The 67,124-nt window shown below is 49.9% G+C and overlaps 3 protein-coding genes and 1 long non-coding RNA gene across 10 annotated transcripts; 1 reads left to right on the plus strand and 3 right to left on the minus strand.

Annotated features, from left to right (window-relative positions):
• Positions 1-1,608: 1,608 nt before the first annotated feature.
• On the minus strand, positions 1,609-14,769 carry KLK13 (kallikrein related peptidase 13). Of its 5 annotated transcripts, XM_054465514.1 has the most exons (7): positions 14,745-14,769; positions 14,151-14,212; positions 10,334-10,424; positions 5,486-5,672; positions 4,878-5,146; positions 3,587-3,723; positions 1,609-1,812 (listed from the first exon to the last, which is right to left on the minus strand). In XM_054465514.1, exons 2-7 carry the CDS (start codon positions 14,181-14,183, stop codon positions 1,624-1,626), a joined length of 906 nt encoding a protein of 301 aa, XP_054321489.1. In that variant the 5' UTR covers positions 14,184-14,212; positions 14,745-14,769; the 3' UTR covers positions 1,609-1,623. The 5 variants fall into 5 exon arrangements, with proteins under 5 accessions (XP_054321489.1, XP_063513395.1, XP_054321491.1 ...); XM_063657325.1 differs by lacking the exon at positions 14,745-14,769 and having other exon boundaries at positions 14,151-14,254; XM_054465516.1 differs by lacking the exons at positions 10,334-10,424; positions 14,151-14,212; positions 14,745-14,769 and adding exons at positions 8,885-9,154; positions 9,916-10,227.
• LOC129020745 (uncharacterized) lies at positions 10,342-20,751 on the plus strand. The gene is made up of 4 exons (XR_008495894.2): positions 10,342-11,247; positions 11,553-11,739; positions 16,493-16,704; positions 18,379-20,751. It is a non-coding gene; the product is annotated as an uncharacterized LOC129020745 (long non-coding RNA).
• Positions 20,752-22,696: 1,945 nt separating this feature from the next.
• On the minus strand, positions 22,697-35,231 carry KLK14 (kallikrein related peptidase 14). Of its 2 annotated transcripts, none has more exons than XM_054464517.2 (6): positions 33,677-35,231; positions 30,010-30,071; positions 28,841-29,012; positions 26,044-26,297; positions 24,729-24,865; positions 22,697-24,070 (listed from the first exon to the last, which is right to left on the minus strand). In XM_054464517.2, exons 1-6 carry the CDS (start codon positions 33,793-33,795, stop codon positions 23,918-23,920), a joined length of 897 nt encoding a protein of 298 aa, XP_054320492.2. In that variant the 5' UTR covers positions 33,796-35,231; the 3' UTR covers positions 22,697-23,917. The 2 variants fall into 2 exon arrangements, with proteins under 2 accessions (XP_054320492.2, XP_063514754.1); XM_063658684.1 differs by lacking the exon at positions 33,677-35,231 and adding an exon at positions 30,157-30,397.
• Positions 35,232-39,288: 4,057 nt separating this feature from the next.
• CTU1 (cytosolic thiouridylase subunit 1) lies at positions 39,289-55,422 on the minus strand. 2 transcript variants are annotated; one of them, XM_054464519.2, is made up of 4 exons: positions 55,304-55,422; positions 51,029-51,557; positions 45,554-46,129; positions 39,289-45,095 (listed from the first exon to the last, which is right to left on the minus strand). In XM_054464519.2, the coding sequence occupies exons 2-3, from the start codon at positions 51,534-51,536 to the stop codon at positions 45,591-45,593; spliced, it is 1,047 nt and encodes a 348-aa protein (XP_054320494.2). In that variant the 5' UTR covers positions 51,537-51,557; positions 55,304-55,422; the 3' UTR covers positions 39,289-45,095; positions 45,554-45,590. The 2 variants fall into 2 exon arrangements, with proteins under 2 accessions (XP_054320494.2, XP_054320493.2); XM_054464518.2 differs by lacking the exon at positions 39,289-45,095 and having other exon boundaries at positions 45,508-46,129.
• Positions 55,423-67,124: the final 11,702 nt, after the last annotated feature.

Consider the following 67,124-nt stretch of genomic DNA (forward strand, 5'->3'; position numbering starts at 1 on the left):
CCTTCTCCTTCTCCTTCTTCTTCACAGGGTCTTGCTCTGTCACCCAGGCTTGAGTATACTGGCACAATCACAGCTCACTGCAGCCTCAAACTCCTGGGCTCATGCAATTTTCCCGCCTCAGCCTTCTGATTAGCTGGGACTACAGACTCGTGCCACCATGTCCAGCTAATTTTTTAAACTTTTTTGTAGAGATGGGATCTTGCTATGTGGTCCAGGCTGGTCTTGAACTCCTGGTGTCAAGCGATCCTCCCACCTTGGCCTCCCAGTGTTGGCATTACAGGCATGAGCCACCACACATGGCCCTTGTTTCATTTCTTGCCATGGCTTGTAGCACCACCTGACAGCCTATTTCTTTATTCATTGTTATGGAGACTTCCTGAAAAGAATGTAAGTTCTACAAGGGCAGCAGTTTTTATCTGTTTAACTCATTGGTTATCACTTGTCTCTGCAACAGTGCCTGGCTCATGATAGGTACAAATATTTGTTGAATAAAGAAACTATATTTAACAACACCCAGGAGAGTGCCGGCACATAGTCAACACTGAATAAATGTCTCCTGAGGAAAATAAATGAGTGCAACACTTTTTTTGGACACTCTGCAAATTCGAAGGGCTGTTATTAACATTCTAAGGTAGTATTTTATGGGAACCACGCAAATAATAATAGTGATAAATGCTTGACATTTATTCTTGTAATAATGCTACAATTAAAAAAATTATGAACCCATTTTACAGATGAAAAAGCACAGAGACTGTGAGTTTTATAACTTATCCAAAGCAATGATTTGCACTACATTTTAGGGTCATGGACAAAGATGTAACAGCAAGGGACGCTGAACAAGGATGTTCATGGAGGGGATACAGGACGGAATATTTGGTAGACAATATAGTTCAGGCAAGGAGACCCTTTGGTATACTGAACCCCATAACTCTAGAGACTAGGGTGCCATTGATTCAGAGAGGGAATGTTGGCAGAGGTGAGGTATCGGAAGAATGTGGGATGTAGGTTGGGTTGGGACATCTGAGACACCCATAACAGTGTGAGAATGAACCATTCTGAAGATCCAATGTTAGCTGTGGTGAGTCACAGAGGTACATAGAATGTTGTCAGGGCAGAAGATGGTTGGCATAAGAGGATATTTTCAGGATGAACTATCATGGGAGTCTAGAGCCTTCTTGAGTGCAAAAAATAGAAGGTCTAGGATACTGGCATTAAATAAATACTTGAAGAGTTAGAGGATGTTGTCAAGGATGGTCCATTTATAGGACATATATTGTTGAGATGGGCTGATGGAAATATTTAAGAATGTGCCACAGACAGAACTTTCAGGTGGTGATCTGGGCTCATAGAAGCGGCACTGATGCAGTTGAGAGACCTGGGCCATTGTCTGGGTTGGGACATTCAGGTTGTTGAGATGTTTCAGGGACGCAACATCTGGGAGACTGCAAGCCTGGCAGTGCCTGAATGCTTCTGAAACAGGGAATGTCAGCTGGGATTGAGCATTTTTCAGGACATGGATCACTGGTTCAAATGGAACACTGGGAATAAGGAGCAGAGAAGGGCTAAGCAGACAATGTGAGGAAGTCATGGTGACAGGATGGAAGCCGGTACATTTCTCAACTTTTATTGTGGGCCCTTCAACCATTTTTGCTGCTGGGTTTCGTATTTTCGGATTGTTTCACGGATCCACAGGACGTATCTTGAGACACGGGTGTAGACACCAGGCCGGTCAGGTTGCCCACATGGGAAGTCTCCCCAGGAGACGATGCCACAAAGTGTTCTGTTACAGACCAAGGGGCCCCCAGAGTCACCCTGAGTTGGGGAAAGAAAGAGAGAGAGAGAGGTGGGTCCTTGCTGGGGCTAAACAACGCAGGGACAGGGAGGTGTGGGGAGAAAGTGAAAGATGGAGAGAGATACACACAGAGAAGGAGACTCAGAGAGGCAGAGTCAGACACACACAGTGTGAGAGAAAGCAATGAAGACAGTGAGAAACAGACAAGAAGACAAACACAGAGGGACAGACAGCAAGAGACAGAAATAGGGACAGAAAGACAGAGATAGGCCCAGAGAAAGAGAGACATAGAGAAATTTCTGTGTTTTTCTCTGTTCCTCAGTTTCATTAAAATGGTAACAACTTACTTCATACCCATTTTTGTTTCCCTGGTACTAAATCCCACCTTGCACCCCTGCCCCATACCAGCTGACCCTGCTCCTACTTTAAGGCTCCTTTGTGTCCCTCACTATTGAGTGAACCCATCCATATCTGGGCAGGGTATGCAATACACGTGTAAGTCTATTTCTCTTCCTGGGCCCAAGGCAGACATCACTAATTGATCAAGGCACATATCATTAATATAGTATCATACTCTTTCTCACTGAATCAAATCTCAACTTCTTTATTGATAAAGGCTGTTTTTTGCTCATGTAGTATCCATTTCCTCTTATTTTTAAAAAATTAAACATTCATTTTTAAATTTTTATTTATTTATTTATTAGAGACAGTGTCTTGCTCTATTTATTTCTTTTTGTTTTTGAGACAGGGGCTTGCTCTGTCACCCAGGCTGGAGTGCAGTGGCATGATCATACCTCACTGCAGCCTTGAACTCCTGGGTTCAAGTAGTCCTTCTGCCTCAGCCTCCCAAGTAACTAGGACTGCAGGTGTACTCCACCACACCTGGCTAATTTAAAAACTTTTTTTTTCTTTTTGTAGAGACAGAGTCTCACTATGTTGCCCAGGCTGGTCTCAAACTCCTGGGCTCAAGTAATCCTCCCACCTCAGCCTCCCAAAGTGCTGGGATTACAGGCATGAACTACTGTACTTGGCCATTTCCCCTTATTTTGGTAACAGCCTCTCCTGATTTTTTCATTTGGGGAACTGCCCTTCTCCACTCCCAATCCATGCAGTTTGTCCCTGCCCCTCTCCCGCACCCACAGTTAACTATGTGACTCAGGTTTGGCCCATCAGAGAATCCCACAGCTCTGGTGGAGTGATGGCTCAAGACACATGACTTAGGTCAGCCTAGTGAGAATCATGCTCAAGACTTTTGTGTGAACTATTGGAAAAGAGAGGTTCTCTTTCTAATAGGGTTGCCTAGAGGGTAGGATGTAAGCTCAAAGCTGCTGGGGCCATCTTGTCATGGGAAGAATCTAACCGAGAATGAAGCCAAAACAGAATAAAGAAGAGCTGAGAGTTAAAAGAAAGACAGAATTCCAAACACACAATTTGCATACCTGGATCCATCTGTGCCTAAAGCCAGACAACCTGGATTTTCAGTTACAAAAGCCAGCATTTTATTTAAGCCAGTTTGAGTTGGTTGTCTATCACTCACAAGTGAAAGAATACCAACCTTTATGCATCTCAACACAGGGATCTGGGCAGCCACTCAGTCAAAGCTGGGGCTTATGATGAATTATTCCTGCCATCCCTAGGTACCCCTTTTTGTCTTGACCTCCTATGTGAGGGGACATTGTACCTTATAAAGATTGGTTCCCCTAAGGCTGGAAACAAAGCTTTTTCCCCAGCATCTGTCACTTCCATTCTGGCTTTCTATCCTGTCCAAGGCACCCACCAGCCTCCCGGCCTCACCTCACAGGAGTCTTTGCCACCCTCTTTTGTGCCGGCACACAACATGTTGTCAGTGATCTTTCCTGGGTAAACTTGACGACACTCCTCATCTGAGCGAAGTTGGATGTTGGCACATTGTAGAGTTTTGGGGTAATTCACTGGGGAGAAGAAAGAGAAGGTCTAAGGTATCCGACCTGGATAGGATATGGGATGAAGGTTAAATAGGCGAGTTGAATGGGTAAAGAGTAGATAGAAAATTGAGATGGGAAGAGAAAGATGGGAGAAGAGATGAGCACCTATCTGGGTAAAGCAACGGAAGTGACAGAAATATGGAGCGACATGGGAGAGAGGAGAAGGGAGAGATGAGGAGAAAAGTGGAGGGAAGGATAAGGAGGGAAGGGACAAGAGAATGGGAGGTTGATAAGGAGAGTGGTGGAGCCAGTGGTGGGGAAAGAAAGTTGGAGAGAGGGAGTTGGAATAGGGAGATGGTCAGAAATAGAGAATTAAAGATGGGAAAAGCAGGAACAGGGATGGGAAGAGTTATGGGAGAGTTGGATAGAATGGTAGGAAGAGAGACAAGGCATGTTGAGGAGAAAGATACAAACATGAGGCTGGGAGAGAGTCAGGGATTGCTAGGGAGATGCAAAGGGCTCTTGTTGGTATATACATCAAATTTATACTCACATATATAATGTATTATACTTACTAAGTAATGATATATAATTATTAAATTGAATTATTAGAACTTTCATTAATAAGCATATTTAATATATTAAACATTTTATAAATTATAGAAATATAAAAATTTTATATGTATGATTTATATATTATAAATGATAAAATTCATTTACAGTACATAAATATATAAATGTATACATTTATAAAATACATTTACAATATATAATTTAAGTATAGATTATATATTTATAATATATACATTATGCAGAAATACATATTTAAAATACATAATCGATAAATTTTATAATTTATAAAATACATTTAATTTGTATACTTTTTGTATAATATATAAATATATTACTATATAATACATAATATACATCATATAATATATTCATATATTAGATCTATTTATATTTCTATATATTCATGAATTTATATACTCATATATATTTTTATATATTCATGAATTTATGCTTATATAAAAGATACAGCTAACTTTAAATATATATATTTATTTACTTATTTATATTTTTATATATAAAGGAACCTACCTCAGACCTTCCCTCCCATCTCTGCCCCTGTTTCCCCAGCCACTCCTATGGGGCCTCAGGCCACCTGTGTGGGTGCATACCCTGGGGGCTGGTGGTGGTGCCCCAGCCAGACACCCGACAGGTGGTGCCAGGGGTTAGGCGGTTGTTGTGGGAAAGGGGCAGGGTTTGGATGTAGCCTGAGAGCTGGACCGGGGACTGCAGCTCCAGAAGCATGATGTCATGGTCGTGGTTCAGGTGGGTGGGGCTTCTCCGGTATTCAGGGTGGGGGATAGAGTGGACAACTTCCCTCACCTGCTCACCAGCTTCCACACGCCCTAGGGCGTGCTTGCCTAGGTAAACTTTGAGCCCGCTGTGGGTGCAGAAAGAGGGTGGTTAGGAAAGAAGATGAGCCCATTTCCATCCCCATCCCAGCCCCAACCTCTTCCCATCCCCAACCTAACCTCTTCTCCATCCTACCTTCCTCATCTCCAGATACATCTTCCCCATCCTCAACTTCAATCCCATCCAAACCCCCTACTTTGATTCTATTTCCATACCCAATCCCCATATCTCAACCCCAAACCTCATTCTCACCCCCATGTCCATCCCCAACCCTAACTCCAACTCCATCCTCAAATCCAACTCTACCCCATCCATAATCCCAGTCCCATTCTCATCCCTATCCCATGCTCCCCTGGCCCCCACATACTCCTTTAGACAGTGTGCGGCAGTAAGGACCCATTTGGGGTGGACCAGGACTCCCCCACAGAGTAGCCGCCCTTGCACTAGTAGGGCAGCCTGCCAGGGCTGAGAGTGGGGAAAGCAGGTGTAGCCACCTGGGAGAAACCCACTGGTCCCATTGGTGTTGAGAACCTTGGAAGACTCCTGGGAGACACCTGGTAAAGAAGAGAGATTGTTAGAAAACTGGAATCCAGCGGGCAGAGGAGCCCTGGAGCTGTGGTTCCTGGGTTTGGGGAAAGGGTCAGATTATTGCCCTGGGTGACCGGGAACTGAAGATGAATTTGCCGACCTCTGGCAGTTGCTATTCTTGACCAAGTGGAGATGAATTAGGGCAAAGAGGTGACATTCTTTTCCCAAGAAGTACCAAATCCTCCACTGGGGGTTAACAGAAGAGTTCACAAAATGAGCATGTTGCTGATAGGTAAGCAGGAGCCTGACTTTCTCTCCACGTGCATTTTTTATATCATTCTACCAGAAGATGGATTTCAGGAGGTAGAAGTGAGACTGACCTACACATCCACCTAGGCAATATCTATCCATCAGTCTATCCAATTATCCATCCCCCATTCATCCTACTGATTTGTCCATCCATCTACTCATCCATCTATCCATTCATCCATTTAGGTAGTCATCTAACCATCCATCCATCCATTCATCCATCCATCCATCCACCCATCCATCCACTCATCCATTTATCCACCAATTCATCTGTGCATCCATCCATCCATCCATCCACTAATCCATCCATCCACTCGTCCATCTATCCATCCACTCATCCATTTATCCATTCATCCATCCATCCACTCATTCATTATCCATCCACTCATCCATCTATCCATTCATCCATCCATCCACTCATCCATCCATCCATGCATCCATCCACCCACTCATCCATTTATCCATCCATCCATCCACTCATCCATTTATCCATGCATCCATCCATCCATCCAACCATCCATCCACTCATCTGTCCCTCCATCCACTGGTCCATTTATTCATCCATCCATCCATCCATCCATCCATTCGTCTATCCATATATCCATCCATGCATCCATCCAATCATCTTTCCACCCATCTCTCTATCCTTTCACTGCATATATACTGGTTGCCTCCATGGCTTTAAATACCAGCTATAGGCTAATCATCTCCAGCCCTGAACTCTTCTTTAAGCTCAAAACTCAAACACTGTTGATTTGGATGCCTTACAGGCATCTTAAGCTTTGTATTCCCAACTTGATTCTTCTCAATCAAAACTGTTCACTCCAGTATTTCCCACCTCAGTTCTCAGCCCCAAACCTGGGAGTCATCTTTGCTTCTCCTCTTTCCTTCATCACTCACAACCAGTTCCTATTGGTTTTATCTCCCAAATATCCAGTTATCGCCACACTTCTGCCATCATCTTGGTCCATGCCCCATCTTCTCTAGCCCAAATGACTACAACATTAACCTAAATCCTTCCATTTTTACATCCCTCCGATCCAGTCTTTTCAAAGTAGGCTGAGGACTCTTCAAACAAAGAAAGTCAGATGTTGTTCCCAGGCTCAACTTCCTTTAAAATAAAATCCAAAAAGCCTTCCCAAGGTGTGCAGGACTCTGTGCTGTCTGGCCCTTGCCAGCCTCTTTGACCCCATCTCCAACCACTTTCTTCTGACTTCCTCTAGTCCAGCCTCATCGACCTGTTCTTCAAACACACCAGGCATTTAAAGAAAAAAAGAATTTAAATCATCTTGGATGCCCCCATACTAGACATTTTATACTTGCTATTTCCTCTCTCTGCACAGTCCTTTCTCCAAACCTGTGTTGTTTAATATGGTAGCCACTAGCTACATGTGGCTATTTAAATTTAAACTAATTAAAATGAAGTAAAACTAAATTAAAAATTCAGTTCTTAAGTCACACCAGCCATATTTCAAATGTTCAATAGCCTGAAGTGGCTAGTGGATAATTGGACAGCACAGATATAGGATATTTCATATATACATCTATGGAATATTCTACTGGATGACCTTCAGAATTTAGAGGTTGTATGTCTGGGTCCTTCTTAATTCTGAGAGGTCAGCTCAAATGTCTCCTCTTCAGAGAGGCCTTCCCTGACCACCTGGTCTAATGTTGACTCTCCTAGTCCCGACCCATCCCCCATTACATTCTTCCGGTTGGTTTTCATCAGAACAATGATTGCTATTCATTTCTCTTCACATTTGTATACATTCATTTGTAAAAATCTCTCCACTTGGACTGTAAGCTCCATTGACAACAGGCACCTTAACTGCTTTATTCAGTACCATATTCCCAGGACCTAACACAGGGCCTGGCACACAATGGGGGCTCAATAAATAGATGCTGTGTGTGTCAGGCACTGTGTCTGGCATTGAAAGCACAGCAGGGGTCCGTGGGACAGGGAGAATCCACCCCTGAACATGCATGCCATTTTGTGACTGTGTGACCTTATGCAAATCACCAGCCTCAGTTTCCCCAGCTGTCAAGTAGAAAAAGTAATAGTTCATCTCTCATTGCGTAGTTGAAGGATTCAAGATGATCCTGCATTTCAAACCATACAGCACAGCAGGTGGCACAGAGAGCACTCAGTCAGTGGGAAATGTTATTATTAATTATTAGCTACAACAGGAGGTCCCTCTGCCTCCCTAGCTAGTTTCCCCAACTACAGGGCAAGCAGTGGGATTAGCCCAGTGGTTTGCAGTTAGGAACAGAAGTTATCGGTGAGCACAGGATCATTTTAGGTGGTAGAGAGATGAGATATAAGTAACATTAAATCGCACACTCAGACGCTGAGCCAGCATCCAGTTCTCTTTTAATCCTGATTTTGTCAAGGTTAAAGTCTCAGGATGGTGCTAATATGGTTTTAACACCTCCCTAATCCTCACTGAGCTCACTTTTTAAAGCCAGGAGGACACAGAAGCCTCATCAGGCCAGCTAACATTTATTATGTTGAACCACCTGCAAAAGTTGTTTTAGGAAGGTCGAAAAGGGTCGAGTATCAGCAATTTCAGGTGGTCCAACCCAATAAACATATTATTTTCTTTTCATTGTGCAGGATTTATTTCCTTCCTTACCTTCTATTTACGACAAAGAATTCTGTTCTCTATTCAGGACAGTAGTATAAACTTGAACATGCTTTTGTTTGAGTGAAAAAAAAAAAAAAGAAAAAAAAGCTAACTTTAAGCAAATGATTAGGTCAAAAGTTATAAAAATGGTTTTCAGAGCCTCAAGTCCAGGATATGGAGGACAGGGCAGACAACCTTGATTAGGATTCTGACTCAGGCATCGCCGGTGTCATTGGAGCAGGAGGCTTCTGTCTTTGAGTCCTAGGTTTCTCTGCCAGAAATTGGAGTAATTACAATGCACCTACCTTGCCAGGTTGTTGAGGACTCCACAAGGCGTAGCATGTGGGTCTCCTAGCCTAGGGTGTGGCACTCAGGAGTGGCACGGGCATGAATCCAGGGAGTGTCGCCAGAGGAGAAAAGCCACCCCACCTTCAGGCCAAGGATGGTGCCAGGTGCCAGGCACCCACAGACCCCTCCTTTTTCAGGTCTTAGCTCAAGGGTCAAGCCCTTTGGGAAGGCCTCTGGTCGGGAAGCCGCCATTACATCTCTAGGCCCCTGGCTTGGATCCTTGAAGTCTTCACCTCATGTCAAGATAATTATTAACTAATTATTTGGATAATTGTTTGAATAACATCTGCATCTGTCCCTGCTAGACTCCAGGTGCTGAGAGCAGGGACTGTCTCTCTGCTTGTACAGCACCCAGCACAGTGGCCGGTGTTTAATAGCTGTTTGTTGAATGAATAAATGATTCATGAATGGGGTTTCCAGAGAACCTGCCTACAACGGCAGGGAAAGATGGGAAAGATCCATAGGGATCTTAAGGACTACCAATCTGCGGTGAGGTCACATAGGTCTGGGGTCAACCCAAGGATTAGAATAACAATCTAGAAGGTTGTGGAAGGGACTGAGTATGAAGACAGAATAATAGAGGCTGGGCTCGGTGGCTCATGCCTGTAATCCTGGCACTTCGGGAGGCTGACTCGGGCCACTTGAGGTTAGAAGTTCGAGACCAGCCTAACCAACGTGGCGAAACCCCGCCTCTGCTGAAAATACGAAAATTAGTTGGGTGTGGTGGTGGGCGCCTGTAATCCCAGCTACTCAGGAGGCTGAGGCAGGAGAATCGCTTCAACCCGGGAGGCGGAGGTTTCAGTAAGCCAAGATCGTGCCACTGCATTCCAGTCTGGGCGACAGAGCAAGTTTCCATCTCAAAAAAAAAAAAAAAAAAAAAAAAAAAAAAAAAAAAAAAAAGGGAATACTACTAATAAAGTAATAACGGCTAAGTGGCTAACTTTCAAGTCCTTTCTACTTGCGACATATTGAAGGCTCGACGCATTACCTCGTTTCAATATTCACAGTGACCTTCTGTGGTAAGCACTTATAAATTGAGCCCATTTTCCAGATGAAAACAATTTAGGCACAAAGCAGCTGCTAGGCTACTGGCTCAAAGCGGCAGCGTCAGGACGCGAACCCATGTCTTTCAGCTTTCCAGAGAGGACAGGAAGCCTTGAACGCGAGAGGGGCTGCTGCGAGGGTATTTTGGGAGGTGAGCGGTCTGGGGTCAGAGGGCCAACCTCAGCCGGGAAACCAGGTCACCCAGGGACAAGGAGGAAGAGCTCTGGGCTGTCCCCACTGGGACCGGCCCCGAGTGGGCGGGGGGCGGAGCTCGCGGCTCCCACGCCCCCTCCCCCTCCGGCCTGACCCCTCCTACCATTGTCCCGAGTGGCCGCCACGCCTCCACCCCCGCGCATTCTTACCTCCTGACAAGGCCAAGGTCAGGCAGGCGATCACTAGGGCCAGGGGCCACATGGCTCCGGGATCGGGAGGAGAGGGCAGGGCGGGCGGGGCCTGAGGAGAAGGTGAAGGGGGTGTTGAGGGCGTGCCCGGAACCTCCGCGTCTGAAACCTCTCTGCTCCTGAATCTCTCCTCCCCTCATTCACTCTTGACAGCCCTGACCCTGGAATCTGCCCCCCACCTCCAATTCCATCCTTGGTGGGGGTGCAGTGGCAAGGTGGGAGGAACAGTGTGCAACCCCCTGGGGCTCCGGCGTGCAGCCCCTCACCCCAGGAAGCCGTCCCTCCTCCCCTGCCCTCTGGCGAGCTGGGTGGTCGGTGCACTCTCTCCCTTTTCCTCCAGAGTCTGCCTTCCATTCTATCCCTCTGGGTCTGTCCACACGCTTGGTATTAGCCCAAGTTCTTATCTGTCCGCGCCCTTCACCTCTCTCCGTCTCTGCAGGTTTCTCTCTAGATCTGAGGCTCTAGCTTCACTCTCCCTCTCCCTGACTCAGCTGCCCTTCTGCTTTCCCCATCCTTCCTATCCCCTCTTCTCTCCCCTTCCTGCCCTCCTCCGCTCCCCGCCCCCGCCCCAGGCAGACCCTACCTGAGTGAGGGGCCCGCGAGGAGCGTCAGCCGCCAGCTGCCTAGAACTTCAGCCCCGAACCATGGCTTTTAACCCCTGAACTCCCTCCCCCAGCTCACTCAGCATTTCCTGGTCCCTGGCCCCCCCCCTCCACCCCCAGTGGCTCAGCGGGATGTCTCCAGGCACCCCCCCACCTGGGCTTGGCCCTCTGCTTGGGGCGGAGCTTCCAGGACGTGCTGGGACCTAGATCTGACCCCGCCCAAGCCGGAGTTGAACCCACTGTGAACTTTCAGGCATCAGGACCCAAAAAAGGGTAAGGGGAAGGCCCATTTCCTTCCCCCTGCCCCTCTAAGTTCCATGCCCATCCCTAACTTCAACCCATTCTGCACCCGGTTTTCTAACCTCTTCTCCAACCCCATGCATAATTCTTAATAGACAGTCAGCCCCCAGATGGCCATATTCTATCCGATTCCCACCTCCCTATCCATCCCTAACCATACCAAGTACTCCAGCCTGTTCCTCAACCCCAGTCCCATCTCCAACCTCATCTCAGGTTTAGCTCTCAACACATCCAGGTTCCAATTCCCAGTCTCATCTCAACCCTTTTTCTTTTGAAAGACACAAGGACACCCACAATTATCCCATCATCCTGCCTCCCTGCTCCCGCCAACCACCAGACACAAGAAGGAAATCATCAGCTGGGTGGATAGAAAATCAGCTCCCTTGGATTTGGATGGGGGCAGAGATGGGACCTGAGAAAGCAACATTTTCCAGAAATGGCCTTTCAGGAGCAGGGCCAGAGAGGGTGAGGGAGTCCACGGGGACCTAGGTGGAGAGGAAAAAGCAGGAGTCGAAAAGCTTCGAAGATGTGGATTGGGGGTGGGGGAGAGGAAGGAGGAAGGGGTGGTGTTTTGGGAATGAGTAGGTGTCTCCAGGAACTATGACTGGGTGGAGCCCTGAGTTAATCCTAGGGGGTGGAGGGGACAAGATTAGGGATTAAGAAGGACTGACGTGGGGTCAGAATTTGGAAGAAAGCCAGGGATGTGGACCAGATGAAGTTTGGAAAGAGTGAGAGAGTGGGGGTGTCACAATGAGGATAAAGAATAGAGATGGATGGGGCGAGGGCTCACATGGAAACTTGTACGGTCCTTATTGATGGAGTTCAGGTTTGGATGTGGAGATCAAACCTAGTGTCAAAGGGTAACTTTTAAAACATGGTCTTACCATGACTCTCTGACATATATGAAATGAACATATGTCAAAGATTGTATCTTGACTCATTAATAAATGGCAGAGCCAGTAAGATGTTACAAAGAGCCATATGTACAGAGACAACAAGGAATGCTGAAATGAATTTACAAATAGATGCAAAACTGGCTATTCCACACTGGGAGGAGGAGGGAAATCCATTGTACTTCCACCTGGCAAAATTCATTTAAACATTTATGGACAAGAATTATTTGCATAGCTCTCAGATATCTACAATTTAGAGTCATAAAGTAGCTCAAAGACAGGAAAGGGTACAGAGACCTCATAAAATCAGATAACCCATCTAACTTTGCATTGGGAACACCTCAATGCCCAATGTTGGGTCCATTTCAAAGTATTTTGCTAAGAAGAAAAATATGGATTAATATAGGAAATCAGTAGAGTCTGTGGTTAGGGATGGGCCTGATGACGGCATTACGAATGCAATGAGTTTGGGGAGGTGAATGAAAATTCGATGAGGATGGGTATTGAGTTGGAGGTGGTAGTTGAGCTGGTTTTGGGATAGGATTAGATTGTAAGATGGGAGGTATCTAGGGGTAAGTTGGTGATGGGGTACTGTTGGGTTGGGGCTGAAGATGGAACCAAGATTGAGGTTTTGGATGGGGAAATGTTAAGATGTGGTTGAGCTGGGGTTGTGGGTTGACATGGGTGATGAGGACTGGCCATGAGGTTGAGTGTCTATGATGCAGTAGGTTTTGGTGGGAGTGAGCTGGGTCATAACCCCACCTCTCAAGGTGAAAGAAAGGTCACTGTCTTTCTCCACCCTGGACTTCTCCCACCTCACAGGGCGGGGTCTGAGTTCACTTTTTGAGTGGAATTGTGTTCAGGTGGTGTGGCTGGAGGTGGGATGCCAGGTTAAGTGAGGCAACTAGCTTATGTGGGAAATCAGAGTACTTGTGCCCTCTTGTGACCTGGGTCCATGCTTCCAGAGAAGCCTTTCTCACTTGGGAAAGGCTGGAGCCTGGAGTGAGGGTGGTTGGCCTTGTTATTTGCTGAGGGGTGAGTGCCAGGTCAAATTGATGTTAGGGGTTATGATTGGCCGAACGCGAGTTGGGTAGCTCTGGTTGAAGTGAGGTCATGGACCCACTGAGGGCTGGGCACCTTCCACCTCCTCACTTGATGAACAAGCCCACAGCTGAAAGTCACACACAAACTGGACCAAATCCAAGTATACTTCTGTCACAGGTGCAGGTCTTTCCTCCACCACAGAGAACCGGCCTGGAGAAAGGAGAAGAAAGGACCCGAAAAAGAGATGCTGTTCCTAGTGGTTCTGACCTCAGACTCTGGAGCTAGACTGCCTGAGTTCAGCTGATGTGACCGCTTTGTGCCTCAGCATCCCCATTTGTAAAATGGCACAATCAATAGCACTTGCCTTATGGAGAAGTGTTAAATGGATTAATATCCAAAAATGCTTCGAAGAGAGTGTGGCATGGACCAAGGGCCACAATGCTCCTGTTAAATAAGTAAAGCTTAAGATGGAGGCATCCGACGGTTCCGGGAGGCCCCTCCCTAGCTTGGCTTCAAAATGGGATTCTTTGTCAAGCAGGAACTGGAACTTCTGGTTGGAAGTGCTAGCTGGGATGAGAAAGTAGGCCCCACACCCAGGCCCAGAGGAGGGGCCCCAACGCAAACATGAAGGGAGGGGAAGACTGAGAGACACAAAGGGCTAAATACACAGAGACCGAAAGATGGGGCAGGTGGGAGAGGACAGAAAGAAAATTCAGAGAAGGACAGAGGCACAGAGGTAGAAAGAAAGAGATGCCCAGTGAGAAGCAGACTCTTGGTGAGAAAGAGGCACAGAGAGTTGAGAAACATGGATTCTTCTTTAGAGCTGGATCCGTGTTATTCAGGATGTGGCTCCAGTCATCATGCATCCCAGGCAGCAATAACACATCGCTTTCATCCATCAGAATAGCAAAAATTAGAAAGGTCGGTCTTGCCACCTACCTGCGTGCCCGCATCCTCTGTCTCCTCTCCCATTTCTCTAGATGAACGGTCTGCACCTGCAGCTAAGATAGACGCCTCCACTGGTGCTGGTATCCTGTCCCCTCTTGCCTTCTGGAGGGCATTGCTCCAGCCAGCAGTTCTCTGTTCTCTTTCCTGCAACATGTTTTCCTTCTTCTCCGAGGAGCAGCCCCATTAGCATGCAAATATACTACAGTTTCTCCCATCTCTCATTAAAATTTGAAAACCAACCAACAAAAACTTTCTCCCCACTCTCATGTTCTCCTCCAGCTCCTGGCCCATTTTCTGCTCTGTACAACTGCAATCCTTCCCTAAAAAGTTGGCTAAGCTCACTGCCTGCAATTTCTGCCCTCCCGTCCTCCCTGGAGCCCACACTATGAAGGCTTTCTCTCCCATTGCTGCACCAACCATGCTCCTGTTTAGGGCAACAGTGACCTCCATGGTACTGAATTCAAGGGCCGTCTCTTCAGGTTCATCTTACTTGAGTTATCAGCAGCGTTTAACAAGTAGACTACTCCCTGTTTCTTTCCTTGGCTTCTGAGACACTATGCTCTCCTGGTTTTCCTCATCACTCACTGGTTGATTCTCATCCGTGTCTGGAGGTGGTTTCTTCCTGTCTTCCCAGTCTCTACATGGTGGAGCACCTCAGGCTTCGGTCCTTGGCCTTGTCTCCTCTGTCTATATTCACTCCCTCGGTGATCTCATCTGGTCTCGTGGCTTTAAATGCCATCTACATGCTGACGACTCCCAAATTTATGTCTTCAGCCAGGTCTGACTCTCAAACTCTCCACTTAACATCCAGCTGCCTACTCAACATCTCCATGTTCAAAACCAACTTCTGTTCTCTGCCCTTCCCATGTTCCAAACATACTTCTCTTGTGGGTCTTGGGCTTCTCAGTGGATGTTCACACCATCCTTTTCATTACCTGGTCAATACTTCAGTCTCACCCTTGAATCCCTTTTCTCACACCATACGTACATTTTGTTACCAAATTCCATCAGTTCTACCTTCAGGGTGGATCCAGAATCTGACTGTTTCTTACCACCTTCCATCTTTGCTACCCTGGTCCCACTCAGCCTGCATCATCTCTCACCTGGATTACTGCAAGTTTCCTATCTGGTCTCTTTGCTTCTGTCCTTGTCCTCCTACACTCTAATTTTAATGCAGCTACCAGAGTGACCTTTTAGAATGTAAGTCAGAGCAGGTCACTTTTCTCAAAACCCTGCAGTAGCATCCACTGCACTCCAAGTGAAAGTGGCATTTCCTTATGGTTGGCATACAAGGCCCAAGACCAACTGGTCTCTGATCCTCCTCTGATGTCATCTACCATCTTCTCTTCTCTTGTCCCTCTAATGCTGGGCATGCTTCCATCTCAGGGCTTTTGTACCTGAAACCCTCTTCCCCCAGATGTCTGCATGGTCCCCTGTATTCTTGTCATCTTCTTCATGAAGGCCCTCTTGACCACTGTACTTGGGAGTCTCCAGGACAGGTTCAGTGATTCACTAGAAGGACTCATAAAACTCAGAAAAGTTGTTTTAGTTTTGGTTTCTTACAGTGAAAGGACACAGATTAAAATGAGCAAAGAAAAAAGGTGCATCGGGCAGAGTCTGGGAGAGACCAGGCATGAGCCTCCACCTGTCTTCTCCCAGTGGAGTTTGTGGACAGTACATAATTCCCCCAGCAATAATGTATGACAACACGCTGGAGCATTGCCAGCCAGGGAAGCTCACCCAAGCCTTGGTGTCCAGGGTTTATATTGGGGGTTAGTCATATCGACATGACTGCCTGTTTGTGTGGCTGATCTTAGCTCCAGATCTTCTAGAGGTCAAATTGATACAACATGTCCCTAGGTCCCCACCATAAGTCGCATTGTTATAGATTATCTGGCATGGCTCATGCCCCAGAGAGACAAAGACACTGTTACTCAGCAAGATATTCCAAGAGCATAGAGGTTATCTCCCAGAAGCCAGGCAAGGGCCAAAAGTTTCACTGTAGTGTGCAGGGTTTGGACAGTCCAAGCCTGCTGGGTTGTACAACCACCCAACATAAAATTGCAGCTCTCCTCTGACATTCTCTATCCTGTTACTCTGCTTTATTTTCTTCTATGGCATTTACTCCCATCTGTCAGACGTAATGTTTTACTTATTCTTTTGTTTCTGTCTGCCTCCCCTCTAGAATATGAACTCCCTGAGGAAAGAATTGTTCAAATATTTTGCTCCTAGAACAATACCTGGTACACAATCAGATTTAATGAATATTTGCTGAATAAATAAATGAACTATGGGCATTAAATATTTACTGAATGAATAAATATGTGTTACAGGCCGAGAAAATTGGGGTCGTGACCAATTCAGTTTACCACTGGAGGCTATATGAGCACAGAAAACTGTTCTCATGAAAGAAAGATTTTGGAAAACTGACAACTGCATCTGCCACCAGAAAACGTGCTGAGGGCAGTCACGCCTCAAGCACAGTGTTCCTTGTGATTATCCGAAAGAACATCTGAAGTCTGTTGTACAAAGAAAGCAATTATAGGTACCTGTGATTAATCAAGCAGCTGATCAACCGTTACCTCTCCCTCCCTGCTCTTTCTACCTAATATAAATGAAGGGCTGTAGAAGCTCAAGGCTGCCTTTGCTCAGCAGAAGCAAGGAGTTCCCTGACACATTCTTTCAAAACAGATCTCTTGTCTTTATTTCTGCATTCGTCCCCCTTCATTCACTTCCGTAGGAACTGTCAGCGACAAATATGGATATTGTTGAAGGTGTGGAGAGGGAAGAAACCTATTTTTTTTTTTTTTTTTTTTTTTTTTTTGAGATGGAGTCTCTCTCTGTTGCCCAGGCTAGAGTGCAGTGGCGCGATCTTGGCTCACTGCAACCTCAGCCTCCTGGGTTCAAGCAATTCTCCTGCCTCAGCCTCCTGAGTAGCTGGGACTACAGGCACCCACCACCACACCCAGCTAATTTTTTGTATTTTTAGTAGAGACGGGGTTTCACCGTGTTAGCCAGGATGGTCTCAATCTCCTGACCTCATGATCTTCCCGCCTTGGCCTCCCAAAGTGCTGGGATTACAGGCGTGAGCCACCGCACCTGGTCGAACCCTTCTTTGTTAGACAAAAACTTGCCAGTATTCCGTGAAATTAAGAATAGGCCTTTAGGGCCCTTGGTCCCACTCCTGTGTGAATGGTCAAGAGGAGTCTTGTATAGATATATAAGTGGCACACTCAAAGTGAAGGGAACCTAGGTGTCCATCACTGAAGGACTGGGTTACTAAACATGGTGGATGTATACTATGCAGTGGCGCTTCTCAAATCCTAACATGTACTGAGTGCCCTGGCAATCTTGTTATATATAACACAGATTCTGATTCAGTTGGTCTGGGTGAGATCTAAGACTCCAGTTCTAATAAGTGATTCAGAAGCTGCTATTTTCTGCACCACGCTATGTGAAGCAAGGGTAAAAACCAGAGTAGTGCCGTTCAGTGGGACTTCCAGTGATGATGGAAATAATTCTATCTATAATATATCTGTGCTGTCAGTATGGCAGCCGCTAGCCACATACAGTTATTGAAATGTTGTGAGTATGACTAAGGAATGGAATTTTAAGGTGCATCTAATTTTAATTAATTTTAATCAAAAATTAAATGGCCACACCACTTGTGGCTAATGGCTACCATATTGGACAACATATGTCTAGAAGACTCTGGGGCAGTTAGAAGCAATGAACTAGATGAGCAAACAGTGATGCAGATAGATTGTTACAAGATTATTTGACGAAATCAGATGACGTATTTAATAATATAACCTGACTCCTCACCTAAACTTACCTTCCTTCACACACTATTTAATTGAATGTAAAATACTGTTGATTATATTTGCACTTTATTTTGTAGACCACTCAGAAAGAAAAAGAAGTTGTCAATTAAATTATGAGGTGTAAGACATCATGCTGAATTAAGATGTAAGATGCTTCCTCATTTCAGAGATGTGAAAAATATGAAAAGAATGTGTCTTTAAATCAATAAAATATAATGTTCAACCACCATAGCTGGAACCTTGAGTCGCAAATAAGATTAAAGTTGTCTTTAAACTATTTTTATTTAGCTTTATAGAAGGATGCAGGGTGAGAATTATAGCATGAGTTATATCATGTCACTGGGTGCCCAAATCTACCCAAGTACACAACTTCTTTTCTCTCCTTTTTCCTATAGGGCTTGTATGGCTGCTAAGTATTAAATCCACAGTGTGTGTTTATCACCTTGACACAGAAGTTGCAACCTCCACAAACTGAGACAAGGACACTATAAGAAAAGAAAATTATAGGCCAATAACTCTGATGAATATAGATGCAAAAATTCTCAACAAAACACTAGCAAACTAAATTCAGTAGCATATTAAAAACATCATACACCATGATCAAGTGGGATTTATCCCTGGGATATAAGGATGGTTCAACATGCACAAATCACTAAGCATGGTATACCTCAACAGAATGAAGGATAAAAATTATATGATCATCTTAATAGGGACAGAAAAATCATTTGGCAAAATACAACATCGTTTCATGACAAAGACAGTCAACAAATTAGATATGGAGAGAATGTACCTCACACAATAGAGGCCATATATGACAAGTCCACAGCTAACATCATACCCAATGGTGAAAACTTGAAAGCTTTTCCTCTAAGATCAGGAACAAGACAAGTATGCCCACTCTAGCCATTTCTATTCAACATTAGCACTAGAAGTCCTAGCCATAGTAATTAGGCATGAAAAAGAATAAAAGGCATTCAGATCAGAAAGAAAGAAGTAAAATTGTCTCTGTTTGCAGATGACATAATCTTATATGTAGAAAACCCTGAAGAGTCCACCAAAAAACTGTTAGAACTAATAAATGATTCAGTAAAGTTGTAAGATACAAAATTTGGTTGTGTTTCTACACCCTAGCAATGAATTATCAGGAGAAAATTGAGAAAGCAACTCAATTTACAATGGCATCAGAAACAATAAAATGCTTAAAAATAAACTTAAGCAAGGAAGAAAATAATCTGTACACTGAAAACTATAAAACGTTGATGAAAAAAATTGAAGACAACATAAAGAAATTGAAAGATATCCCATATTTGTGAATTGGAAGAATTAATATTTCTAAAATGTCAATGCTAACCAAAGCTATCTATATTTTCATTTTAATCCCTATCAAAATTCCAATGGCTTTTTTTTCACAGAAGTAGAAAAAAAATCATAAATATGGAACCATGAAAGACCCTGCAATCTTGGGCAGGAAGAACAAAGCTAGAGACATCATATTGTCTGATTTCAAAACATAATACAAAGCTATAGTAACCAAAACAGCATGGTACTGGCACAAAAACAGGCATATAACCAATGGGACAGAATAGAGAGCTCAGAAATAAATCCACACATTTACTGCCAACTGATCTTTAACCCAAAGGAAAAGGATATTCTCTTTAACAAAAGCTGTTGGAAAAATTGGATACCTGCAAGGAGAAGAATGAAATTGGACTCCTATCTCATGCCATGTACAAAAATCAACTCAAAATGGGTTAAGGATTTAAACATAAGACCTGAAACAGTAAAATGGCAAGAAGAAGACATGGGGGAAAAACTTCTTGACATTTGTCTGGGCAATGATATTTTAGACATAACCCCCAAAGCACAGACAACAAAAGTAAAAATAAACAAATGCGATTGCATCAAATGGAAAAGCTTCTGTGCACCAAAGGAAACAACCAACAGATAATGATCAACAGAGTGAAAAGACAGCCTACCAAATGGGAGAAAATATTTGCAAATGATGTATCTGATAGAGGGTCAATATCCAAGATATATAAGCAATGCAAAAACTCAACAGCAAGAAAACAAATAACCCAATTAAAAAATGGACAAAGGGCCAGGCACAGTGGCTCATGCCTGAAATCCCAGCACTTTGGGAGGCTGAGGTGGGTGGATCACCTGAGGTCAGGAGTTTGAGACCAGCCTGGCCAACATGATGATATCCTGTCTCTACTAAAAATACAAAAATTAGCTGGGCATGGTGGCAGATGCCTGTAATCCCAGCTGCTTGGGAGGCTGAGGCAGGAGAATCACTTGAACCCAAGAGGTGGAGGTTGCAGTGAGCTGAGATTGCACCACTGCACTCCAGCCTGGGCAACAGGGAGAGACTCTGTCTCTGAAAAATAAAAAAGGGCAAAGGACCTGAATAGACATTTCTCCAAAGAAGACATACAAAGGACCAACAAGTATATGAAAATGTGCTCACTATCACTAATCATCAGGGAAACACAAATTAAAATCACAGTAAGACATCACCTCACACATTTTGGAATGACTAGTATAGAAAAGGCAAACAATAACAAACGTTGTCAAGGATGTGGGGGAAAAAAAGTGAATCCTTGTACCCTGTTGGTGGGAGTGTAAGTTGGTGCAAGGAAATGAAATTGGTATCTCAAAGTGATATCTGCACACCCATGTTCATGGCAGCGTCATTCATGATGATCAGGATGTGAAAACAACCTGCGTGTCTGTTGATGGATGAATGGATAAAGGAAATGTAATATATTAGTATCAGTATAATTTAATATTATTCTGCCTTATAAAAGAAAGAAATCCTGTCATTTGTGATAACATGGATGGACCGGGAGGACACTGTGTTAAGTGAAATAGGTCAGACACAGAATGACAAATACTGCATGATCTCACTTATATGTGAAATCTAAAAAACTCAGACTCTCAGAAGCAGAGAGTAGAATGGTGGTTACCAGAAGCTGGAGGATGCGGTGGGAGGATGAGGAAAAGGAGGGAGCCTCTACTTCCCAGCAATCTTTCGTGCATGTCCCAGACCTGCCACCTTAGGGTTCCCCAATATTGTGCTGTCCCCATAGAACATAAGGTGAGTACAACATTTTATTTTATCTGTACTCTGTAGTATCCAAGCACAGAACTTTAAGAAGACAGACACTAAGATCATGAGGTCATTCCCAGGCAGACCCATCCAAGGGTGACTGGTAAAGGTTTAGCAATGACTGTCCGGCAAAACCCTATCTATAGTGTTTTTCAATTTCAGTGCAGTAAATGCTTCTACTTTGGCTATTGTCAAGCTACCGGTGCATATAGAGTTGGGGAGCTGGAAAGAAGTATGCAGAAACTCATCATTACAGATGTAGTACAAGAGACATACCTCACTCCCAAGCATAGGTATTAGTTGAAATAATTAGCAACAGTTGAGTTTTGAGTATTTACTGACAATTTTTAAAATCAATTATGTACTTATAAGTTTATGTAATTTAATTTTTAATAATGGCTGCCTTTAGCCAACCGGCTCTCAAAATTCCTGAAAATTTGCTGGTAGACCCTTGCAAGCATGTGTGAGCTGGCCCTGGCACACATTGGGCCTGCCACCCAGCCCAAGTTTATTGACCTCGTTACTCATAGGGACTCTGCTTTATTTTAAAATTATGTTTATGGCTTCTTGTCTGTCATCTCCTGCTACAATATAAGTTCTGTGAGGGCAGGGATTCTGACTGGCTTGCTCACAGTGCTTCCTCCAGCACCCAGAACAATGCCTGGTGCATAGCAGGTGCCTAATAAATTGACCAATGCCTGGCGCGTAGTAGGTGCTCAATAGCTGTTGATGAGTGAAAGTAAGAAAGAGAATGAGATTCCTAACACAATGGTTTTATGTAAATTAGAAACGATACACTGTGACACTGCCTCGTTTTCCAAGGATGCAGGGCATTCAAAGCCATTTATGTCGGTGCCTGTGGGGAGGGAGGGGAGCAGAGCCAGAGATGAAGAGTGGAAATAAATTAATAAAATGAGAGAAGGGCTTTGCCTGGACAGGAACTGAAGCCTGTGATTAACTCAACTCTCCTCACCTGAGATCTGATTAGGAAAACGAGGACATCTTCATTTGCATAGAATTTTCCAGGAAACAAGGCACTTAGTTCCCTGCCCTGGACCACAGGGGCTCCAGGAAGGAGGCTGGTAGAAGGCAGTCATGCTCAAGGTCACTCTGCAGGGCTCAGGTGTTTCCGTCTAGAAACCTGATACAGTGGGGTGGACAGGGGACTCCCAAGGAAAAACACGCAAAGAGGGAGGCAGCCACTTGTCAGTACACAGCTCCCGGCTCGGCATGGTGGAGCCACCGTGTACGTGTTTCTTTAAGTCATTAATTGGATGGACAAGGCGGGGCGCGGCAGCTCACACCTGCAATCCCGGCACTTTGGGAAACCGACGGAGGCGGATTGCTTGGGGCCAGGTGTTCGAGACCAGCCTGAGCAACACAGGGAAACCTCATCTCTACCAAAAATTTAAAAAGTAGCCGGGCATGGTGACGGGCACCTGTGGTCCCAGCTACTTGGGAGGCTGAGGTAAGAGGATCACTGGAGCCCAGGAGGTTACGGTTGCAGTGAGCCATGATTGCGTTACAGCACTTCACCCGGAGACTGAGCAAGACCTTGTCTCAAAAAATAAAAAATAAATAAATGGATGAATGAATACAATTTAGGATGATTCCACTTTTATTGTCATTATTTATTCGGTTTTTAGAGACACCAAGCATGTTAAAAATTGTCTTCTTTGGAATACAATGCCAGTTTAAGGGGTCTGTGCTCCTGCCCTCTGTGCCTCTGGTCTTGAGTAGTGATGGTGACACAGCAAGCGTGGGGGCGTGGTGGGGAGAAAACGCCTGAAGCAACTGCTCTGGGCAAGGAGAGACCGGAGCCAGAGTAAAGATCAGGGTGCTGGGAACGGGGGCTCCCGGGTCTGAGGGAGGAGGGGCTGGGGGTCTGGACTCCTGGGTCTGAGGGAGGAGGGGCTGGGGTCTGGACTCCTGGGTCTGAGGGAGGAGGGGCTGGGGCCTGGACTCCTGGGTCTGAGGGAGGAGGGGCTGGGGCCTGGACTCCTGGGTCTGAGGGAGGAGGGACTGGGGCCTGGACTCCTGGGTCTGGGGGAGGAGGGGCTGGGGCCTGGGCTCCTGGGTCTGAGGGAGGAGGGGCTGGGGCCTGGACTCCTGGGTCTGAGGGAGGAGGGGCTGGGGTCTGGACTCCTGGGTCTGAGGGAGGAGGGGCTGGGGGCCTGGACTCCTGGGTCTGAGGGAGGAGGGGCTGGGGTCTGGACTCCTGGGTCTGGGGGAGGAGGGACTGGGGACCTGGACTCCTGGGTCTGAGGGAGGAGGGACTGGGGTCTGGACTCCTGGGTCTGAGGGAGGAGGGGCTGGGACCTGGACTCCTGGGTCTGAGGGAGGAGGGGCTGGGGGCCTGGACTCCTGGGTCTGAGGGAGGAGGGACTGGGACCTGGACTCCTGGGTCTGAGGGAGGAGGGGCTGGGGCCTGGGCTCCTGGGTCTGAGGGAGGAGGGGCTGGGGCCTGGACTCCTGGGTCTGAGGGAGGAGGGGCTGGGGCCTGGACTCCTGGGTCTGAGGGAGGAGGGGCTGGGGGCCTGGACTCCTGGGTCTGAGGGAGGAGGGGCTGGGGGCCTGGACTTCTGGGTCTGAGGAAGGAGGGACTGGGGCCTGGACTCCTGGGTCTGAGGGAGGAGGGGCTGGGGGCCTGGACTTCTGGGTCCTGAGTGGAGAGAGGAGGGCCTGGACTTCTGGGTCCTGAGTGGAGAGAGGAGGGCCTGGACTCCTGGGTCCTGAGTGGAGAGCGGAGGGCCTGGACTTCTGGGTCCTGAGTGGAGAGAGGAGGGCCTGGGCAGCTGATGAGGTCCATCCCACCATGAAGACCATCATTTGTCCCGCATCGTTTCCTCAATCCAGCTTCGGTACTTGCACAGGTTGGTGTAGACACCAGGGTAGCCAGGCAGGGCACAGCGCTCCATTCCCCAAGACACGAGGCCCTGGAGCTGTCCTCTGCACACAAGGGGTCCCCCAGAGTCACCCTGAGGGGGAGGAACAGAAATGGAGACACTGATGGACAGGTGGCCACAGCCACCATGGCACAGAGAACCCAAGAAGCAGACATAGTCAGGGAGACAGGCAGAGACACTGGGGTGGACAGTTAGGGACACAGTCCTGCCGCAGCTCTGAGGTCTCAGCCCCGGAGGTAGGGGCACTTCCCTCCCTCTCCGCTGGGTCTGGCTCTGTCTCTGTGTGCACCTGCCTGTCCCTTGAGTCTCACCAGGCCCCTCTCTGTTCGCTCCATCTGTAGAACATTTGTGTGTCTCTCTTTTTCTATTTCCCCATCTCTGCCTCTCTCAAGGATGCATTAAGATTTCTAGAAGCCTCAGCACAGCCTTTCCCAGACCCATATGAGCAGAGGCCACTCTGCGATCTTTCCCCAACCTGCCTCATCCCACTCCACCAACTACCTTAAGAGGGTTACTCCCACCTGACAGACGAGGAAACTGAGGCATGAACGCTCTGAGTCCATTACCCAGGGGGCACAAGGCTAGGAAGCAGGGTGGCCTGGCTATCGGAATCTCTCTGTGCCTTTTCACTCTATTCTGAAGACCTCTGCAGACTTCCATGCTCCTGACATCGTTTGCCTAAATCCCAGTCCCAAATAATCCCTACCACAGCTCCCATCCCGGGCCTTACCTGACAAGAGTCCTTCCCGCCCTGGGGAACTCCTGCGCAGACCATGCCAGGCGTGATGGCTCTAGGATAGGCCTTCTGGCACACCTCATCCGGGGAGATGTTGATGTTCACGCATTGCAGAGAGGCAGGGTACCTGGCTGAGGGGGCACTGCAGGATTATAACTGGGTCTACCCTCCCATAAGACCCAAGTGTCCATGTCCCCAGCCCCTCCTCCTTCCGACCCAGGAGTCCAGCCCCAGCACCTCCTCCCTCAGACACAGGAGTCCAGGCCCCAGCCCCTCCTCCCTCAGACACAGGAGTCCAGGCCGCAGCTCCTCCTCCCTCAGACCCAGGAGTCCAGGCCCCCAGCCCCTCCTCCTTCCGACCCAGGAGTCCAGCCCCAGCACCTCCTCCCTCAGACACAGGAGTCCAGGCCGCAGCTCCTCCTCCCTCAGACCCAGGAATCCAGGCCCAGCCCCTCCTCCCTCAGACCCAGGAGCCCCAGTCCCCCAGCCCCTCCTCGTTGAGACCCAGGAGTCCAGGCCCAGCCCCTCCTCCCTCAGACCTAGGAGTCCAGCCCCAGCACCTCCTCTCTCAGACACAGGAGTCCAGGCCGCAGCTCCTCCTCCCTCAGACCCAGGAATCCAGGCCCAGCCCCTCCTCCCTCAGACCCAGGAGCCGCAGTCCCCCAGCGCCTCCTCATTGAGACCCAGGAGTCCAGGCCCAGCCCCTCCTCCCTCAGACCTAGGAGTCCAGGCCCAGCTCCTCCTCCTTGAGACCCAGGAGTCCAGGCCTCAGCCCTTCCTCCCTCAGACCCAGGAGTCTAGGCCCCAGCCCCTCCTCCCTCAGACCCAGGAGTCCAGGTCCCCAGCCCCTCCTCCCTCAGGCCCAGGAGTCCAGGTCCCCAGCCCCTCCTCCCTCAGACCTAGAAGTCCAGGCCTCAGACCCCTCCTCCCTGAGACCCAGGAATCCAACCCCAGCCCCTCCTCCCTCGGACCCAGGAGCCCCAGTCCCCCAGCCCCTCCTTCTTGAGACCCAGGAGTCCAGGCCCAGCCCCTCCTCCCTCAGACTTAGGAGTCCAGGCCCAGCTCCTCCTCCTTGAGACCCAGGAGTCCAGGCCCAGCCCCTCCTCCCTCAGACCTAGGAGTCCAGGCCCAGCTCCTCCTCCTTGAGACCCAGGAGTCCAGGCCTCAGCCCCCTCCTCCCTCAGATCCAGGAGTCCAGGCCTAGCCCCTCCTCCCTCAGACCCAGGAGCCCCAGTCCCCCAGCTCCACCTCCTGGAGACCCAGGAGCCCAGGCCCAGCCCCCTGCTTTCCAAGACGCAGGAGTCCTCACCGATGGGGCTGGATATAGTTCCCCAGCCTGACACTCGGCAGGAGGTCCCGGGGCTGGCACAGGCCTGGGTGACCTCAATGGGCCTGACTGCCCTCCCGATCCGTGCGGGCTGCTGTAGCCGCAGCAGCATGAGGTCGTTGTCGTGGGTCCGGGAGTTGTAGTTGGGGTGCGTCACCTGGCGAACCACGCGCAGCACCTGCTGGGTGGCCTCCCACCTCCTCAGGTTGTGCTTGCCCAGGGCGACCTGAAGGATCCTGGCCACGACCCCCAAGAGAAGCGCTGCTCAGGGTCTGAGCCGGAGACTCCTCCCCACCCTCCAGCCCGGTTCCCTGGCCGGGTGACGAGTCTTCCCCGAGGTCTAGTCTGCTTCTCACTAACTGCAGGCCGAGCATTCTTGGCCTCCTGTGCCCTTCCCCATGGCCAGGGCATTCTCTCGGCCCAGCCCCAGCTGCCTCTCCTTCTGCTCTTGGGCTGAGCTCCAGCTCCTGGCTTGGGAAGAAGGTGATGATTGGGAGAGCTTGGTTGCGCTCCAGGGTCTGTGCTGGGCTCCGTGCATTGAGTTCTAAGTGAAACTGCGTTATGACTCTAGGCTCTAAATCAGAACTGATATTCTGGAGTAGGCTCCATTCTGTTTCTAGCCTGGGCTCTGGGTTCTAGACATCTTAAACTTTTGACTCTATGCTAAGATCAGGATTCTAGATCGAACCTGGATTATGACTTGATTTGTTTTTTTTTTTTTTTTTTTTTTGTGATGGAGTCTTACTCTGTCACCTAGGCTGGAGTGCGGTGGCACGATCTCAGCTCACTGTGACCTCCACCTCCCGGTTCAAGTGATTTTCCCACCTCAGCTGCCTCAGCCTCCCAAGTAGTTGGAACTACAGGTGCCCGCCACCACACCCGGCTAATTTTTGTATTTTTTAGTAGAGACGGGGTTTCACCATATTGGCCAGACTGGTCTCTAACTCTTGACCCCAACTGATCCGCCCCCCTCGGCCTCCCAAAGTAATGGGATTACAGGCGTGAGCCACTGTGCCCGGCTACGACGTAATTTCTAGATTCTGAGGTTAGGTTTCTGTTTTAGGATAGGCTGAGGGTTTTACTTTGAGCAATGGGTTAAGACCTGGGCTACGGGTTCTGGACACATTGATAGCTCCAGTTTCTGGGTGGTGCTCTGGGTTTCTTATTAAGCTCTGGTTTATGAGCCGTTCTTAGACAACAGTTTGAGCTCTGTGTTCCAGATGGGGTCAGGGTTCTCGACATTGTTCTGAGCTCTTGATTCTACAGGTCTGTTTCTTTCTTTCTTCTTTTTTTTTTTTTGAGACGGAGTCTCACTCTGTCGCCCCAGCTGGAGTGCAGTGGCACCATTTCGGCTCACTGCAAGCTCCGCCTCCCGGGTTCACACCATTCTCCTACCTCAGCCTCCCTAGTAGCTGGGACTACAGGTGCCCACCACCACGCCTGGCTAATTTTTTGTATTTTTAGTAGAGATGGGGTTTCACCGTGTTAGCCAGGATGGTCTCGATCTCCTGACCTCGTGATCCACCCGCCTCGGCCTCCCAAAGTGCTGGGATTACAGGCATGAGCCACAGCACCCGGCTCTACAGGTCTGTTACACATTGGATTATAGGGCTCTTGGTTCTGGACTCTGGCCGTAGCCCTTGACCTCAGGTTGGGCTCTGGGTTCTAGTTGGAGCTCCAGGTCATGGCCTGGATCCAAGATTCTAGAGTGTGGTTTGCATTCTGGCCTTTATATTCTAGACTCTGGCCTGAGCTTTGATCTCTAGGTTCTAGACTGACCTTCTGTTTATGGCATAGATATGGCTTATAGGCATTTTGACATCTTAGCTGGGGTCTGGGTTGTAAGTTCAGATCTAGAATTTAGGAGGGGTCTAGGTTTTATATAGGGCTTCTGATTAGGATCTGCATTCTGAGATTGACTGATTGATTGATTGATTGATATGGAGTTTCGCTCTTGTTGCTCAGCCTGGAGTGCAATGGTGTGATCTCCGCTCACTGTAACCTCTGCCTCCCGGGTTCAAGTGATTCTCCTGCCTCAGCCTCCCGAGTAGCTGGGATTACAGGCATGTGCCACCATGCCTGGCTAATTTTGCATTTTTAGTAGAGACAGGGTTTCTCTATATTGGTCAGGCTGGTCTCGAACTCCTGACCTCAGGTGTTCTGCCCGCCTTGGCCTCCCAAAGTGCTAGGATTACAGGAATGAGCCACCGCACCCAGCACATTCTGGGATTCAAACACTGGGTTGAAGTCTGCTCGTAGTGGAGCTATAGACTAGACTCTGAACTAAACCTTGGGTGTGAAACAGCCTCCAGGTTTTGCCTCTATTCTTAGGGTTGTATGTTCCAGCTGTGAGCAGGGTTCTAGTTCTGGATTTATGGCTAGACTGCAGGTCCTGAACTGGGCTCTGAGTTCTACGTAGTGCCCTGAGTTTCTGAACGTAGACAGGGTCCTGAATTCAGCCACCAATCTGGAATGGGCTAAACTTGGTCTTGATGTAATGTGTGGCCTCTGGATGAATCACTGGATTAGATGTTTGGTTCTCAGCAGGCCCATGGGTTCCAAGCTGCCCATCTGCTTTCAGAACCTAGGCTGAGTTCGAGATTTATGGAGGAGTCCACATCCCGAGCTGTGTTTTTGGTTCCAGGCTCTTCTCTAGACCTCAAACCGGGAGTCAGCCACTACATTGGGTTCTATACAGAGATCCAGGTTCTCAGCACAGCTCTAGGGCTTTAGACTCTGGAATTCACCGGGTACGGGGACAGGGGAGGGGGTCACTTACGGGCGGCTGCAGTGAGCAGCGGTGATGACCCACTGGTCTGAGAGCAGGGCGCCTCCGCAGAGGAAGCGGTGCCTGGGACCCGCCAGCAGGGCCGCCTGCCACGGCTGGGAGCTCCGGGTGCATGTATAGCCACCAATTATCTTGTTCTCATCCTCTTGGCTCCGTGTCATGGCTAGGAGTGGACGGGATTGGGTGGGGAAAGTAGATGAGCAAACACTCTCCACTCCGCAAGTTTGTAGAATTCCAGAACTGACAAATCCCCTTCCTTTTGGTCTAACCCCTAAACCGCCCACCTCTATCCGTCCCACCCAGGGTGAGACGTGTCCAATATTGACCCCGTTATTGCCCCAACACGGAGAGCTTGCTGACTCACCTCCCAAGTCACCTCCGTAGCATCTCTTATTTTGTGCCATGGCCACCTTATCCAGGGACTTGCTATATCTACGACCCTCAGCTCTATGTTCCCATAATTTCTGTGATCACTTCTCGACATATGCCACATTTTCCCCCAATGAGTCCTTCCCCAACACATTCAAGGACCTCCCTGTCTCTTCCCCAACGTTCCCACTCAATGGGACCCCAAGGATCCGCCATCTGTTGCCCCACACTTGCCCCCATCCACCTTGCACACCCATGCCACGATCCCGCCACCCCATGCCACGATCCCGCCACCCCATGCCACGATCCCGCCACCCCATGCCACGATCCCGCCACCCCATGCCATGATCCCACCACCCCATGCCACGATCCCGCCACCCCATGCCACGATCCTGCCACCCCATGCCACGATCCCGCCACCCCATCGTCCTTCTCCACCTTCCCTCTGACAACAAAACATCTTTCCCACATTGTTTCTTTCCTAACACAGTCAAGTAGAGCCCCGTGATCTTTCTGTTATGACCCACTCAGGACCTAATAGTTCTCTACGATTCTTTATTTATTTTGCACCAGATCTTATAAACACCTCTCTCCCCAGCCCCACAATTTCCTAGCACCTCTACAACTAGGAATTTAGGCCTCCAGCACGCTCCCCCGCCATGACCCCCAAACCACTCCCTGCTCTTTCTTATGAGGTCACCATGAGCATCCAGGGGCCCCAAGGACCCATCCCCATCTCTTCTCAGAGTCTCCAGGGGACCCCCTTGTCTCATACCCAACGGTTCTCTTACCTATAGACAGGACTTGTAGTGCTGTCAGCAGGAGGAACATTTTAGGGGCTGAGGGCCAGGTTCTGTCAAATGCAGAGAAAAAGTGAGAGAGAAGGAACCTTCAACAGAACCAGGGGCTGAGAGGCAGAGACGGCGAGGTGCGCTTACCCAGAGCCCAAGACCCTCAGGGACATGAAGACAGAGCAGAGTGGTAGGGACCAGAGACCAGGAGGGCGGGGCCTGCAGGCTCTGCGGGTGGCAGATGGGAGGATGTGGAGCAGGGCACAGGTCCCTCCTTGATGTCTTGATGAAGGAAGGAGGGGAGGTGTCTCTCTTCCTAGTCACGCTGGCAAAGCCTTTTATCCCTGGTCAGGACAGCTGGCCCTGCCCCCACCTCCCGCCGCCCTGCTTCTGACATTTTTTTTTTTTTTTTTATTGCCTAGTTCCCATTCCAGGACTCCCTGATCCCATCCCCTCCCTCCCATGTCTGGCCAAAAAAGCAGCCACAATTGTTCATGAGAACCCGCCCGGGGAAGATGGTATAATCTAGAAGGAATCCTGGGAGGGGACCCCAGGGCAGGGTGGGCAGGGGAGGGTTCCCAGTTGCTGGAGGTGGTGGATCTAGTGGTGGAGTCAGGAAACCAGGGTGGGGAGTGTCAGAGGAAAGGGCACGAAGGGGCTGAGAGAGGGAGGAAGAGAGGCATTGAGAAAGGGAGTCACGGGAGGAGAGAGAGAGGGAGAGATAGAGAGACAGAGAGAGAGGGAGAGAGAGAGAGAGAGATGAAGAGAGAGCCAGAGAGCCAGACAGAGAGACAGAGAGAGAGAGAGAGAGAGAGAGAGAGACAGACAGACAGAGACAGGGTGACAGAGGGGAAAGAGAGAGAGAGAGAAAGAGAGACTGGGAAAATGAATGAGAAGATATGACAGTGGAGAGAGAGGAGTCCAGGAATACGAGCACAGAGGGCGGGAGATGTGCTCATGAGAGAAGGAACTGAGGGGAGAGCTGGAGAAACAGGTGGAAGCTGGATGTGACAGGGAACAGGAGAGGCAGATGGTGGGAAAAAAACAAGACAGAGGAAGAGGGAGACACAGAGACGCAGGGAGAGAGGGGTGTGGAGAAGGGGAGAGAGAAAAGCAAAAGACGGAGGGAAGAAGGTGGAGACAGAATGGAGACAGACACACAGAAAGAGAAAACAGCGGCGAGAGAGGAGAGAGGCCGAGATGCCCCCACCATGTGGCACTCACCACAAACACACACAGAACAACAGCGATGATGACGAAGGCAGTGCAGGCATGAGACGTGGAAGAGAACGGGACACGGTGGGAGGAAAAGGATGGGACAGGCAGGCCGATGGCAGAGGGGAGACGGGAAGGATGGGCACCTACAGGAGATGTGGACAATGACAGAGGAGACGGAGGCAGAGATGAGAGATGGCAGCACCAGGGAGAGACGGAGAGGAGGGGTGGGATGGAGGACGGGCAGGAGGTGGGCGGGAGATACCTGGACCTGGAGCAGAGCTGCCCACCTTGCTTTCTCACTTTCGACTCCTGAGAGATGGGGGAGCAGAGGCCCCAGCAGGGAGCAGGAAGGTTGGTGCCAGAACTGGCATCCCCCAGCTTGGGATTTGCAGAGGTGTGGGGAAGAGCTAGGTGCAGAGACAAAGTGAGAGCTGGAGATGCAAAGAGAGAGTGACAGAGACCCAGAGGGAGAGGGACGGAGACCCAGAAAGAGAAGGGGACAGAGATTCAGAGACAGAAGGACAGAGTCTTAACAGACGGGGTCAGAAATTCAAAATAGGGAGAGGGCAGAGAGCGGGAGAGACAGAGTGAATGAGACGGGGAAGGATTCTGGCCAGCCTGCAGAGGGGTTCTGGAGTTGGGGGGGTTCCATACTTATTTGGGGAAGGGCCTACCCTCCTCAGCCCCTCCCCTAGCCCCTTAAATTCCCCAGTGCTTGTGTCTGTCTCTGGGCCTGGCAGCCCCGTACCTGGACCACGTGGTGACTCAGGAGGCTGCTTGCCTCTCTCGGCTATCCCGACTGTTTCCCGGCCTCAGCCTGACTCAGCCTCCCTCCACCTGGGCACCCGCCTAGGCTGGCTCTTTGAGCTGGTCTTGGCCTGGGTCTGTCTCTACACCTGGGGATGCACTGTCTGCGCACCTGCATCTGGATCCACATACCCATCTCTCCCCAGGTGCCTTTCTGTGATTCCTAAACTGTTTCTGTTTAACTATGGGCCTCCCTGCTTTGAGCTGAAGGCCTTGGGGAGCCTTCCCGGCTTCCTTTGCCATGGTTCAGGCACTGCATTAACACAAGAACCCCCTCTTTATTTTTAAATTTATTTATTTATTTTATTTTACTTCATTTTTTTTTTTTTGAGACGGAGTCTCGCTCTTTAGCCCAGGCTGGAGTGAAGTGGCTCAATCTCGGCTCACTGCAACCTCTGCCTCCTGGGTTCAAGCGATTCTCCTGCCTCAGCCTCCTGAGTAGCTGGGGCTATAGGCGCCCACCACCATGCCCCGCTCATTTTTTTTGTATTTTTAGTAAAGACAGGGTTTCACCATGTTGGCTAGTCTGGTCTCAAACTCCTGACCTCAAATGATCCACCCTCCTTGGCCTCCCAAAGTGCAAGGATTACAGGCATGAGACACCACACCCGTCAAGAACCCCCTCTTTTAAGAAAGGATTCTCTTGGGACCCAGGGATGGGGTGGCAGGAGGGATCTGCTCTGTGGTGACGAATCAGCTCTGCACTGGATGTGGCGGTGATTACACGATTCTACACATGAGATAAAGAGACACAGAAGCCCATGTGCACACACACACGTGCAAAGAAATGTGTGTGAAAAATGAACGCGCAGTGTGATCTGTAGTCTCGTTAATAATTTGGTTTCTGTGTTGATTTCCTGGTTTCCATTCTGAATGACAGTTACACAAGGTGTTGCCATGGGGAGAAGTAGGTGAGGGAGATTCCCTACGCTGTGTGTGTAGCCTCCTGTGAGTCTGTAATTATCTCAAAGGAAAAAGTTAAAAATAAAACAGAATTTCCTAGTAAACACAAGGTCTCCCTGTTCCTAAAAAGAACACTCTACTTAAGCAGAAGGCCTTGGTCAACCCCCAGGAGCCTGGGAGTGGCTCCTTCATGCCACTCTAACCCCGGGATCCAAGAAAATCCTTTCTTTAAAGGGTGGCAGGGGGCAGGCGCGGTGGCTCATGCCTGTAATCCCAGCACCTTGGGAGGCCAAGGCGGGTGGATCACCTGAGGTTAGGAGTTCAAGACCAGCCTGGCCAACATGGTGAAACTCAGTCTCTACTAAAAATACAAAAAAACTGAGCCGGGCATGGTGGTGGGTGCCTGTAGCCCCAGCTACTCAGGAGGCTGAGGCAGGAGAATCGCTTGAACCCGGGAGGCAGAGGTTGCAGTGAGCTGAGATGGTGCCACTGCACTCCAGCCTGGGTGACAGAGTGAGACTCCGTTGCAAAATAAATAAATAAACAAACAAACAAACAAATAAATAAAGAGGGGGTTCTCGTGTTTATGCAGAGCCTGAGCCAGGGCACAGAATGCCTGGAAGGCTCCCCGAGGCCTTCAGCTCAAAGGTAGGGACACAGCTGGAGATGCAGCTGATGAGGCCCAGTTCACCGCCCGTGTCTCCCAAGGACTTGCCGTCCCCAGCCCGGCCCTTAGCACCTGCCGTGCCGTGGCCGGGTTGCTGGGTCCTCTTCCCACCACATTCTAGATTCCCAGGGTATCTGGATCACCACTCCACCACCTGCTTGGCACGGTCTTGTTCGCTGTGCCACGGGCATCGATAAATATCTGATGAATGAATGAACACAGAGCCTCAGTCGCTGCTCCTCTGTGAACACACGGTCTGGTGAAACAGGCCAGCGGGGCAACAGGAAACTCCATCTGGTGTCACGTGTGCCTCCCCTGGAGGAGGTTGAGGGGCTGGATGGAGCCTCAGGTGTGGGAAAGGGTTCCAGGAGGAGGGGCTGTCTTAGCAGGTTCCTGCAGATGAATAGGAGTTTGCCAGGGAGGATGGACAGTGTGTGGAGAGGGTAGAAGGGAGGTGAGTGGTTTTGAGTAGGGATGGTGGGTCAGGAGGATGGTGAGAGAGCTCAGAGCGTAGGAGAGAGGAGTGGCCAAGATGAGCAGGGCCCTGGTGCTGCAGGGGCGAGAATTTTACTCCGAGGATAATGGGGGATGGTGGCGTGATCCTGAGTAGGGGAGAGCAGAATCCTTCGGGATACTCAGGTCTGAAGCTCAGGAGAGTGATGGGGCATCATGGCACAGATGGTGCTGGATACCAGCGGTGTAGAGCCCACCTAGGGAGAGGGTATACAGTGAGAGGACCCCACTGAAGACTCACAGCTCAGGGGGTGAGAAGCAGTTACGCCAGGGGTAGCAGTGATTGAAGAGCTAAGAGGGACACCAGGAAGGAGCAGTGTCAGGAAATTTGAGAGCTTTTTTTTTCTTTTTAAACAAGGTGTCACTCTGTTGCCCAGGCTGGAGTGCAGTGGTGCAATCACAGCTCACTGCAGCCTTGAATTCCTGGGCTCAACCATCCTCCCACCTCAGCCTCCTGAGTAGCTACAGGCACGTGCTACCACAGTCAGTTAATTTTGCATTTTTTTGTAGGGACAGGGTCTCATGATGTAGCCCAGGTTGGTCTCCAACTCCAGGGCTGAAGTGATTTGTCTGCCTTGGCCTCCCCAAGTGCTGGGATTACAGGTGTGAGCCACTGTGCCCAGCCAGAGAGCATTTTTTAAATGAGGGAGTGGCGGGGGGGGGCGGTCAGATGCCTCTGGAAGGAAGACAGGTGATGGGTGATTTTGGAGAGAAAGGTTTTTTGTGGTGTGGTAGGGGTGGAAGCCGGGCAGAGCAGAGGAGACCATAGGTGCGGATAGCTCTTGGGTGTGAGGGGAGAAGGGTGGTTGACAGTGAAGGCTGTTTATAAGAAAGGAAAACCCGGATGGCACTTGGAACAAAAACAATCGCTCACATGTATTCTGTGCTCAGCACAGCCAGGGACTGTGATGAAACCTTGGTTGTTTTTTTTTTTTTTTTTTTTGAGACGGAGTCTCACTCTGTTACCCAGGCTGGAGTGCAGTGGCAGGATCTCGGCTCACTGCAACTTCCGCCTCCCAGGTTAAAGCAATTCTGTTGCCTCAGCCTCTCGAATAGCTGGGACCATGGGCGCCCACCACCATGCCTGGCTAATTTTTACATTTTTAGGAGAGACGGAGTTTCGCCATGTTGGCCAGGCTGCTCTCAAACTCCTGACCTCAGCTGATCCACCCGCCTCGGCCTCCCAGAGTGCTGGGATTACAGGCGTGAGCCACTACGCCCGGCAGATGATACCTTTTTAAAAATGTTTAAATTTTAAGAAAATTTTACAATTTTTTATTGTTGTAAAATAAACATAGCATAGGCCAGGCGCAGTGGCTCACGCCTGTAATCCTAGCATTTTGGGAAGCTGAGTGGGCGGATTGCCTGAGCTCAGGAGTTTGAGACCAGCCTGGGCAACACGGTGAAACCCTGTCTCTACTAAAATACAAAAGAAATTAGCTGGGTGTGGTGGCACACGCCTGTAGTCCCAGCTACTTGGGAGGCTGATGCAGGAGAATCGCTTGAAACCCGGAGGCAAAGGTTGCAGTGAGCCAAGATCAGGCCACTGCACTCCAGCCTGGGTGAGAGAGTGAGACTCCATCTCAAAAAAAAAAAAAAAAAGGCATAAAATCTAGCATTTTAACCATTTTTAGGTACAATTCAGTGGGATTCAGCAGATTTGAATTGCTGTGTAGCCATCACTACTCTCTAACTCCCCCAGACGTTTTCATTGTCCTCAAATTCTGCACCCACTAAATGATAACTCCCTGCTTCTCCCTTCCCCAACCCCTAGCAACAATCATTCGACTTTCTGTCTCTATGAATTTGACTACTCTAGGTCTAGGTACCTGACATAATAGGAATTGGATTTTTTCTTTTTTTTAAGAGATAAGTCTTACTCTATCACCCAGGCTGGAGTGCAGTGGTGCAGCCATCGCTCACTGCAGCCACAACCTCCTGGGCTCAAGCGATCCTCCCACCTCAGCCTCCTGAGTAGCTGGGACTACAGATGCGCACCACCACACCCAGCTAATTAAAAAATTTTTTTATAGAGATGGGGTCTCACTGTGCTGCCTAGGCTGGTCTTGAACTCCTGGGCTCAAGTGATTCTCCTCCCACCTCAGCCTCTCAAAGTGTTGGGATTACAGGCGTGAGCCACTGCGCCTGGCCAAAAGGAATCATATGATATTTGTCCTCTTGTGACTGGCTTATTTCACTCAACCTAATGTTCTCAACATTCATCCACGTTGTAGCATGTGCCAGGATTTCTTTCCTTTCTTAAGGCTGAATGCTATTCCATTGTGTATATAGACCACATTCTGTTTAACCAGCCAAGTTCTTTATCTGGGTTAGTGTCTTCCCTTTCTTTTCCTCCCTCTTTCCCTTCATCCCTCCCTCTTCTCCCATCTGCCTTCCTTTTCTCTGCCACCTCTTTTCAGCAAATATTTATCAAGCACCTACTATGTACACCCTCATAGTTCTAGGGGATACAGCAATGAACACAATAGATACCCCTTCCAAAAAAATCTTTGCCCTACTGATCTCTATATTCTGGATGAAAAAGAAAGTAAATAAATACAATATATGACATTACAAGTTATGAGGGTCTATGAAAAGGTGGCAGCAAGGGCCTCCCTGCAGTGGAAGGGGTCTGTAGGTTTGGGAACTGCAAGAGGGTCAGTGGGGGGCCAAGTGGGTGAGGGGAGAACAGACAATGAGGGTAGTGAGGTCATGGAAAGTCTGGACTCCTTGGAAGAGGTACTATCTTGTCCCCATTTTACAGACAGGGAAACTGAGGCTGAGAGAGGAGGTGGCTTGTCCAAGGTCCCACAGCTGGTAGGCGCAGGAGGCAGCAGAGACTCCAGGACTGTCCGAACCTCCGCTCCACACTCTTAACTATTCCTTCTGTTGTCTCCCAAGGCCACTATCAAGTTCATTTGCACACCGATGTGTTTGTCCAACACGATTTGAACACATTTCATGAGAATTAACTCGCTGACACCTTCCCCTAGCCATGGGAGAGCTCATGAGTACCTCCGGTATTGTTACTCCCCACATTGTATAGATGGAAGAAGCCAAGACGGAGATGCTCGGCCACTCGCCAAGGTTACACAACGCTGAATGGGGGCGCCGTGATTTGAACCCAGGTGGAGAGCTCTTAACCACCTCAGGAAATGTTCAAGAACAAAGGAGTGGATGGTGCAACCAGCGATGTGGTGGGATTAGCCCCAGACATGGGGAAAGACGCCTCTTCCATTGTTTCAGGAAGGAAGAAGGAAAGGGCAGGTCAGGTGCGGGTAGGGTGTGGGCCCGATGGCAGGAAGTAGAGGCTGGTCCGTCCTGTGGCTTGTTTCTTCCAGGGAGACCTCAGTCGGCTCATCTCAAGGGGCCTTGGTGGGTGGGGTTGGGAAGGCTGAGGGTGGTGGTGAAGGGGCCCAGGTGACATTGAGGATCGTATGTTTCAAAGGGCACCCTCTCAGCAGTTGGCAGATGTTTTTTTTCTCCAACTTCCTGGATGTAGACAAAGAGAAGGCGCCTGCAGGACTGGGTGATGGCGGGAGGGATGCTGGGACTGGGGAGCTGAGGGTCGCCAGGGCAGAGGGGACTCTGGGGCTGCCCTTGAACTCCTGGGCTCAAGTGATCCTCCTCCCACCCTCGGCCTCTCAAAGTGCTGGGATTACAGGTGTGAGCCAGTGCACCCGGCCAAAAGGAATCATATAATATTTGTCCTCTTGTGACCGGCTTATTTCACTCAACCTGAAGTTCTCAGCGGGTGGAGACAAGGGGGCTTGGCGGGGAGGCTGCCTGAGGAGGGTCAGACGTCTTTGAGGTGGAAGAACAGGAATGGCACAGACAACCATGCACAGAGGCACGGGAAGCTGTGGTCAGAGAGTGGGATGTGGGATTTTGTGGTTTCAGAGGTGGATCCCTTCCAGATGGAGATAGAGGCTGGGTGTGACTGTGGGAACGATGGCGGGGGAGGTGGTCTCTGGCCACGTGGAGGTAGTGGGATGCAGAAGCTGGGGTGTCTTATCTTTGGAAGCTGGGGGGTCCTCTCTCCTGAAGCTCCCCACTCCATGTGTCAGCCAGTGCCCGTCTCTCTGTCCACTTATCATAGCAATGGGGCAGGTCACCAAGGGCTTCACATACATCCTCTCACATTTAATCCTCACGAAAGCCCTGTGGGGTGAGGGACTCTTATTAGTACCATGTTATAGATGAGGAAACCAGGCCTTAGACAAGTAACTTGGGCAAGTGGCACAGCCAGGCCTCGAACCCAGATCATTTGGCTGTTAAACACCATGTTACTCTGTCTGCAAATCTGTTTCCAGGTCAGCGAGGGTGGGGAGTTCTGTTTGCCTTGTTCCCCGATGGGTCCCCAGCTCCTAGAACAGCCTGGCGTGAGTGTGCACACAGTGAATGGTCATGGGATGAGCGGACAGACCCCCGTCTCTGTCTTCCCTCGGGTCCTGATAGGCTCTTGGTTGGCAACCTTCCTAGTGTCTACCAGCCCCATGAGACACGATGACACCCATTTTACAGATGACGAAATGGAGAGAAATGAGGTCAGTTGTCTAACGTGGCATGGAAGGGCTGGGATTTGAACCCCAGTCAGCCTGACTTGATGCCTCTCTGCTTCTGATCTCATGTGTGTCGTTGATGATCCAAACTCTCTCCGGGTAATCTCTCAGACGTTTCTGAAAACTGCTTTGTGCCAGGCAGCCTCTGTGCAAACCTGGGGGCCCCTGATGCTCAGCTGATGGACAGTGAACATCCCTGCCCCACCACCCCACCTCTATTACCTCCCATTTATTTCTGTTTAAGCTCCACGGTGTACCCCAACCTTCCCCCTGTGTCTCCTCTAAGTTAGTATCCTCTCTCCAGGTGCTTGGGTCAAAGACACTTGGGAGCGTCTCTGATCCCTCCCTCCCTCCCTCTCACCTCCCATTTTGGCAGTTCCTGTCACTTAGCTCCAAAGTACATAGTAAAGAATCCACCCTCTTGTCTCCTCTCAGTCACCCTCTTCCAGGTCACCCTTATCTCTCACCTACACAGGTGCAAGAGCATCCAAACTGGTCTCGCTGCTTCCAGCCTCGACCCCCAACCCCTCCCTCCCTCGCCCTGCTAAGTCCATTCTTTCTACTCAGCAGCCAACGTCTTCTTAAAACAGTATCATGTTAAAACCTGCTTAAAACCCATCTGTGAGTCCCCACTGCAATTATAACAAAACGCAAATGCCTCCAAGGCACTTGGTGTCTGGCTTCTGTCCATCCTTCCAACCTCATCACTCCATTGTGTACTGTGCCTCTGCCCTCTGGAACTTCTTCCATCTTCTCAACATGGGAGGCGCCTTCCCAACTTAGAGGCTTGGCCTTTGCTGTTCCCTCTGCCCGGGACACGCTTCCCACCACCCTGCCTGCGATCTTCCTTCAGATTTCAGCTTAAAGGTCATCTCCTGACCACCTTCTCTAGAGCTGGCATTCCCTTCCAGTTTCTATCTCAGTTTCTTGTGGGTTTCCTTCCTACACCTTATTTCAATCTGTAATTGCTCTATTGGTTTGCGTCCTTGTTTATTATTATTGCTGGTTTTCTTCCTCTCTATGGTGTTTATTACTGTTGGATGTCTCTCATGTTTTATTTATTTACTTTCTTACTCTTACGTCTACTCTGTCTCCCACAACTTGAATGCCAGCCCTGAAAGCGCAGGGATTTTCACCATCTTTATCTGCTTCTACGCCCTGGCATATAGGAGGTGTTCAGTAAACCTTTGTGGAAGGAAGAGACATCTCTTATTAGAACTGAGGCTTCACGAGGGCAGGGACCTCGTCTATCTTGTTGCTGAATCCCTGGTGCCACGTCTGCTACCCGGCATGTGGCAGGGGCTCTATGAAAACAGGCTGAAGGAGGAAGATTATCTCAGAGCCTGTTTAGAATCTCTGCTTTTCTCCAGAATCTCTGCACTCAATGTCTCCACCTCCTCAGACCTGACAGCGATCTCCAATGACCCAGCCTCGGGAGAGCACACAGGTGGAAGATGGGGAAGCCGGTCTTTCTGAGACTGGGCTCCAAATCCCTGCAGGGGGAAGAATGCTTCTGACCCGATGGGATGAGACGCTGGCTGTTTCGCTCCACTGCCACCTTTAGTTGTGTTTATGTAGAGGCTGTGTTTGCTGAGGCCACAGGCCACAGCAAAAGTCCCTTTGTCCCCATGAAGACTGGAGCCTCCTGTTTAGCTAAAGGATCGTCTGTGTTCACTTGGGCCTCCAGCCTCAGCAGCTACCTGCCCCTGCCCTCCAGCAAAAGAATTTCCCGGGTTTACCATGGCCACCGGCATATGTGGCGAACATCCTTTTTGTTTGTTTTTGTTCAGTCTGCTTGGAAGAAACATCTCTTGGATTTACACTGCCTTTGATTACACGTAGGGCTCTTCACCCTTAGGAAACACACCCTCAGCATTGAGTAGGGTTCCCAGCTCTTGGTGAAGACTTCTTAAATGGCCCTCACATCCGTTCTCACCATCCTGACACCCTTGCCACTGCCCCAGTTTTGGCTACCAAATCCATTCCCAGACCTTTGTCCCAGCCCTCTCCCTGGCCTCCTGGCTCAGAGTCTTCCCTACTCCAGTCCTTCCTGGGCACGGCCCCAGAGGGATCTTTTTGACACCCAGAGCTGGCCCTGTCTGCTCTAGCCCTCCCTAGCGCCCCATCCCGGCCAGAAGAATTCCAGTGCTTTATGGAGGGCTGGCCACCCCCTCCACCATCCCGCACAGGGAGGAGCGGCAAAGCCTCACAGGGACTCGGGGCTCCCACACCTGCAGGCCTCTGTGCCTGCCGTTCTCTCTGCCTTGCACATTTGTCCCCATCTCGCCCTTTCCTGTGCTCATTCTTACTCATCTCCAGCTCCCGGTTTAAACATTACCTCTTTCAGGAAGCATTCCATGACGCACCACACTGAGTTAGAAGCCCCACCTCGAGCCTCCCCTGTGTCCCTCCTAAGCCCCACGGTGGCACATATCCCTCCGGGTCTTGACTTGCCAGTATCCCTGCCCGCCTCTGCTGCCAGACAGGGAGCCCATTGAGGGCAGGGACTGGGGCTGACTCAGCCGCATTGCCCCACCGCCCTGCACAGGGCTCGCCAGCTCCAAGGAGGTGTCAGGAAATGTCTGCTGCATGAATAAAGGGGTGATCAGTATCCCTCCTTTGCTCAAATATCCTCCATGGCTTCTGCAGTGCTTGGAACCAAAGCCAAGCCAAAGTCGCTTCTCCCTCTCACCTCTCTCCTCCACCTGCCCCCTCTCCTTTTTCCCTCGATCTCAGAGTTTCCACTTGCTGTTTCCTGCCAGGAACACTTTCCCAGAGACCCTCCACCCCGGTGCTCTCTGCCTCACCCTGCACCTGTCCCTGAATATCTCCTCTTTGAAGCCTCCCCGTCCCTCCTACTTAAATAGAAGTGATTATCACGATCCAACATACCATATATTTGACTTATTTTTCTCGTTTTTTTTTTTTTTTTTTTTTTTTTGTCTCTCTCTCAAGGGCATGGTTTTGTTCTGTTCACTGCTGTCACAAATCACGTGCTCAAAAAGTATTTGTTGAATGGATGACACAGGGGTCTTGAGGTCAAGGAGTGTCTGGTGTTTATACGGGGACTTAAGATCTCTGCCAACCTGTGTCTCTCACCCTTGAGGACTGGCTCAGAGACCAGCGGGCAGGTGGGCGGAGACAGCTGCGCTCCCAGTCCGGGCAGGGGAGTGGGAGACCTGGCTTTGCTGTCAATGACCACCAGATGCACAGGCGAGGTCACAGCGATCCCTTGTGGCCAGAGACGAAAAGAGCACCTTCCTCCCGCCTTTTTTTTTTTTTTTTTTTTTTTTTTTGAAACGGAGCCTGGCTCTGTCGCCCAGGCCGGAGTGCAGTGGCCAGATCTCGAGATCTCGGCTCACTGCAACCTCCGCCTCCAGGGTTCAAGTCTCAGCCTCCTGGGTAGCTGAGATTACTGGCACCTGCCACCCCGCCTGGCTAATTTTTGTATTTTTCGTAGAGGCAGGTTTCCATTTCAAACTCCTGACCTCAAGTGATCTGCCTGCCTCGGCCTCCCAAAGTGCTGGGATTTCAGGCGTAAGCCACCACGCCTAGCACCCCCAGCTCTTCAGAAGCCCCCATGAGGAAGGCTGCAAGCCCAGGCTAAGAGGGACGGCGAGCACTCACTAAATGCCAGGTGCTCTTCTAAGCACTGATATGTATTTTTAACAATAACCACAGGACGGAAGTACCATTCCTCCCCACACTGTACAGCTGAAGAACCTGCTCAAAGTCACACAGCTTTCCGGGCAGAGCTTGGTTCTGAACTCAGGCAGTCTGGGTCTAGGAAGCACATTGCAAAGCTGCACAGTCCAGTGGAGTGCCCACAGGTCCCATGTGGTGGCTGAACTGTCGGGAGTCTGGATTGAGATGGGCTGGAAGTGTAACGTATGCACTGAATTTTGAAAACTCCATATGAAAAAACACGTATAAAACGTCTCGCTTAAGTTTTAACAAACTGATTACATATTAAAATTATAATATTTTGTATAAGTGGGTCAAATAAATTTATTAAATTGTCACTTGTGTCCCTTCTCTAAAAATACGGTTATGAAAATATTTTAAATTATACATACGGTTTGCATTTTCGATTGGAGAATGCCTTAAACCACAAAAGAAATCTAACCCACTGCCCACCCCCTCATGCAGAGGGACAAACTCCAATGAACAGAAGGGGAAAGGTCCCTTGCCCAAAGCCATACGTTAAATCACTGGCATATCAGCAATAGGAACCTAGGTCCCCTGGCTTCCAGCAGGCAGCCCAGCAAAAGTGTCCAGAGCTCCAGCTCCTTTGCTGATTTGCTGCAGTGTGGCCCTGGGCAACTTACTTCACCTGTCTGGGCTGTAAGTTCATCCTTTATAAAATTGGTGCTGAAGGAACCAACCCAAATGCCCATCAATCAACGAGTGGATAAAGAAACTGTGGTGTATACATATATGATGGAATACTACTCGACCATAAAAAGGAATGAATTAACAGCATTTGCAATGACCTGGATGAGATTGGAGACTATTATTCTAAGTGAAATAACTCAGGAATGGAAAACCGAACATCCTATGTTCTCGCTGATATGTGGGAGCTAAGCTATGAGGGCGCAAAGGCATAAGAATGATACAATGGACTTTGGGGACTTGGGGGGAAGAGTGGGAGGGGGACGAGGGATAAAAGACAACAAATACAGTGCAGTGTATACTGCTTGGGTGGTGGGTGCACCAGGATCTCACAAATCACCACTAAAGAACTTACTCATGTAACCAAATACCACCTGTACCCCAACAACTTATGGAAAAATAAAATATTAAAAAATAAAAAATAAACTTTTAGATCCTTCTACATACCAGTTAAAAAAAATTGGTGCTGAAAACCCATTCCTTATGTCACTGAGCTAATGAGGAAGGCAGGCAAACTTGGCACCAGGACTGGCACACAAGCGTCATCCTATACAATTGATCTTGATCATCTTGCACCCCCTACAGCTCATTCTCCTCACAGCAGCTGGACTAACTTTTAGAAAATGGAAATTGGACCTACTGCTGGGACCAAAGCCCTCCAAAGACCTACCATCACTCTTAAAATACAAGTCTTTCTCGCCAACAGAAGACCATGCACGGCCCATCCCTGCTTAGTGGCTTGTTTCATCTCTTGCTATTCTCCTCCTCACCCACTCTGTTCCCGCCACACTGGACTTGCTGTTCCTTGCACTTGCAAGCTGATTCCCACCCCTCCAGGCTTTTGCACCGGCAGTTCCCTCCACCAGGAAAGCTCTTCCCCCAAATGGCTCCATGCTTTGTTCTTTTGCTTCTGTAGGTCTGTGCATAACGTCACTTCCTCCAAGGCCCTTCCTTCCCTGACCCCTGTGGAAACAAGCTCTTCCTGTCTCTCTCTCTCATCATTTTTTTTTTTTTAATTTGTAGCATTCATCACTACCTGACATTACATATTGATGTGCTTACTGTCCATTTCTCCCAGACTGAACTTCATGAGGGCAGGGATTTGTCTCCTGTTCACTGCCATGTTCCTAGAACCCAGAGGAGTGCCTGATGCAAAGGAGGTGCTCATACACATGTTTTGAGTGAATCATCTAGTCCTTGCCCTCCAGCCCAAGTTTGGGTGGCCACACAGTGAGGACAGGACTGAGAAGCAGGGGTTTGCGAGAATACTAAGCCCTGGGTTGGGTGGTGGGAGGAGAGAATTGAGAAGCCTTCTAGGAGGACCCTGGAGGATCTGAGCAGGGTGATGGGAAGAAGGGGCATTTCTGACAAGAAGCCAGCCCAGCAAGTCCTGGAGGTGGGACTGAGAGCACCATCTCCCCGGGAAGTTTGAGATTCTCACAACCTCCCCGTACCTGTACAGGACAGCAACCCTGAAACCTAGCGCCCCCTGGTGGTCAGACAGTAACATGAACGACCAAGTCCAAGTGGTCACCATTTATTAAGCACCTCAACTTCTTTGATCTTCCATTTCCTCCCAATGGCGCCTTGATGCGGGGGGGGGGGGGGGGGGCGGGGGGGAAGGGGGCTGATTACATTTGCAGAGGAGAAATGGGAGATGAAAGAGGCTAAGTCACCGACAGGCTCACACAACCCTGCCTCCAGAGTCCAAGGTTTGGGGAGCCCATCCAACCCCTCCTCACCCATCACAGAGATACCAGGAGAGATTCGAGAGGGGATGGGTGGGGGAGGGCCAATTCCACAACCTGCGATATTCGAGAGCTTTGGAGGGAGCCCTCGGTGTGACCCCTTCCGACTGGGTGTCTTAGGGCCATTTTACCACTTCAGGCTACAGCCAGTGAGGCCGTGGTGGAGACGAAATGAGGGTGCAGTGCACGCTGCACACGAAGCGCTGGAAGGGAGGCATTGTGACGGCGGCTGTGAATGGCGTGTGTCCATCAAGTCATGTCACTCCGCTTACCCCACTGCGGGCAAACAAGAAACATCAGGAATCTGGTGCTCAAGGAGGGTCAGGACCATGCTGAGCGCACCCAGAACCAGCAGAGGCACTGGGCAGGAGGTCCCCAACCAACCCCCACTCGCTCAGGAATCACAAGGTGTTCAGCCCCATCCTCCCTGAGACCCAGAAGTCCACGACCCCAGGCCCTCCTTCCTCAGCCACAGATGTCTAGGGTCCCCAGTCCCACTTCTAGGCCTAGTCCTGGCCCTCTCCTCTCTCAGACCTAGGATGGCCCCCCAGCCCCCTCCTCCCTCTGAGCCAGAAGCCCAGTTCGAGACCCTTCTTCCCTGAGACCTCGAAGTCTGGGGTCCCAGCTTCTTCAGGGTTTCAGGTCAGTGGGCCCCCGTCTCCTTCCCAACCCCACATGGAAGGCCAGGTAAGGTAACGGGTTTATTCACAGTGTCATTTACAGGCAGCCCCTACCCCGGGGCATCAGATCCCGGCGGGAGGCCCGAAGTCGCTAGAAGGTGGGGACGGCCTTGGAGGCAGGGGGCCGGACCGGATCCCCGGGCGTCCCCGGCGTCGCCTCCTCGTCCAGACCCCGGCGGCCCTTGCCGATGGCCAGGCGGGGCCGGCCGCGGTTCAGGCCGTCCAGGAGCGCGCAGGCCTGGCAGAGCGTGCGGCTGGCCAGCGCCCCACAGCGGGAGCAGGCGCCGGGGCGCGGGGGCCGCGCGGCCGGGGCCAGCGCCAGGCGCTCGGCCGAGTGCACGAGGTCCAGCACCGCCGACGGCCGCGCAGCCTCCAGGCGCTTGAGCAGGTCCCGGGCGTGGCCGCGGAAGGCCTGGGGCGCGTAGACGCACTCCTCGGAGAAGTAGTCGAGGCGGCGGAAGTGCGCGTACAGCACCACCTCCTTCTGCGACGCGAACTGCAGCGGGCGGCAGCGCGGCAGGGCGCCCCCCTCGCCCGGAGAGCCCAGGCCCCCGCCCCGGGCCAGCCGCCCCGCGTCGCCCCGCAGAAAGTTCATGAGCACGGTCTCCGCCATGTCGTCGGCGTTGTGACCTGGTGGGGAGAGAAGGGAGCGGGTGAGGTGGGGCGCGGAGGGCGCTGCTGGCCAGGGAGCCCCCCGGGGAACCGAGGGTCCACCAGGACTCAGAGAGAGACTGGGAGGGGAGACCCACGGAGACCCAGGGCACAGTGGGGCCGCCAGGACCCAGAGAGAGACGGCGACGGGGAGAGCAAGCCATGGAGACAGACCCCCAAACATGGTGCGACAGCCAGAATACAGAGACAGGGAGGGGGAGACAGAGCCATGGAGACCCCTTGGGCACTGTGGGCAACCAGGGCCCAGAGAGAGACGGGGAGGGGAAGAGCGAGCCATGGAGACCCTCCGGGAACCGTGAAGCAGCCAGGTGCAGGCTGGAGGTGGACACAACAAAAAATCAAAGAGAAACATAAGCCCCCCTGGCGCAACTTGGGGGTGCCTTCATGTACCACCCGCCTACTGCATAGCGGACCCTTGTGCTAGTTGCCCTTTCATATAGGGAGTAAAAGTGCATTATGCTGCTAATAACCTTATCAGCCTCAGTTAAAACCGTAATTCAAACTGTCCACAAAAATCAGAATGGCATTTAAGGCATTTAACCGAGATTCTCAGGAGAGCTGGTGGGGTAGGCAGGCTGCTCTCTCCCCCACCGCCTAGGGAATCCATGGCCTAATTCTGGGAACCTGTTAATATGTTTGGTTGTAGGGCAAAGGGGAATTAAGGTTGCAAGTTGAATTGGGGCTGCTAATCAGCTGACTTTACAATAGGGACAGAATGGTGCGTTATCCAGGTGCGCTCAAGTTAATCACAAAGACCATTAGAGTGGAGGACGGAGGCAGAAAAGGGAGAGATAGGACCATGGAGACCTTTGAACATAGTGGGCAGCCAGGACCCAGAGAGAGATGGGGAGGGGGAGCCTGAGCCATGGAGCCCCTCTGGCACCGTAGGACAGCCAGGACCCAGAGACTGGGAGAGGGAGATGGGGCCATGGAGCCCCCCTGGGCACTGTGGTACAGCCAGGTGGTGGCTGGAGGTGGACACAGCAGGAATCGAGAGGGGAACACACACAAGCTCCCTGGGGAACTTGGGGATACCTCATTTGCCACCCGCCTACTGCATATGGGGGGTGTCAGGGCAGCGGCAAAGTTAGAGTGATGCAACGGTGTAGGACTCAACCTGCCATCCTTGGCTTTGAAAATGGAGGAAGAGCCGGGCACAGTGGCTCATGCCTGTGATCCCAGCACTTTAGGAGGCCAAGGTGGGAGAATCACCTGAGGCCATGAGTTCGAGACCAGCCTGGCCAACATGGCGAAACCCCCATCTCTACTAAAAATACAAAAATTAGCAGGTCATGGTGGCAGGCACCTGTAACCCCAGCTGAGGCATGAGAATCTCTTGAACCTGGGAGGCAGAGGTTGCAGTGAGCCGAGATCGCTCCAACTGCACTCCAGCCTGGGCTCCACAGCAAGACTCTGTCTCAAAAGAAAAAAAAAGAAAAGAAAATGGAGGAAGGGACCATCAGCCAGGAATTTGGGCAGCCTCCGGAAGCTGGAAAAGGCAAGGAAATGGACCCCCTTGCCCCAGAGCCTCCAGGAGAAACGCAGCATTGTTGACACTTTGATTTTAGCCCGGTGAGACTTCCCAGACTTCTATCTACAGAACTACAAGATAATAAATCTGTGTTGTTTAAAGCTGTGAAATTTGAAGTAATTTGTTACAGCAGCCAGAGAAAACAAATGGTTCTTGACACAGAGCCTCTGACAACACAGACTGTAGTTTTTTTTCATTTTGTTTTAGTGTGTGTGTGCGTGTGTGTGTGTGTGTGTTTGAGACAGGGTCTCACTTTAGTGCCCAGGCTGGAGGACAGTGGCACGATCTCAGCTCACTGCAACCTCCGTCTCCAGGGCTTAAGTGATCCCCCTGCCTCAGCCTCCAGAGTAGCTGGGACCACAGGTGTGTGCCACCACGCCCAGCTAATTTTTGTATTTCTGTACAGACGCAGTTTCTCCATGTTAGCCAGGCTGGTCTTGAACTCCTCTGAGCTCAAGTGATCCACCTGCCTCGGCCTCCCAAAGTGGCTGGGATTACTGGCATGTGTCACCACCCCTGTAATCACTGCAGTGTTTTTGTGTTATCTTTGTTTAGAAGTAACAGTGAGAAATATTTACGCACCGGTCACCATGAAATTGAAGCTCAACTTGTTCTGTGTCTTGTCAAGTTATACTTGAGTCTGTATCAGTGGTTCTCAATCTGGGATGAGTCTGCCCTTCTTCCCTCCCCTAGAGACATTTGGCAATGGCTGGAGACATTTCTGTTTGTCAGGTTGGGGGTGGGGCACTACTATTAAATAGCATCTAGTGGGTAGAGGCCAGGGATGCTGCTAAAATCCTATAACGCAGAGGACAGCTCCCTAACAACAAACTATCTGGCCCCACATATCAATAGGGCTGAAGTTGAGAGGCCCTGGTCTATATGCTAAAAACCCTCCAAGAACTTGGCTCTAATTGTGTTTGTAGTAATGGTTACCTTCCAGAGACCTGCCAAGCCCTGTGACCTTGAGATCGGGCACGTTTGCTACTGCAAACGACATCTGGTTGAATGTTTATTGACTTAAAGTTGTAAACCACATTAATAGGGGAGACTGGATTTGCTCCACACCTTGTCATTCCAAACCCACTTAAGAGCTCCCAGTTTTGTAATAATTATTACAATTATTATACTACGCCTTTGAAAATGGAGTGTATAAACAAAGGGTAGAAATCACCTTGCAAGTCAGGGATTTTTCTGGAAGGCTTCATTACTTTTAGAAGTAGAATTAATAAGTGATTCTATCAAATTAACTTTAAAACCCGAGGCAGCCTCTCATTCTTTTTTTTTTTTTTTTCCCCAGCTGGAATCTTGCTCTGTCACCCAGGCTGGAGTGCAGTGGCGTCATCTCGACTCACTGCAACCTCCGCCTCCCGGGTTCAAGCAATTCTCCTGCCTCAGCCTCCCGAGTAGCTGGGATTACAGGCGCTCACCATCACACTCAGCTAATTTTTGTATTCTTAGTAGAGACGGGGTTTCACCATGTTGTCAGGCTGGCCTCGAACTCTTGACCTTGTGATCCGCCTGCCTCAGCCTCCCAAAGTGCTGGGATTACAGGCGAGAGCCACTGTGCCCGGCCGAAGCCTTTCGTTCTTTCCATACGCTGTCTGCTCTTGTATGGAAAGGATTATTCTTCCCATTTTCAATCACAGAGATCTAGGGATTTCTCCAAAGTTACTCAGTAAGGAAAGGGCCACACCAGTGAATGAAGCTCAGTAAGCCTTCCCCAGAGCCAGTGGCCCTACCTAGCATGGTGGCAGATGACAGACTCAGAACTACTTTTGCCTTCATATGCTTTGAGTGTGCTGATCGTCTCCAACCATCATCTCTCACCTCCATCACCGCAGCTGGCTTCCCACTGACTGGTCTCCTTGGCTTTGTCCCTGCCCCTCCAACCCAGGTTCCTCACCATGGCCTGGGTGAGCTTTTCAAAGTGAAACTCTCTTCATGTCACTTTTACTGGTTCCACCACAGCCTACAGGGTAAGGCCTGACCTCTTCCAGCTCTCCAGCCTCCCCTGCCCTTGCTTTCTGGGCTCCAGCCACACTGGACTTCTTGGGGTAGCCCAAATTGGCTTTTCGCAGGCCAATAACCTCTCCCCAGTTCTTACCCCCTTTACCTCTTCACTGTGAGCCTTCAGATTTCAAAACAGTTCCTTGACCCCACTCCTTCCATGTCATAGGGTTCTCTGTGTGTACACATAGTCCATAACATGTCCATACATGGTCAATAACATGTATAATGTTTCTCATTTTGTACCTGATAACCATGCAAAGGTAGGAACTTGTGCATAACTGTATTCTCAGCCCTAGCCTGACAACGATGATGATAATAGCATGTATAAAATGTGTAATCTATATTATATCATACAGGTTATGTAACATAACTATAATATAGATAACGTTATACTTCTACTGACTCATCTAATTGTCATAACAAGTTTATGAGCTGGGTACCATTCATAGTCCTGTTTTAGGGATGGGGTGAAACAGAAGTACAGAGTGGTTAAGAACTTTGGTATGGCCACAGTTGGGATCCGGCATATAGCAGAAACTTAGCATCTGTTTGTTGAAGGAATGGATGAAAAAGAGAGAATAAAAAAGTTATCTTCCAGCACTTTGGGAGGCCGAGGTGGGTGGATCACGAGGTCAGAAGATCGAGACTCTCCTGGCTAACATGGTGAAACCCCGTCTCTACTAAAAATACAAAAAATTAGCTGGGCATGGTGGCAGACGCCTGTAGCCCCAACTACTCGGGAGGCTGAGCCAGGAGAACAGCGTGAATCCGGGAGGCAGAGCTTACAGTGAGCCGAGATCGCGCCACTGCACTCCAGCCTGGGAGACAGAGCGAGACTCCGTCTCAAAAAAAAAAAAAAAGTTATCAAAGAGGAGAGGCCAACCAAGAAAAGGAATTAAGAGATGGAGATACTTTTTAGAGAAAGAACTGGATTCTGAAAGGTGGACCATAAGAGATCATAGAAACACTTAAAAATAAGTAAAGAACCAGAGATCTAATCTCCAGAGATTTTCACCTCCCACCCCTTTGGCAATCTGTGGAGACCAAGACGGTGGCCAAGACCCAAAAACCTTTGCGATCACTGCCTGGCCCCTCTGTCTCCCCAGCGTCTTGAACCTTGAAAGGGCCCCAGCCCCAAACTGGAGCATGCGCACTTCACATCTCCGTACAGGGATCCTCCAGTTAAGCCACCAGGGTCTCCTCGCCGGCTTCTGGAGCGTGCGCCTGAGTCCCCTTTCAGGTCCCGCCTCCTCGCCAGTGCATGCGCCCCACTGCCTCCGAGAGTGCCGCTCTGCGGCCGGTACTACGCTCACCTGTCACGATGTGCGTGGCTCCCACGCGGCGCGCCCCTTCCTCCAGCGCCCGGCGCCGCAGCACTCCACAGAAGGTGCAGCAGGAGCGGCTGCGGCCGGAGCCGGCTGTGCTGCGGGCCACGGCGTCCATCGTCCAGCCCCCGAAGAGGTCTTCGTAGGCCACGACAGTGAGCGGCAACTCCCAGCGCGCCGCCTGGCGCCGCACGGCCGCCAGCGCCGCGTCTCGGTAGCCACCGATGCCCTCATCGACGGCCACGAGCTGCAGTGAGATGCCCAGGCGCGGCGCCAGCGCGCGCAGCACGTGCGCCAGCACCGTGGAGTCCTTGCCGCCCGAGGCGCCCACGGCCACCACCGCGCCGGGCGGCAGCAGGCGGCCGGCGAGCACCGTGTGCAGCACCTCGGCCTCGAAGGCGGCGCAGAAGCAGGCACCGCACAGCGCTTGGCCCGAGCGCGGACGGCGGAGGGCGGCGCGTGCAGCGTGGCAGGAGGCGCACGGCGGGGCGGGCATTGCGGGAGGGGTCGGCTTCTCCTAGACAGGGAGAGAGAGGAGGTGGGTTACACGTGGATTCCGGATTGCAGGGTCCCTGCCATCGGGGAGATTGTCTGGATTGCACCTCTGCCCGGAATAGACCAGGGAGACGTGTGCGTGAGTGGAGCAGCTTCTTCTAGCGCTGGGGATAGGATGGTTATAAATAGGTCCGGTGTAAGGAAGCCACTGCTTTAGGGAAGGCTTCTTGGATTGCACCCATTATGCACGAAGAAGAGAAGTAGCTTAAGAAGCTGGCTTCATGGGTAAAAAGAGGGAGCGACAAGCAGGTTATACCCAGGATTAGGTTGTGTCCTGTGCAGAGGGATGGGGGTGTATATTAAGGCCCATTTGTCACAACCTCCAGGGAGGCCACCCTTGTTACAGCCCTGATCAGGACAAGGTAGGTATCATTGGCCTGGGCCACCAGGGCTGTTAAAAGCCCTTGGGAGGTGAGGGGTTTATGACTCTAAGGGCAGAGGGAGGCCAGGGGACTGAAGCTCTGTGCAGCGGGAGGTGGAAAACAGGAAAGGCCAATTGATTTCACTTTGTAGGGTGGGATACGGTCTCCAGGAATGGGTTCTGATTGCATCCTATGAAAGGCAGGGTGATCACCTTCTCCAGGGAACACAGGCAGCCTGGATCACACCTCTCGGGAGACCAGCTGGGGTTGCACACATTTTGAGGGTGAGAAAATGGGTGGGCCTCCAAGATTGAACTCAACCCTGCTCTGGTATCAGAATGCCCCACAAGCTTCTGTGGTCTCATCAAGACATGGATCAGCCCATCTTTGACCTTCATCTGTTATCTTTCCTACTTCATCCTTTCCCATCCAGCCAAGACTCCAACCCTCCAGTCAAATCTTGGTCCTGCCTGCCTGGTGAACCCATAAAAACTCCCCAGGCTCAGTTCCCCTCCCCAAGCCACCATCACCTCCAGCCTGGACTACTGCAGTCACCTCCTTGCCATTCAGAGCAGGTCACACTGCTTCTAGGATTTACCACAATGTGTAGAATTATTTTATGTGACTATATATTTACCATCTCTAACTTCTATGAGGGCAGAGACCAGTGCCACTCAGATGTCTAATAGGCATCTTAAAACCCAAATTCCTGATTCCTCTAACCCAACGTGCTTCTCCTGGAGTACAGGGCAGCTCCATCCTTCTAGCTGCTCAGGCCAGAAGCTTTGGGGTCTAGGACCCTGGACTGCTCTTTCTCTCACTGTACTTGTCACGCTCCCAGTGGGTGGTACCAAATTGCAAGGCCAAGTCCGGACCTTTTCAAACTCCAGGTACCTAAATGAAATTTAGCAAATCCTGTTTGAATGTAGTTTCAAAACAGCCAAACACTTAGGACCGTCTCCACGGCAGCACCCTAGTCTGGTCTGTCTCTCTCCTGGACGGCTGCACGGGGCTCCCCTGCTCCCACCTTGCCTCCTCTGCAAACACTCCTTCACATAACAGCCAGTGGGATCATGCCCTGAATCTTCTCGGCATCCTCCCCTGGAGCCCATCTCACTTTAGTATAATGACTGCTAATGGCTGATGAGGCCCTACATGTCTGGCTCCTTGTTTCTCCAACCTCCTCTCCTTCAGCCTTGATGTCGTTTCCTCTGACACCTGAGGAATACTCCTGCTCCAGATGTTTGCACTGGCTCTCCCCTCTGCCCTGAGTACTCTTCCTGCCAGTGAGCCCAAGAAGCAGCCCTTAGGACTCATCTGCAGTGACCATCAGGCACATCTGTCACAGCTGAGCAGCAACTCTTGGAATCTTTCCTCCCCCGACTTTTGACTCACTCCTTCTGTGCTCCTGGATTTCCTGCTCAATTCTCTCTTGGGGAGGCCTCTTCATGTCCTCAGGTCCTGCCTAGTACCCATCTCTTTCCATTCTTTTAAAGATTTTTAGATTTTTATTTTTTATTTTTTGAGATGGAGTCTGGCTCTGTGACCCAGGCTGGAGTGCAGTGGCACAATCTCAGCTCACTGTAACCTCTGCCTCCCAGGGTCAAGTGTTTCTCCTGCCTCAGCCACCCGAGTAGCTGGGACTACAGGCGTGTACCACCATGCCTGGCTAATTTTCTTTTTTTTGTATTTTTAGTAGAGACGGGGTTTCACCATGTTGGCCAGGCTGGTCTTGAACTCCTGACCTCAAGTGATCCGCCCGCCTCGGCCTCCCAAAGTGCTGGGATTACAGCTGTGAGCCACTGTGCCCAGCCTCTTTCCATTCTTATGAGCGCCTCTGAATCATGATATTCAGATGTCCCTCCTGGCTGGTCCTCCACATGGCTGGGGCACCTTTCAGATGTTCAGACCCTAAGTGCCCAGACAACCTATTTCTTCCTCGAAAGGCAGAAACCTGTTCTTGCCCATCTGTTCCCTCTCTTCTGAGAGCAGCCACCACCTTTCATCCAGCACATCTGCAGGACAGGATGTAATGTCACCCTGGACTCATCTCTCCTCACCCCCTAAATCTAAAGTCACCCAGTCCTGGGGGTCCACGTCCTGAGGAAGGGAGACCCTCACAGGGGACAAGGCTGCAGAAGTTAGCAGAGCCTCATAGGCCTTGATGTGGAATTTTAGGTTTATTCACGAGGAGATGGGAGCCTTGGGAGGTGTTTGAACAGGAAAGTGGTATGGTCTGACATGTTTTAAAAGGATTCCTAGACTGGTCAATATAGCGAGACCCCATCTCTAAAATAAATAAATAAATAAATTAGCTGCACCTGGTGGCACAGGCCTGTAGTCCCAGCTACTCAGGAGGCCAAGGCAGGTGGATCACTTGAGCCCAGGAGTTCAAGGCTGCAGTGAGCCATGATCGCACCAGTGCACTCCAGTGTGGGTGATAGAGACCTTGTCTCAAATAAAAAAAAAAAAAGTGGGATTCGTTTGGCTGCTGTGTGGGGAGGACTGTTGGTTGTCAGGGACAAGGACAGAAGGCTGGAGGTCAGCACAGTAGACAGGAGTGGTGGCAGTAGAGGTGGGAAGAAGTGAAATTTTGGATCTATTTTGAAGGTGGAGCCCACAGGACTTGTATAAGACATTGGAGTGGGGACTGGGGCAACGACGAGAGAAAGTGATGAAGGGTAACTTTGAGGTTCTGGCCTGAGCATTGGAGGGACGGTGGGGCCATTTTGTGAGGGGAGAAGACCAGGAATTCCATTTGGACATATCAGGTTTGACATGCGTGTTAAGCGTCCTCCCTCAAAGACTTTATGGACCCTAGTCACTGAGTCGAGCGCCTCCACCAGGGCCCTCAGAGCTGCCCTGATCCTGACTAGCTGTCACTGGTGACAGGTCTGTCTCTCTGCTTCTTCAAGGCAGGGACAGGGTTGGTCTGGTGCCCTCGCTCCCGCCGCCTTGCGCAGAGTCGGTGCTCAGTAAACATCTGTAGGATGAGGGAATAATAAATGCTCCCAGAAGAGAGGCCGCGGACCCCAGGGAGGCCTCTGGATTGCAGCCTTGCCAAAAGGACAGATAATGTGTGGCATGGGGGCGGGGACAGGCAGATAGTAACATAGGGGCGGGGGCAAGCAGATGGTCTTATCCTGTCTTGGGGAAGGCAGTGGCCCGGTAAGAGACAGGCCGAACTGCAGCGTTCAAAGTGGGAATCCTGGCTACAAGGCCTCAGGGACACGGGCGCTGGGAAATCACAGAGGCCTTACGCTCGAAGAGACCCTCAACCCTCCCACGGCACCGCAACAAAGAGCCGGAGTCCACATGCCGACCCACCGCAGGAGGAAATACTCACCCGGGCAGAACTCTGTGCTGGGACGCCCACACTGCCCGCCACTCGGAAGCCTGGCACGGAAGTGACTCCGAGACTACCACTCCCACGAGATCTTGGGGCTTTCTTGCCTAGAACTCCCAGAAGCCCATGCGACACTTCCGCTGGATGCGCCCGCGGCTCTGGAGTCCCGCTTGGCCTACAACTCCCAGAAACACTTGCATTGCTCTTTCTGCCGCCCCCAAAATACACGGCCCCCCATCCCCCCGCGTTTACTTTCTGCGCCTGCGCGCGGGCGCAGGGCGCGGCGGAGCTGCGTGTACTGTTGTTGTCAGGGCAGCGCGCTGTCACCCGGCAGGTTGCTGGATGGGCGAAGTAGTTGTATTCTGATTAACTGATTTTGTGGGATTATTATAGGATTTTAAGGGGATTACAGGGCCTATGATTTCTGCCCTTTGAGGCGGGGTTGCGGGTGGGAATTGAAGGTGGAACTGCACGGGTTGGTGGCTAGTGTGAAAGGCGCAGATAGCGCATGCGCAGAGCAGACTTCGCGGATTGGAGTGGAACTCCGCGCGCTCGCGGGGGCGGTGGTGATGCGCGTGCTGGAGACCCAGACTCTAAACGGAAGGATCCAAAGACCCTTCTCACCTAACCCAGGAGCCCAGAGGCTCAGAGACTCAGACCCTTGAGACTAAGGGGGTTAAAAACGCAGACCCCTGGCACCAAAGCACCTGAGAGAACCAGTAGACCTGGAGACAACCGTCTGCACCCTAGACACACGGATCTGGAGGCCTCCACCCTCCCCACAAGGCCCAAGGGCCTTGAAGACCCCGGTGACTCAAATATCGGGGCACAAGGAGTCTAAGGACTCAGATATCTGAGACCCTTGAGACCCGGGTCCCCAAACCTAGGTCCTCAAAAAAACTGAGGCTCAAAATTCCTCTAGATGGCGCGGTGGCTTACGCCTGTAATCCCAGCACTTTGGGAGGATGAGGCGGGTGGATCACGAGGTCAAAAGATGGAGACTATCTTGGCCAACATGGTGAAACCCCATCTCTACTAAAAATACAAAAATTAACTGGGCGTAGTGGCGCGCGCCTGTAGCTCCAGCTACTCGGGAGGCTGAGGCCGGAGAATGGCTTGAACCCAGAAGGCAGAGGTTGCAGTGAGCCGAGATCGCGCCACTGCACTCCAGCCTGGCCACCGAGTGAGACTCTGTCTCAAAAAAAAAAAAAAAAAAATCCTCTAGATTAAGGGACCACCAGAGCCTTAGACTGAGATGTGGAGATGTGCAGAGAGCCCCAGGATGTGTAGGTCTACGGCGGGTGATGACGTGAGAAGGCACCCCATGCACCCTGTAGCCCATTTTTTCCCCCATAACAGGAAACCATGATGCCTTCCTTTCATATTAAATGAGCTCCGTAAGGTCACTGTTAAGCCTTATCATGGGCCGGTTCTCTTCATCTGTGTGAGTTGGTTCATTTGTTGAATTTATTTCCTGAGGTCTCCTTGTGCCAGGCTGCCCCTGGGCTAGGTTTAGGTGACACAAATGAATCAGACTTGGTTACTGTCCTCTAAGCATCCCCCACCCCTTACACCACCACTCTGTCCTCCTGTTGGGGGAGACAGGGACTTAGTCAGTATGGAGTGATAAAGCTTGACATGGAAGTATTAAGAGCCTTGAAAGCTCAATTTCAATCACTGCCAGCCAGAGTGTCAGAAAAAAAAAAATTTCAACAAAGGCTGCTATGTGCTATGTGTCATCTCAGTTTGTTCATCTGTAAAAGGAGGGCAATAATAGCCTGCCTCATAGGATTTATGCGAAGTCAAATTGAATTAACAACACCTCTAAAGAATTTAGAACAGCTTCTGGCACATAGTATGTGCTCAACAAGTGGTTATTATTCTCATCTCAATTCTCATAACATTAAGATTATATGTTACATATGAGTTGGGTACAGTTGTAATTCTTCTTCTTCTTCTTTTTTTTTTTTTTTTTTTTGAGATGGAGTCTCACTATGTCACCCAGGCTGGAGTGCAGTGGTGCGATCTCGGCTCACTGCAACCTCCACCTTCTGGGTTCAAGTGATTCTCCTGCTTCAGCCTGCTGGGTAGCTGGAATTACAGGCGCGCTACCACACCTGACTAATTTTTGTATTTTTAGTAGAGATGGTGTTTCACCATATTGGCCAGGCTGGTCTCAAACTCCTGACCTCAAGTGATCCCAAAGTGCTGGGATTACAGGTGTGAGTCAGCATGCCCAGCCTTGTAATTCTACTTAGGTGAGGATCTTGAAGCTCAGTGATGTCACTTCCCTGGACTGCCTGACTCTACAACAGGGGTTGCAAACCTTTCCTGTAAAGGGCCAGATAGCCAATATTTTAGGCTTTGTGGGCCATAGGGTCTTTGTGGCAACTCTGCTGTTATATGTTGAAAGCAGCCATTGATATAAACAAGTGAGGGTGGCTGTATGCCAATAAAACTTTATTCATGGACACTGACATTTGAATTTCATGTAATTTTCATGTGTCAGGAAATATTCTTCTTTTGAAGAATTTTGAAGATTTTACACCTTTAAATGGTGTAAAATCATTCGTAGCTTGTGGGCCATGTAAAAACAGGCAGCAGGCCAGATTTGGCTGGTGGGCTCTGGTTTATAGCTCCTTGCTCAAAGCCTCCCTCCTTAGTCTCCAAGCTGTGCTTGCTCCTGGAAGAGGTGTGAAGTGTGGCAAAGGAGGTTGAGAATTTGAGGGTTGAAATGGCCTTTTAATACAGAAGAAATCGCCTGAGCAAAGAAAGATCTTGTGGCAGGAAAGCACAGGGTGCCTTTTGTTTGAATGCAATTTATGTTATCTAATCAGGTTATGCACTTAAATGCTATAAAATGGAAACAGTGCACAGACTCTACAGTGAAGTCTCCCCACCGTCTCCCCCCACCCACCCACTGCCTAGTTCTCCTCTTCAGAGGCATCCTCTGTCCTGCAACAATCTGGGAGTGCCTGCTGAATCAGGGTGTATAGAGCTTCCCCATTCTCCTCTATGGGACCAGGATAAAAGTGGGATGTTTGGGGCTCCAGAGATAGATGGGAAAAGAGGTGAGGTCAGCCATGAGAAGCCCTCTTACTCCCAGCCCTCTGCTGTGTGGTTGCTTTCCTGTCTCCCCTAACACAGTCTCGCGATCAACACCAGTGGCCTCTTCATTGACAAATAGAGGTTTAACCTGGGCTGTACCTACTTCTGAGTCTCTTTGCCCTGACCACAAAATCTACCCTCCCTGGTCCTGTCTTTGGCCAAACCATGTCAATCAACTTCCCAGGAGCCTTGTTCTCCACAGCTCTGTCATTTCTCTGCAAAGTCCCCAGGTGAGCTCATCCACTCCTGCCACTCCCGCAACTTCCGTCTCTGCTCTGGTGCCTCCCCACTTTCCTTCATATCTCTACTGCATCCTGAGACTCAGACCTGCACAGTTAGCCCCTGGTGGTGGCACTGGCATGCTTCAGCCTCTAGGTGAGGATCCCGAGTCACTTCGCTGACTCTTTTTCTCACCCATTGCCCCCCATGGTTCAGTGAATCTTGCCAATTTTGCTTCTTGAAAGTTTTTCAGACCATTCCCTTCATCCTTGTGGCCCCTGCCTCGGCTCAGCTCATCCTTTTTTTAAAATTATTATTTATTTATTTATTTATTTATTTTTTGAGATGGAGTCTCACTCTGTCACCACGGCTGGAGTGCAGTGGCGTGATCTCAGCTCATTGCAACCTTCGCCTCCCAGCTTCAAGCGATTCTTGTGCTTCAGCCTCCGGAGTAGCTGGGATTACAGGTGCCTACCATCATGCCCAACTAATTTTGTTTATTTTTAGTAGAGACACAGTTTCACTGTGTTAGCCAGGCTGGTCTTGAACTCCTGACCTCAAGTGGTCTGCCTGCCTCAGCCTCCCAAAGTCCCAGGATTACAGATGTGAGCCACCGCACCGGCCGTTTCTTGCTTGGACTCTCTCACCCCAACCTCATGTCTGGACTCCCTTCCTCTAATCCCCTCATTCTTGAATCCTCCCATGCTAGCCCCAGGTTTAACCTTGTCTCTCCCCTTCTCGAAACTCTTCCATGGCTCCCCATTGCCATCAGGCTTTCCATTGTGAAACCTTTGCAGATTGCAACGGAGGTACTGCATGATCTGGTTCCTGCACATCCTTCCAGCCTCAGAATGCTTTGCCCTCTCCAGGTCATCTAGCTGCCATCCTAAGCAATCCGTGTCTGGTGGAAGAGATGGTGGCTGGGCTCAGCTGTCTCTCTCCAGCTCTGGGAGCTTTGGTTCCTGCAGCATCATTGTGCATCTCTGAGGGCCGTTTCCTATATCTGGTGCTTGTTACTGGCAGCACTTGCTTCCCCACCCCTCGAAGGGCTAGAAGCTTCCCTGGGTAGAATTTCTGCATGAAGAGAGTTCGTTCACCCATGGAGCCTACTGAGGAAAGGGATTTTTGTCTGTGGTTGGTTGGTTTGTCTGTTTTCATTGTAGTGTATCAAACAGTCCTTATTTTGCCCTAAGTCCAGCTCTGTCCCACTGCCTTCTTGTTAGTTTTTGCATCTCCTTACTAAATGGTAGGTCTTCCTGGGTTCCCACAGCAGCGCTAATAAACTTTGTTGGCCAGAGGAGGCCCCAGGAAAGACTCTCTGTTGGCGACACTCTCTGAAGGGCCCTCTGTTTCTCTTTGATCTTGTCTCTCGTTCTCTTCATCCCAGGAGCCTTTTATGTGAGTTTCCACAGCTCCTCCTCGCGCCCTCTCTTCTCTCTGCACTTCTCGTGGCTCTCCCCTGGTGTCTTGCACACCTTGCTATTCATCCCAGTCTGCTCTGAGCCCCAGACAACCACATTTCCCCCCTTCTCAGTGATAGAACCACCATCATTATCCAAATTAGGATTCTAGGAGTCAGATAGATGTTTCTCTATCACCTACCACATCCTGTTTGCAAGATGTCTTGCAAACTTCCCTTCCTGGAATAGGCTAACTTCACCCCCCTTCAAACATCCCCATGGCCTCTGCTCCTAATCATTTCATCCTCTTCCTCTTCTGCTCAGACCTCCACTCTGGTTTCCTCTCCAACCTCTTGGCCTCCACTCTCCTCCTCTCCCTAAAGTCTCCCTCACATCACCCCAGAGGGATATCTTCTCCCACCAAGAGCTGACTCTGCCCCTCCCCCTCGCTCTTAATCCTTCCAAGGCTCCCCAGTGCCCTCAATATAAAGTCAAGACTTTTTTTGATATGTAAGCCTGCAAGATACGGCTTGCAACTATTCTTCCAGAGTCATCATGCCTTGATACCTACCTCTGGGGTCATTTAGCTGACTACCTGCCCCACATTTGAACGTCTCTGAACGTTTGTCACCTGGTAGCCCAATCCTCGAGAGGAGAGAAACAGGCCTGCCAGTCTTGCCCTTCTCCTTTATCTGTTTGTGCTCAGCTGTGGGGCCCTGGACAATGCTCCTCACTCCTCATTCCCAGGGCAAGTCTCCAGCTAACATGTGGTAATAGGTGAAGACATTTTTGTCTATTTTGTTCAACAAGAATCATACCTGACATATAATAAACTCTCAATATATGTATTCAAAAATTAAAAATAAAGCTGTTACCTGCGAAATCTCTGCCTGTAGCCCAGGTCTTTGTTCTGACCCCAGCATCCTCCTAATGGCCCCGTTGTCTGTGAAGGCATTTTCAATGCTCTCCACTGTGCTAGATGGTGAGCCCATAGGGACAGAAATTGGGTTTGTTTTGACTCCTAGAGTGACTTGGTAAATATTGTTGATATAGGATAAGGCTCAGAGAAACATCTGTCTCAGGTTGATAGGACCCCAAGAAACAAAACTGGCAAGTTGGAGAATCTAGCTCCTTTACAGCTAGCAGTAAGCGAGCCTACTCTTTGTCCTGGAGGGAGACATTAGCCCATCCCTCAGGGTGGCTCCCTGCAAACACAACCTGAGAACTAGGCCAGGTAACGAGATCTCAGAGCATCATGTTTTGGGCAATACCCAACGAGATGTGTAGGAAGACGGGAGGCTCATGGAGATCTGTCCTTCCCAACAGGCTGCCCTACTCTTCTTAGATGATGTGGGAAACTGCAGAATCCTCTCATCAAATTCTCTTTTACCAGCATACACAAAGATTCCACCACTTGTGATCGACGTCTTAGTCAATAAGTCTGGACCATTTTGACTGGTTTCCAGTCAGAAAACCAGGAGGATGTGGTGAACAAAGAAACCCCAGTACTCAAACATTTCACAATTCTTTGCTTTCTCTCTTCATGCTTTGTTTGAAGAAGTTGAAAAATGAGATGACTGGAAGAAAGGGACATGATAGTTAAATAAACCTTCCTTTTCTTGGTCAGACACTATAAATCTATTGCACTTTCTCCTGTCTAACAGAAGTCAAACTTTTCTTTTTTTTGAGATGGTGTTTTGCTCTTTTTGCCCAGGCTGGAGTGCAGTGGTGCCATCTCAGCTCACTGCAACCTCCGCCTCCTGGGTTCAAGCGATTCTCCTGCCTCAGCCTCCTGAGTAGCTGGGATTACAGGCGCCCGCCACCACACCCAGCTGATTTTTGTATTTTTAATAGAGACGGGGTTTTTCCATGTTGGCCAGGCTGGTCTCGAACTCCTGACCTCAGGTGATCCGGCTGGCCTACTGATGACAGAATCTGTTGCTCCCCAAATCCTTTTCTCTTGGGCAAGCCAGACCTTCTCACCAGCCCATGTTATATGGCTGCCCTCTTGGCTCCAGGCTTAGGTTTCATGCTTGTGGGGTCAGACCCCTCTGCAGAACCGGGTAATACTTGAGCTCAGGAGCTGATGGTGCTGCAGTTCCATGGACAGCACCATCCCTGCTGCCCGGGGCTTACCAGGTCTACCCTGTCTTGGGGGGACACCTATGACTTTGTGTGTGGCCCTTCCTTCATCTGCATCTCAGACAAATTCGTTCAAGATAAGGTTGGAGGGAGGAGAGAGTTCATTGTATCACAGCACATAAAGGATCAGGGTAGATACACATTTCTAGGTCCTCACCCTACAATCCTAGGGATGTGACCTCAACTATCCTGATGTGTGATGTCTTCTAGAGCTCCTGTGATCACCAGCTCAATGTCTCCTGTGGTGGTGCAGCGCGGTGGGGGGCCAGGATTCCCAGTCCCCTGTGCCCAACACGGGGTCCAAGGAGGGTCCAGGACTTTGGATACTTAGTGCCTGGTTCCTGGGGACCAGACTGAGGAGGGGACAAGAGGAATTCCTCAACCCACCTTCTTTGCTGTTTTGGTGGCTGTAGAAGGATGCAGGGCCACCACCCCACTTCACCTCCTACACCGATGTGGGAACTGTTCCATTTCTGTACCAGACACTCCAGTTTTGTTTTTGTTTGTTTGTTTGTTTGTTTGTGACGGAGTCTTGCTCTGTCGCCCAGGCTGGAGTACAGTGGCGCCATCTCGGCTCGCTGCAAGCTCTGCCTCTCGGGTTCATGCCATTCTCCTGCCTCAGCCTCCCAAGTAGCTGGGACTACAGGCGCCTGCCACCACATCTGGCTAATTTTGTTTTTGTATTTTTAGTAGAGACGGGGTTTCACCGTATTAGCCAGGATGGTCTCGATCTCCTGACCTCGTGATCCACCCGCCTTGGCGTCCCAAATTGCTGAGATTACAGGCGTGAGCCACCGCGCCCGGCTGAGACACTCCAGTCTTCTAGACATCATTGCCTTTCAAGGAAACAGCACAGGTAAGAATCTTCCTTCTTCGGGGCTGGTTAGGAATGGGGTCGCTGCCCACCCATAGCAGAGCTGGATTCGAGGCTCATATGATGAGAATGATGAGATTTGACAGAAGAAGTTCTCATTCCACCACAGTCAGGTTTTTGCCCACAAACCTTCGTTTAAAAACCATAGTCAATCCAAGATCACCACCACCATTCTCTCAGACCTCACAAGTTGAAGACTTGGAAACTGAGAAATGGTAGCATCAGCACCAAATACTCAGAGGACAGATGCCGGTGGGGAATCCCAATCCTCCAGACTTCTGTTCTGGTCCTGGAGCCTGAGACCCCTCGGGGGAAGGGGCGCCTCAAACACTTGTTCTTGTGGATCAACTGTATCTCTAGTTAATAGATTACAAGTGACTTTATGCAAATTCCTTAGTATAGGGAAAGAAATGCAGGCTTTAGAATAAGAGAAACATGGATTCTATACTAGTTCCTCCACTTACTAAGAGGGTGAAAATGGGCAAGTCACTTTACCTCTCTGTGCCTCAGTTTCCTGCTTGTAATGTGAAAAATAACAAGCCCCAGCCCACAGGGATGGCATGGCACATGCCAATCACCATACCCAGGTCCTGGCACAAGGTGCAGGTTCTGTGTATGCTGGTTTCTTACCCCTTGAATAGTAAGGTCCTGGGGTCAACTTATCCTGATGCTAGCAGTGCAAGTTCCCCAGTGCATTAAATGAATGCCCAACATTTAAATAAAAGGAGATGAAACTTCATCAGCAATGTCAAAACCAGCAAATGAATAAAACATCGCACCACACACTTCAAAATGGGGTCAAGTAGGAAGGACACCGAAAGGTGTGGGGTGGCACTAACAACTTTCTCCCCCCGAATAGTGGGAATAGTGGGGAGGAGTCCCCAGAAGCAGCTATGGAAGAAAATTTGGGTGGAATTAACCCTGAGAATTTTCCGAGATGCCCCCACCCCCATATGCACATGTGCCCACTCATATGAGTAGACAAAGCTGGCTAAAATAAACAAAAAGAATTCCAGAGAAGAAGCCTTACATACTACTGGGGCCATATCAGAGGATAACCAGAAGTTAACATCTTTTAACACCCTGTTTTGAGTTGAGGTCATTGAGAAATTCCACTCTAAAAAATACGCAACATAAGTGCATATACATACCAGAAGACATGTTCATAGCAGACTCCTCATAATAGCCCCAAACTGAAAATAATCTCAAAGTCCATCTAAAAATGAAGAGTTACATAGTGTTCAGTATATGCACAGGATGGAGATCTTTCAGCAGTGAGAATGAATGAATTATTGACAGGTGAAACATCATGGACAAATTTAACAAACAGAGATTGAGCACAAGAAGCCAGATACAATGGCTGGGTGCAGTGGCTCACGCCTGTAATCCCAGCACTTTGGGAGGCCAAGGCAGGTGGATCACGAGGTCAGGAGTTTGAGACCAGACTGACTAACATAGTGAAACCCCATCTCTACTAAAAATACAAAAAATTAGCTGGGCGTGGTGGTGGGTGCCTGTAATCCCAGTTACTTGGGAGGCTGAGGCAGGAGAATTGCTTGAACACAGGAGGCAGAGGTTGCAGTGAGCTGAGATCGTGCCACTGCACTCCAGGTGGGGGGATAATGCAAGACTACATCTCAAATAAATAAATAAATAATAAAAAGAAGAAGAAGCCAGATACAAGAGTACACACTGGCCGGGCGTGGTGGCTCACGCCTGTAATCCCAGCCTTTTGGGAGGCCGAGGTGGGCGGATCACAAGGTCAGGAGATCGAGACTATCCTGGCTAACACTGTGAAACCCCGTCTCTACTAAAAATACAAGAAATTAGCCGGGCATGGTGGCAGAGGCCTGTAGTCCCAGCTACTTGGGACGCTGAGGCAGGAGAATGGTGTGAACCTGGGAGGTGGAGCTTGCAGTGAGCCAAGATCACGCCACTGCACTCCAGCCTGGGCGACAGAGTGAGACTCCGTCTCAAAAGAAAGGAGTACACACTGAAAGTTACATAAAAACACAATACAGACAAAACTAATCCATGATAATAGGAGTTATACTGGTGACTTTGCGGGCGGGGTAATACCTAGGAATGGGAACTGGTGAGGCTCCTGGGTGTAGGTTGTTGTTACAAAAATGTATTCATTTCATACACATTGATCAGGCATACCTTTATAATTGGAACAGCATTCTCTGTGTATGTTTTGCTTCAAAATCTTTTATTTTAAAAGACTATAAGAGGAAGCTGGACACAGTGGCTCATGCCTATAATCCCAGCAATTTGGGAGGCTGAAGTGGGAGGATCACTTGAGGCCAGGAGTTTGAGACCAGACTGGGCAACATAGTGAGATCCCTGTATCAGAAAAAATAAAAAAAAAATTAGCCAGGTGTGAGGGTGTGCACCTGTAGTCCCAGCTACTGGGGAGGTTAATGTAGGACGATCACTTGAGTAGGTCAAGGCTGCAGTGAGCTGTGATCGTGCCACTGCACTTCAGCCTGGGTGACAGAGCAAGACCCTATCTCAAATAAAAGAATATAAGAGAATACTTCACATATATATTTGCTAATTAATTTTAAAATTTACATAATATAAAAAGATTATTGCAAAAATATAAATAACTGGGACTGTCTCAAGAAAGAACAAAACAAAAAAAACCCCAAATAGTTCTATTGTCTTAGTCCGTTTTGTGTTTCAGGTTAAAGGAATACCTGAGGCTGGGTCATTTATAAAGAAAAAAGGTTTATTTGGCCCATGATTCCGATGTTTGGAAAGGTTTGAGATTGGGCATCTGGTAAAGTCCTCAGGCTGCTTCCAGTCCTAGTGGAGGATGATGGAAGAGGGGGCTGATGTGTGCAGAGATAACACGATAGGAGAGGAAGCAAGAGAGAGGGAGGGAGGTGCCAGACTCAGAGATTGAGCACCAACTCACTGGCAGGCAGGGGCATTCATCTATTCCTGAGGAATCCACCACCATGACCCAAGCACCTCCCATGAGGCCCCACCTCCAACACTGGGATCAATTCTCAGCAGGTTTGAGGGGACAGACATCCAGACTACAGCACTGATATTCATATAGGAATTCACTCGATAGCAAGCATTGATTTCCAGGGAAGAAATTCACCAGTAAGTTCTTCTGAATATGCAAGGCAGAAATATTTCCACGTTTTCATGAGCACTTCCACATGTGGAAGTCTTTCTGCTGGTGAAGGACACATTCGCCAGCAAACTCTGAGGAGTCTTTTGCTTTCCCTAGACCTCACTGAATTCTGCACAGCAGGGAAGAGGGGAAGGCTGATCTCAGAAAACCTCCCATCTCTGGCAGTGGGGGGTCTGACACTGCACTTATGTGCACGATTACCATTTTGTCCAAACCCTGTGGCTTCCTGTTGGAGTTTACCTTTGTTTTTCCCAGACTATGACTATTCTTCCCACATGGAGGGACTCTGTGACCAGACTGTCCCGGGGCAGTGCCTGGTGCTCATGGCTCAAGGCACAATTCTGCTGGGGCTAGTGCTGCTGCCATCCACGTGGTGAGAAAGTAAGTGGACCCAGAGGGCTCCTGAGCGGGGAGCGGGGTCAGTGTCTGAGCCTCTCCTTCTCTCCCCAGGGGCTTTGGCTTAGGGTCCAGGAGATGGCCTTAGAGTGCAGGAGCTGGTGACGGACGGTGCAGGAGGGAATGTGCAGGAATGTGCTCTGCGCTGTTTTCTACCCCAAGTATTACTGGGCAGGATCCGGCCTAGCTCATGGTTACTGCTACCAGGACGAAGCCATTCCTGGAAGGAACGCTCCAGTGGCTACAAACAACCCCAAACAATTGCAGGAGAAGAACCAGGGCCAGTTCACCTCGTTGGTCGTCCCCAGACCTACGGCTGCTCCCTGAACCTCAGAGATGCCAATGAGGCGGATACAGGGACGTACTTCTTTCAGGTGGAGAGAGGTTATTACATGAAATACAGTTACGGAAATGAGAAGTTGTTCTTGCATGTGACAAGTAGAGGAAAGTCCCAGAAAAGGAGCTCTTTCTCCTCATTCGGGGTCATGGGAAGCATTCAGGGGCCCTGGGGTGGGGCTTTGGCACAGGGAG

This window comes from Pongo pygmaeus, chromosome 20, assembly GCF_028885625.2.
Source record: "Pongo pygmaeus isolate AG05252 chromosome 20, NHGRI_mPonPyg2-v2.0_pri, whole genome shotgun sequence".
In the NCBI taxonomy this organism is placed as follows: domain Eukaryota; kingdom Metazoa; phylum Chordata; class Mammalia; order Primates; family Hominidae; genus Pongo; species Pongo pygmaeus.

Bases quoted from the DNA above. Each gene is read 5' to 3' on its own strand.
- KLK13 (XM_054465514.1), bottom strand. From the start codon at position 14,183: ATGGGAGAGGAGACAGAGGATGCGGGCACGCAG. The intron at 5,673-10,333 runs GTAAGAATGCGC...CTTCTTTACCAG, and splicing joins GACCTTGGCCTTGTCAGGAG to GTGTCTCCCAGGAGTCTTCC. The intron at 3,724-4,877 runs GTATGCACCCAC...TCTTCTCCCCAG, and splicing joins CACCACCACCAGCCCCCAGG to TGAATTACCCCAAAACTCTA.
- KLK14 (XM_054464517.2), bottom strand. From the start codon at position 33,795: ATGCCCGTGGCACAGCGAACAAGACCGTGCCAAGCAGGTGGTGGAGTG. The intron at 30,072-33,676 runs GTGCTAAGGGCC...TGCATTTGACAG, and splicing joins ACCCGGCCACGGCACGGCAG to AACCTGGCCCTCAGCCCCTA. The intron at 24,071-24,728 runs GTAAGGCCCGGG...CCTCCCCCTCAG, and splicing joins GCGGGAAGGACTCTTGTCAG to GGTGACTCTGGGGGACCCCT.
- CTU1 (XM_054464519.2), bottom strand. From the start codon at position 51,536: ATGCCCGCCCCGCCGTGCGCCTCCTGCCACGCTGCACGCGCCGCCCTC. The intron at 46,130-51,028 runs GTGAGCGTAGTA...TCTCCCCACCAG, and splicing joins AGCCACGCACATCGTGACAG to GTCACAACGCCGACGACATG.